This window comes from Balearica regulorum, chromosome 20, assembly GCF_011004875.1.
Source record: "Balearica regulorum gibbericeps isolate bBalReg1 chromosome 20, bBalReg1.pri, whole genome shotgun sequence".
Classification (NCBI taxonomy): Eukaryota; Metazoa; Chordata; class Aves; order Gruiformes; family Gruidae; genus Balearica; species Balearica regulorum.
Genome location: NC_046203.1, coordinates 22139 through 93269, shown reverse-complemented (window position 1 = coordinate 93269; position 71131 = coordinate 22139). Strand labels below are relative to the sequence as shown.

At 44.9% G+C, this 71131-nt stretch overlaps 3 protein-coding genes across 4 annotated transcripts in view; 1 reads left to right on the top strand and 2 right to left on the bottom strand.

Moving 5' to 3' along the window:
* The first annotated feature begins 10 nt into the window (after positions 1 to 10).
* FAM78A (family with sequence similarity 78 member A) lies at positions 11 to 12616 on the top strand. Its single transcript, XM_075772244.1, has 2 exons — positions 11 to 1504; positions 9666 to 12616. The coding sequence occupies exons 1-2, from the start codon at positions 1242 to 1244 to the stop codon at positions 10192 to 10194; spliced, it is 792 nt and encodes a 263-aa protein (XP_075628359.1). The 5' UTR covers positions 11 to 1241; the 3' UTR covers positions 10195 to 12616.
* An 8180-nt stretch (positions 12617 to 20796) lies between these two features.
* NUP214 (nucleoporin 214) lies at positions 20797 to 65669 on the bottom strand. Of its 2 annotated transcripts, none has more exons than XM_075771962.1 (36): positions 65538 to 65669; positions 63772 to 63967; positions 62789 to 62940; positions 62321 to 62525; positions 61767 to 61837; positions 61363 to 61426; positions 60554 to 60657; positions 59853 to 59959; positions 59151 to 59217; positions 58447 to 58570; positions 56432 to 56593; positions 54888 to 55344; positions 53330 to 53505; positions 52556 to 52647; positions 51871 to 51960; positions 51346 to 51495; positions 50951 to 51109; positions 48422 to 48525; positions 47705 to 47887; positions 47132 to 47217; positions 46947 to 47030; positions 46364 to 46609; positions 45458 to 45619; positions 44369 to 44477; positions 41388 to 41463; positions 40590 to 40698; positions 39231 to 39336; positions 37063 to 37136; positions 33518 to 35284; positions 31946 to 32016; positions 31278 to 31431; positions 28917 to 29066; positions 26340 to 26511; positions 22613 to 22755; positions 21724 to 21748; positions 20797 to 21017 (listed from the first exon to the last, which is right to left on the bottom strand). In XM_075771962.1, the coding sequence occupies exons 1-36, from the start codon at positions 65577 to 65579 to the stop codon at positions 20984 to 20986; spliced, it is 6273 nt and encodes a 2090-aa protein (XP_075628077.1). In that variant the 5' UTR covers positions 65580 to 65669; the 3' UTR covers positions 20797 to 20983. The 2 variants fall into 2 exon arrangements, with proteins under 2 accessions (XP_075628077.1, XP_075628076.1); XM_075771961.1 differs by having other exon boundaries at positions 31278 to 31434; positions 65538 to 65655.
* Positions 65670 to 67172: 1503 nt separating this feature from the next.
* AIF1L (allograft inflammatory factor 1 like) overlaps positions 67173 to 71131 on the bottom strand; it is a 12395-nt gene continuing 8436 nt past the window's right edge. The window contains exons 4-5 of the mRNA XM_075772012.1: positions 70381 to 70543; positions 67173 to 68683 (exon numbers count right to left, since the gene is read on the bottom strand). Coding sequence (XP_075628127.1) covers positions 68596 to 68683; positions 70381 to 70543 — 251 coding nt within the window. The 3' untranslated portion in view covers positions 67173 to 68595. The remainder of the gene's footprint in view (positions 68684 to 70380; positions 70544 to 71131) is intronic.

The following is a 71131-nucleotide window of genomic DNA, read 5'->3' as shown; positions in this document are numbered from 1 at the left end:
CTCCCCCCCGCTCCCCCCCCCGCCGCACCTCGCCCCCGCGCAGCGCAGGGGAGCCCGGCGCGGTGCGCGGCGGCGGCCGGGGCTGGGCGGCGCGGCCGGTGCTCGGCGCTGCTCCCCGCCGCCGCGGGATGCTGTGACGCCCTGCAAGGACCGCGGGGCCCACGCGTGTGCGGGGCAGCCCCGCCGCCCACCCATGAGCCCCGCGGGTTGAACCACAGCCGGCTCGCCCGGGAGCGGCGGCAGCAGCAGAGGGAGGAGGAGGAGGAGGAGGAAGGTCGGACACCCCTGCGGAGACTCGCTCGGCGAGGAGGAGGAGGAGGAAGAAGAAGGGGAGCCGCGGGGCCAGCGCTTCCCGGGCTGGTGCGTGGCGGCGGGATGTCACGGGCGGCGATTCCGCGGCGCTGAGCGGTCGCGGAGCGGCGCGGCCCCGGGCGGAGCGGGGGAGGCTCGCTGCCGCCTCTGCCCCGCTGCGCAACCCCCGGAGCCCGCCTGCGTGACCGGGACCTCCGAGTGACTCTTCATGGTTTCGGCTATTTCTAAGGAAAAAAAAAACAAAACAAAAAAACCAACCCCAAAACCAACAAACCCAAAGCTCTGACATCGCTGGCAGAGGAGCCTCCAAAATCGAAGATTTGGCTACTTTTTGCATTTTCCACCCGTCATTTCTTTCTGTTATTATTGTAATTTTGCGAAAGGAAGTTATGAACAACTGCAAGTCAGGAAGTGGAAATCCACACCGGTTGTGACAAGCTGGGGCTAAAAACTATTTCATTATTTATATAGATGTGTCTATCAACATTCTGCTTTTCATCCAAAGAATAAAGGGAAATACTGGCTAGACCTATGTTTGATGGTGAATGACAGACCGCATCTGAGGAAAGGAAGGACTAAATATATCAGCTAAGAACACCACCGTTATTTATTGAACTTGAGACCTTTTTTTTTTTTTTTAACCCAAAGACACTTTGAGCGAGAGATTTAATGGGTCATTAAAAGGGGGAAAAAATTTTAAAGGCCCTTTTGCTTCTGAAGTACAGCTAACCTCAAAATAGGAGCAGTACTTCTAAGACAGATACTCAAGGCTTTACATGATGAATTTTCTATCCTATGGATATCAGTTTTGAGATTACAAACCAAGAAGATCTGTAATTGATCTAGCACCAGATAATTTCAATGCCTAATATTCCCCAGGATTGCTGGAGTACCCTAGGAGCTGCGTTGGACTGTATTCAGGGTATGCCATGGGCTGTATTCAGAGTATTAGCTGCAAATCCAAAGTTTTCCGGGAAAGTATTTCAGTGATTGAAGTCAAAGCCTCCATTGATCCCATTCCCACCAGCATCGACGAGTCCTCCAGTGTGGTCCTGCGCTACCGGACCCCTCACTTCCGAGCCTCTGCGCAAGTGTTGGTGCCCCCTATTCCCAAGAAGGAGACCTGGATCGTGGGCTGGATCCAGGCTTGCAGCCACATGGAATTTTACAATCACTACGGGGAACAGGGCATGTAAGTATTTCCAAGAGTGCGTGAGAGCGGGTGCGTTTTTTCCTAATGGGAAGAAAGAGCAGGAGAACCATGGCGTGTCTGGGAAATCCTGGGTTAAGGCAAAAATTATAACCCAGTTGGTTTGATTTTAAAACCCAACTCTCCTGAAACTTAACAGGACTTTCTCATACATTTAAAATATAGGAGAGCTTGTCCCTGCCCTTTTAAAGGAGTGGGTGTTCTTCTGTAATGGGAATGTGCCCAAGCCCTAATCAAAACCCACTTGTTCTGTAGGGAACCCAAAAGCAATGCTGTATTTCACAACAGCTTTTGCGCAGCACTAGAGATCCTGAAATCCCAGGTCAGCCCTGCCATGACAGGCAGCCCTCGCTTTGATACATATTTTACTCAAGGGGCTCCCCTGACCTCCAGCTCCTCTCTTCAGCATCCTGCCCCATCCCTTATGGGGTAAAACTGTGCATTGACAAGCCCCAGGGAAACCCAAGGGCTGACACTTGTGGCACGGTGCCGTCCCCAGCGTGCTGTACTGCTGCTGCAGTGTGCCAGGGGCTCTGAGCTCAGTAGCCCACCAGCTTTGGGAACACACTTTAATGTCACAAGAGGAACCCTGCTTGCTTTGCCCACAGCAGCAGGCAGCCCACAGGGAAAGAACAAGATGGATTTAACCCACTGATAATTAAACACTTTGCATCACCTTGGAGCAGGGTGAAAATTTCACATTACTATCATTTTGAGTAATGTAAGAGTGGGAATATATAGGTATATATGTAAGATAGGAGGAATCTAGGGGCTGTTTGCACACCAAAAACCACATGGTACTGGTCAGACAGTCATAGTGAGACAGGAATGAGTCAAATTAAAATGTCACCTCCCTACCAAAAAAGTCATGTCTCCCTGGTCCCCCACCAGATTGTTCACCAAACGTTGTTGCAAGCTTTTGCCCATAGTTAAATCAGCAACAGCACCTGATCTCCAACTGCCTGCACAGAACAGCAATTCTGCAACTCACGGTGCTGGGCAGCACCAGGTGCAGCCTCTCGGTGCAGCAGAAATCTGTCTGTCCAGCTGTGGGGACAAAACCTGACTGCAGAACCCAGTGCTGGCAGATGGTTTGGTGGCCAAAGGCGCTGATGCTCCCCGATCTCTGGGGGCAAGGGAGAAAGGATAGGAAGGTCAGGTCTAAGCAGCCCTCCTGTCTTCTCATCTGAAGTGCCCTGTGTCGGGGCGATGCCAGCTCAGCCCCTCCAGGGTCATTCTGGGTGGCTTTAAAAAAAAAAAAGTGAAGGAGGAGGGCTGAGGGAGGATAGGAACACGCAGTAGGGCTGGAGAGCAGGACAAACTCTGACTTAATGCAGTGCCTTCCTGAAGGTCTGAACCCCCCGCCCCCACACCCCAGCCCTTCCTCCGTCCCTCCTGCCTGCAAGCCCAGATAAGGACACAGGTTCAGCATCTCAGACATAAAACGAATACGCGTTGTAAGATGGGGACCAGAGGGAAGGGCATGCTGAGGAGCACCTCTAAATAACAAGACTATTGCCCCTTCTGCCCTCATGTTCCCTCTCTGCTTAAGCAGAAAGTGCCTTGAAAAGCAACCTGGCACCTGGCAAACATCAGCAGTGAGGCTCACTGAGGGAGCAGACCAGCTTATCTTGATTTTAAAAGTACTTACAACAGGCCCAAAATCTGTAGGCTTTTTGGCTCCAACACCATCTTTAGCAAGGACAATTTGTTGCTCAGATGTTCCCAATTCCAGGCCTTCGGGATTTGCATGTGTAATTCTCAGGCTCATTTAGAAATCCTGTCTTTAGCAACCAGCTGCAAAGGAAAACAGAAAAGTCCACTGTATATAAATACAGCTTATATCCACTGAAATAAAGAGAACTGGGCAGAGAGCTATTCTGCCAACACTGCTGTAGGCTGCAAACCTGGACATGTCCTTTTGTGCCTCTGCACCTGAGTTTCCCCGTGTTTAAAATGAGAATTTGCTACAGTCTTCCCTTGCTGGAATGTTTTGAGACAAAAAAAAAGTTGTGTCTACAAGCTAAGTGCTGTAAACAGGTAGCCACAATTAAATACTGCAGCTACGTAGGAGAGCTATTAAATCACGGAAACACAGATTTTTTTTTTTTTCCTTAGGAGGTTCATTGACATTTAACTGATAGGAGAAAAAAAAAAAAGTTACCCAAACATAAGGAGGAATTGGGTTGCTCCTCCACTCTCCTTCTATAGACCCGATGCCATCTGAAAGCTATAAATAAAGGCATTTGGGAGGAAAGGCCTCTTTCAATGCCATTGAAACATGCTCTTGGAAGACCTTTATATATATAGAGAGAGAGACAGGACACAAACCTATCTGAAAGAATGGGCCAAGCCTTTAGGTGGTGTAGCTCAACGTAATCCCACTGACCTCCACGGAGCTGCACTGATTTATGCCGACGAGTATTTGTCCCAACTTTCCATGATGAAGAGACTACTGGAACATATATATTTTTAATCACTGTGGTGACAGGCAAAAAGAAAACTCCAAATAATAAAAAAAATCAGTCAACCAGAGCATTAATACTTACAGCAGGCTTTGGATTAATTTTTCACTTTTACGCTCCGAAGTTGTTAGCTGTGTATAAGCTGGCCGTTAACGCTGAGGACAGAAACAGCTGAGAAATACCAGAGCAGATGGAGCTGTGCATAACGCTCCTATAGGGATGTTAGCTACAGAGGGAATAATTTCAACACGCGTTTAAAGCAGCACTGACAATTTTGAGGCTAAATGCAGCATTTTTAAATGTAAAGGAAAAATAATCAAAGCTCAGATAACATGTAACTGCTGGCGTTATTTTACGTGTAAATTGGTAGGCGCTGCTGGGAATGTGGAAAGTCCCAGCATGAGGATGTGGACGTGCTCTCTGACCTCCCCTCCATGTAGAACTGGGGCAAACTCCTGTTCGGCCCCACGGCTGGTGTTCCTGATCTCCCCCCCCCCAAGCAGGGTTTTACCCCGTACCCTTAGGGAGGGAAGCTGCTGTGCAGTGGGAGGCATCAGGATCAGGCCACAGAGCTCTGACCTGTGCGGGAGCAGCTGGACCAGTTCCCCGCTGGGTTCTCCTGGGTTAGGTGCTGGTTTCTGCGCCCCGTCGTGCAGCACCTGGTGTGACCCATGTCAGCGGCTGGGCAATGTTGGAATGGCATTATCCAGCCTTGTTTCTTCATCTCCATGGAGATATGCAAGAACTGGTGCAGATGGAGATATGCAAAACAGAGAGATGAATAAATTGGAGTTTGAATATGATCAGCCAAGGATCTGGAGAAGTTTTAGGTAGGTATTTCTCCCCAGGAGGACCTGATGGGGCAGCTGGGCAGCGTTACATCATCGCTTTACATTACCAGGCATCTCACTCTTGCAAGATTAAATCTTCCCTGCCCTGCAGCAGAGACACAATGAACTCGAGAAATCGAGTTGTCAAGAGAATAAACCCCAGTCCTCAGGAGGGAAAACACAATCAAAAACAAAGTCACCAAAGAAAAAAATGTTAGGCTTTCCATGGGAAGCGGAGGGAGGTCAGTTCACCATGGGAATTTACCCCTCCAGGGCTTTAGAGGAAAAGGCTTTGCTGCCCTTGCGTGGCCCCTGGCCCTTACCTGCACTGTAAGCACGCACCTTAGCCCAGTTAAATAGGTTGTCCAGCCTGACTTGAGCCTGCTCAGCTAAAACAGAACAAGTGTGTCCCTTTTTCTTAATGCCAGTTTTATGCTAGTTTTAGTCCCTGAACCATCATGCATCAAACATCACTACCGGTTCAAGCGATGAGGCAGGAACATGCAGCTGGAGGATGGGGGGAAAGAGGGACCACAGCAGCATGGTTCTGACCAGCTCAGCTGGGGAATAACATCTTAAATTTCCTTCCTGTTCTTTGCTATAACCCTGGCTTGGATTCCTCGATGTGCCAGAGTGGGTGAGAGAGGCACTGTAAGGGACAAATTAAAATTAAGCAGCACCGACTCTCAGGTTTTCTTTCAGCTAGTCACAGGCACAGCGGCAGAGGGAGGCAGGTAGGAGCAGGGATGTGAAATACCCAAGACAGCTTTTCACTGCGCCCACGCGTTGCACTGGTACCTGCACCGAGCAGAGTCTGCATCTGAATGGGCTTCTCTTATTTAGGGAGCTGGTGGAGGGGAAGGGTGTTGGAAAGCACAAGGTTATTCAAGTCCTGTCACTAATTAGGAGCTGGCTTTAAGGAACTGGGGCTGAGGATGCAATAGGGCCTGATGCCTGTCTGAAAAAGTTAACTGAATATACCCGTGTCACTGCTGGATGCACAAGGCTGGAGGCTGCTATGATCAGATCTGTCGCTGCGCAGGCCGCTGCTGTGATTGTGTTGGTTCGGGCTGTGGGGCAGCCATCTGGAGGGCTCGGGATAAGCTGGGGGCTCCATTTCATGTGACAGAATAGGAGGAAATGTATCTGAATGAGGACTAGGAGGCTAAAACCTGCATAAAGCTGCTTGGCTGTCAGCAGCAAGGCTACAGTTGTGCCACAAGAAATAGTTCAAAGTTCCTTCTCCTGTAGCAAGAAGACATTTGTTGTGAGGTTTGTTGGCAACTCCAGTCTCTGCTGATGCCCATACTGACTCTGAAGGTTTCAGAAGCAGCAGAAACAAGCTTGTCAGTATTATAAGCTAGAATCTACTGATTTTGGAGCTGATCAGCTATAGTGAATCCATGAAACCAGATGGGTTGGTTTATTTTCATACCTCTTCCCTGCTATTGTCAGCAAAGTGTTTACTGGACAATTTCTGGTCTTTCCTTGGCTCAACACCACCACAGAAAGATGCTGATGCAGCCAAAGATCATTCCACAGCGTTCTTTCCAAAATCATCCAAAAGGGCAGTTGTTGGCATATTATTTAACACAGTCACACTACGCAAGCAAAGGCTACCAACCTGGCTGGCACACAAGCTTTACTGTAGCAGCAGGCGAGGGGCAGCCACCACCAACCATTGTGCAGCGTCTGCTTTTGCTCCAGTCATGGGATCATCATAAGGCCTCATTTTTTTCTTCTTGTTACTAAGCTGCACAGATAAAGCATGATGGTTTTGAAACCCCAGGGTTAACCACACTCACTAGAATTAGGCACAGCATGCTCCACGGAAAACACTGGGCAGTTTCATCTTCCCCATTCCTGCCCACGCCTTTTTGTAAGTGGGGTGCGCTTCTGATTCACCCTGAGCGCAGCCACGCTGCTCACGAAGGCGCTCAGCTTTGCGGTGGGGTTTCTCAGGCTCTGCAGGCAGCATCCTGCCTTCAGCGACCTGCCCGGGCCCTGACGCAGCTCCACCTTTTTGCTCTTGTTTAAACCCTTGGCAAATCCTGAGAAGGTCCTGCAATTCTGTGCTGGTCTGGGGTCAGATATGTCTACTGGGAATGAAGATGGGGACAAGCAGATCTCAGTTGACCTGTGGTTTCTGAGCATCAGCTAAAATCCTCTTCGGGATTCTCCTGTCATTTGCCCACCAGCCTCTGATCCGAGTAGGCTAGAGCATCCCCGGGGCGGGGGGGGTGGGGGGGTGGGTATCAGCCTCTTGTAGCATCTCGGGTCCCAGTTTGGCACCTCCGCCCCCACAGAGATGCTGCGGCTGCACCTCAGCACCACGCGTGTCACAGAGTGAACCTCCAGGAAATTGTCACATCTCATCTCTGGGTGACAACCAATCCGAGTACTGGCCACTGTCTGAATGGAAGGTAATCCTAAACCATCTGCTGAAAGGGAGAGAAAGAGCCCCCAGATGGTGTTTCAGAGCCAGGCTGTGCGGGCGAGGAGGAGGCGGGGGGGGGGGGCTGCAGAGCACGACCTCCACTCATCTGCCTGCCGAGGGCTGAGTTCATCCAACATCCCCAGAGCTTTTCACTTTTCAGCTCTCCCTGAAGAGTGTAGGGGGGACGGTGAGCCAGGATGACTCTGGTTTAGAGAGCGAAGCGTATAAACATCTCCCCAGTGGATGGGGGTCGTGGCAGAACTGTTCAGGGATCTCCTTTTGGCTGCCTTTGCTAAAAATTTTCTTCCAGGGAAAGGACTCCCTCTGCCTGCTGGCTATGTGCTCGGGAGGGAGGATTGCTGCAGCTGCGGTGCCGTAGCGCACAGCAGCTCGTAAATCTGCACAGGAAGATGTTGTGCTTGCATATACCCCGGCTGCTGCTAATACCTCCACCCCACACACCCCCCCCCCCCCCCGGTCCTGCTGCTCAGAGCATCCCTGGGAGCAGCCCGTGTCCTCCTTTGCCCGGGGTTCCTGCCAGGCTGCCCGACCTGCAAACCGGCTGCCTCGCATGTGGTGCAGCCCTTCGCCCAACGCCTGCCATGGCACGGAGGAGATTTTTGCTAGGACCCCCACTTGCATGAAAAAAAGATAAATGAGATCTTTAAACCACCACCCCCCCCCCCCCCCCCCCCCGGTATCTTCTAGCTACAGCCAGACATTTACAGCTAAAATGATCCAGTGGTTACAAACATGGAAGCACTTCATGGTCATTAACTAATTAACAGTCAGAACAGCCTTGTGAGACAGTCACATTAGTCCTGGCCAGTGGAGAGGAGCAGCTCGTCCCAAAGCTTGCTGCGTCAGAGCTGGCTGGGCCCGACGGGCGCCCCCCGCCCCCCAACCTGCGCCTGGCTGCAGCCCCCGCTTCACTCAAGGAGCTATTTTAAGCTGCAGCGCTGGACTTATTAAAGGCTTGGACAGTTACCCTGACGAGCCTGAGCGTTTCCCCTCTGTCTCCCTCCCAAGATAAACCGTGTCCCGTGGCACAGCCCTCAGCAGGGAGCCTCAGGGCTTGGGGAGGGGGTGTTGGAGCTGGTGCACAGCCTGACATCCCAGCCCCATGGCGGGGTCAAGTGCAAATGCCACGCTGGGAGCTGCTGGGACTGAGCTGTTGGCGCTGCTGCCACACAGCCTCTTCTGCCACTTCGACAGTGGGGACATCGTCTCTGGTTGGTGGGGAGGGCTGATTCGTAAGCAAGAGGTAGAAGGTCGGTTAGAACCATCTCTATCAGCCTGGTTTGTAAAAGAACGTCCTTAAAATACCTGGCATGCGCTGAGCACACGGTCTGTGTTATGCCATCTTAGTGCCTTTACTCTGCAAATATCCAACCATTTTTCTGACGCATTTACAGTAGTTTGCCTCTGTTGGCAAATCTAATCCTAAAAATTACATTGGAAGTTAATAAAAAAAAAATAAAATCCAAGTTGTGCATCAGCACGACAAGGTGACAGGGACCATTTTCACTTACTTTCTTGCTGGAAAGACTGACCTTTCTGTCAGTTGCGCAAGCGCAGCACACAGACGACCCGCTCAGGCAGTTTTACAAGCTGGATGACCTCGGTTTCTCTGATTACCGTAATACCATCCCCAGCCCGGAGCCTGGTGTGCAGCCTTTGAACTGGGTCCTTCCTAGGGCTGGAGAAGGATGGGTTACACTTCAGCGCCAGGCAGACAGCGGGGAGGGACAGTGGCTTATCCAGAGAGAAAAGGAGTGTTTGCAGGTAGGGACTGAAAAGAACAAACAGAATGGGGCAATTGGAGCTTTATCATCCAGTGGAGTCCTTGATTTTACTTCCACCGCTTAGGTCTTCTGTCACCAACCCCCAGCTCTGAGCTTGCCCGTTTGTCTGCTGACTTGGGAGATTTTGTGCTATTGAAAGAAACTCAGCCCTGAGCCCTGCTCTCATTGGCACAAGAGTTGAGGTCCTGAACGCGGCACTGGAGCGAGTCCTTGTGTTCAGCCGTGCTCAAACTGCCGAGGAGCTGCGAGAGGATATCTGCAATGCTGGAGCTCTCCTGAGCACCTACCCTTCGCAGCCTTACTTAAACACCCATGTATTTTGAAGCACCGGTCCCTGCAAGGAAAGCCCTGGCCCTGCAGGGTGATGGTTCCCCAGAGGTGTTTAACAGCAGGACAGACTTTCACGATCAGTCCTGGAAATTTGCAGACACAATTTTAATGGCAGGGATGAGCTCTTTCGGCAGGGATGGTGTGAAAGGCACAATTTCCAGTAAAAGCTAAAGGGGAAATACGTTCACAACTACTTCCTCTCCTTCCTTGAAGCCCTGCATGTTTCTAAAGTAATTAATTAATGCATTATCCGTAATTTGTTGTTGATTATGGCAGGTCAAGTTGGGAGCTTCCAGATCTACTGAATGGTAAAATCCAGGCCATCAGTGACTCAGATGGAGTGAACTATCCCTGGTATGGAAACACAACAGAAACTTGCACCATCGTGGGTCCCACAAAGAAGGAGTCCAAGTTCAACATCAGCATGAACGACAACTTTTACCCGAGCGTGACGTGGGCAGTGCCCGTCAGCGAGAGCAACGTGGCCAAACTCACAAGCATTCACCGGGATCAAAGCTTCACCACCTGGCTGGTTGCAACCAACATGGCTACCAACGAAATGGTGACCTTGCAGACTATCAAATGGCGCATGAGGCTGGGCATCGAGGTAAATCCCAGCAGACCCTTGGGGCACCGTGCCAAGCTGCAGGAGCCCTCTGCTCAAGAGCAGCCCCAGGTCCTTAGCAAGAATGAGCCAATACCACCCAGTGCCCTTGTCAAACCCAATGCCAATGATGCTCAGGTACTCATGTGGAGGCCAAAGGATGGACCACCGCTTGTGGTGATACCTCCAAAACACCGATAACGTAAACCTGGCGTCCCGGCACCAAAAGGGAGAAAACAAAAACAAAGTAAAACAATCACTTAGGTATTAGAATACACACGTATAATCTGAGCAAAATCAAAATGCACTTTTTATTCATTCAACAAATGCAACCATTCTACCTTCTCCCATTGGGACGGATTTCACTGTGCTAAAGCTAAAGAGGAGACCTTTGACTGAGGTCTGTCTCATCACTGGATTCCTAAGGGAAGAAACTAACACTGATGTCTACCCGTATAGCTTTTTTTTTTTCTTCCCTACTTTACTGTTCGAAATTCAGTCTCATTAGCTTGTCCAGACTGCCCAGAACAATAAGAACATTTTATTTGGGATTTTAAGATTTTTTTTTTCTTTTTCTTTTTGGTTGAGGACAAAAGAAGTTCCTGGAGCAAAAAGTTGACTATTTAAGATAAGGATTTTATTTTTTTTTTTAAGCTGTAAGGTTCTGAGTTGCAAATCCAAGTCATGCGGCCTTATGTAGACTTTGCTTTGCATTGCCAAACTTTTGCCTTAAAGCTATGTTTGAAAAACAACAAAAACACCACCAGGCAGAATGTCCTTTCTACAGAATTTTTGGGAGAAAGTTTTGGAACAAGGAATAGATTGTCAGTGTGTCACAGGCTGACGGATGAAAAGGGCATGAAATTGGAAGCAGCATGATAAAAAATAGAATCTTCCTGGTTTTAAAACCTGGAACAAGGAAGCGTGGAAATAATCTCAGTTTCAAAGCAATGCAAATAAACCTGCTGTAGGATGTCTCTTGAGTGGGAGCTACTAGGCAATTTCCCTGCTTCACAGAAGGGGTAGCAACCAAGTTTGCACTGCTTACGCTTGGTGATCTCAGTCTCCCGTTAGCGTTATCATATGGGATAATCTCACAGCTGGAATTGTGGCCCTGGGAGTCAACATTAATCGGGGGGGGGGGGGATGTCCCACTGGGTTTGTCTTTAGGACATGCAGATGTTTGCCCAGCTAGCCCGCTGTCTCACCTTCTCATGGCATAAGAGCCAACGGCTCACGCACCGGCTGTTGTTGGGTGAAGCTCTGTTGCCCCGTTTTCCCATGAAATCCAAATGATGGTGCTGTAAGAAGAGCAGGATATAAAAAAGAACCTTCTGAAGTCATTGGAGATGCATGGGTGCAAGTGAGGGCAGATCTTATCTACCAAGTCTACCCAGCAATATCCATAATTCAGGAACTACCACATCTGAAAAATAACAGACACCCATTCCTAGCAAACACTAGAAGCAAAAGCTATGAAAAACTCTTCTTCCCACGATAACAAATCCCGTTGGGGTTAGTAGATAATTTTCTTCCAAATGACCTCATGATCTATACAACTGGGGATGGTGTACAGACCAGACCACGATACTGTACCTGTCTGGTTACAGCACAAACATCTATGTAGCAAAGGGTAATTCATGGAAGGTGCAAGGAGGGCAACACCTGAGTCTTGGGTGTAGATCCTCCAGTAAGGTGCATTTGGAGCAGGAGGTGGAACCTGTAGGTTTTAATAAGGCCCAGATGGCTTCAGAGATAACCAGATGCACTTCTGCAGAGGAAGGTAGCATGGAGGAACCATTTGAACAGGAGGGTCACAGTTTGCAGGCAGAGGAAGTTCTGCCATAGAGGTGGCATCTGGAGGATGGGGCACAGGACAGGGAGCAGAGGATCTGCTCTCTTGCTCCAGCACATGGCCTGAGGCAGATCACTTCCCCTTCCCTCTGCAGCTCCTTCCCCTACATAACATTTCTTCCTCTTAGTAACAATTTGCCTCAAGAGCTAGGACTGAAGAGAGCTCAGCATGCCAGATACGAGCCTGGCCCCGCCAAGCTGGTCTGAATAGGTCTCTCAACCACACACACAGCGCTCAAAAGGCTCTCCCCTCAGAGAGGCACCAATTAGCTGCTATTGCCATCTTCATCCTCCACACAGGACACTACCAGCAAGAAATTCTCCTTCCTCACTTCTCCAAAGCCACTCCATCTACTTCGGCAACAGGTTCAACATCACCACCTGCCTGGGGACTGCATGACCAGAAGATATGTCCCCCCTCCTGCCCCATGACAATCTCAAACCAGCAAACAAGGATCCTGGGTCCCTGCAGCCATACCCCATTTCCAGGGGAGTCCCCCCTCCTCCACGCACCGCTCTTCAGAGATGCTCAGCCACAGAGCTGCCCTCTCCAACGAGCGGATCTTTGAGGTAGGAAGTCTGGCATGACAAGAAACCTGCAAATGAATAGACTGTATCAAACCCAAATCCATGAGCCAAAGGCTGCCTAAATCTAGGCTTTGGGACTACAAAGGATGAAGCTAGGGAGACTTTGACTTGCACAGTCACTCTCTGTATCAAGCTCCATTTTCTTACATGGATTCAAATTCTAACTGTAGCTCTACTGGCACAGCCCTTTGGGACTTGTCTGTATTTTCTCCTAGGCAATACATGCAGAAGAAGACAAACTGTGAGCTGTGAGTGAAGAGCTGATTAACGCTTGCACGCATCTCAGCTACCGCTTAGATGCACTTCTGGGCAGTCCCACGGGTGGGAGCAGAAAGGGTATTTTTGTCTGATATTCACTTTGTCTCCAGGTGCTGAGTACTTACAGTTCTCACTGCTGTCAGCATGGGTCAAAGAAATCAGACCCAGTTGTCTTAATTAGCTGCACGAAGGAATTCCAAGGAAAGATTTCTTCTCAGTCACCAAAAACCACATTCAGGGAACACCTATGCCCTTTTCCACTTAGCTTCGTGTTGGACTTAGTCTCCCAGTGCATTAAGTGAATCTGGTTCCTCCTACTCCCTCTACCTGGTGGACTGGATGCATCCGTGCAATTTGATAGTAACCTCCTGGCTGATTCCTCCTGTTGCACTGAACAGACCCACCTGAGCATTAAACACAAAATTCAAATTTCATGTTGGGGTCAGCTTTGCATGGACCTCTCCCTTCCTAAAGAATGCCTTTATCCCATACCTAGGTTGAAATGTGCCCCTCCACCTCCATTCGCATCACCAGACACGGCATAGAAAAGCAACGCTGCCTCTTTTGAGATTTCATGCTTTCTGATTAAAAGTGATGTTTTTCCAGTGCTGCTTCATGACAAAACTGATGGGGACAGCTTGAGTAGAAAAGGTAATGGTGGCTGGAAGTAACTGATGCTATAGACGTGGCTATTGATATGGCAGGTTAACAGCTGTATGGTTAGAACAGGGATTGACAGGGTCCCAACAGGGACTTAAGTGTGTGGGGACCCGGGGCATCCTGCACCAAGTACGGTGGTGAATAATCAGAGGTAAATAAAGCCCCTTCTCTGGCAGCTTTTTGTAGAACCAGGAACGCACAAAGGATACACTGGGAAGGTGATGGGGCACCAACATGGGGTACTGACGTACGTGAGCTTGTCTCTGCCTCACCTCTCTTGTCAATGATGCTCAGCTTTTTATGGCCCCAAATCACCATGGGACTGCGAGTGTAGCCTGACCATTCCGGTCAAAATCCCGTAATGATCCAGGGCGGGAAGCAGCAGGGCCAGGTGTTGGCCAAGACCCTCACCTGCACCCTCTGCCCCCAGCCAGCAGCGGGCAGGGGCTGGCAGACACTGTCGAGCACAGCCAACATGCTGAGCAGCGTCACGGGCCGTTGGCTTCTCCTTTCCTACCCTTGACACCAAGATGAGCATGATGAGAGAGGGACAGCCCCTTGGAGAGTCGACAGAGATCCTAAGTGTTGGGGAGGGGTAGACCTGTTGAGCCAGTGCAACGGAGGGCAAGGCTGGGTCCAGCAGCAGGCATAAGTCGAGGGCTGCCTGAGCCTTGGCACCACCGTCTCTCCTGCCCCGGCTCCTGGTGCAGCAATAAGAATCATCCTTGGTCTTGCAGAGATACTGTGAAAACAAAACCAAGATGGTGTACCGAGTCTGGACACTTACAGATATGTAAAAAAAAAAAAACCAACCAAAACCCTGCTTTTGTAACAAAGAAATAAAGTGAAGTTTTCAAACGTGTCTGCTTGGAGTTGTTTGGGTGGTGGCTGTTTTTAAATGAATGGCTTCCACCACCTCTGCCCTTGCATTTCAAGGTGGCGATAAACACCCTATTTACCATGAGTGCCTTTTCTCTCCATTTCAGTTCTTACACCACATCAGAGCGCAGAGGTTTCTGGTTAAAAATACCAGCCGACATCCTGCATTTTTCATTACGAGGCTGCTGTGCATCTTGTGTCGGCAGGACCGAGCCGAGCTGGTTGGCGCAGGCAGCAGCTGAACTTCCGCACAGTTTGGTTTCCTAGTGCTGTTTACTTATTTAGCAAAAGCCTGGTCAGATGTTTGCTGTAAATACTGCATCTGGAGAGAGGCAGCCTCTCGGCCAGGCTCTGGTACCCTGGGCAGCACAGAGCAGCCATGCCTTTACAGACCTGGGCAAACCAGTATTTAAAAGCTGCTGCAGTATACAGTTTTCAAATACCACGCTGTATTAATTTCATTATTCATCCCCCCCGCCCCCCCCCCCCCCCCAAAAAAAAAAAAAAAATCACATCTAGGTTTTGTTTGCTTTCCAGTAAAGGAAACTGCTGAAACTCTTTTCAAAGAGCAGGGGGGGGTGCCTGGCCAAGCGACCAGCACATCTCCCGTGCTTGGCTGTTAATATTCCAGAGGGCCCAACCCCAGCACCTTCCAGCTCTGCACTGCAGCTCCTCCTGCCATGGGCCAATCCTGCTGCAGGCTCCCTCCCCACCAGTTGTGCTCCAAGGAAGACAAGGGTTTCTCTTTTTTTTGTTTTTTTGTTCTTTCCGTAGTTTCGCTGCTCTCTGATCCAGCCTACAAAGAAGCATCAAGGTTTCTCCAAAAAGACTTACTTTGTCCGCTGCAAGATCATGCTGCTGCATTGGCTCCCACCCAGCACCCCCTGGACCCTCCTGCCCAGTCGGGCTGGCAGAGCTGCACCGCGCTCAGGGTTTTCCCAGTGCATGCCCTGAGCACGGGGGCTGGACCCTTACCTGGGGGGCACCCCCCCAACAAGGTGCACCTCACATTGACATCTCTGTTCGCTGCATCTCCCTGGGTCCTGCCTGGAGCGAACAAAAACCTGTTACAAGCCTGTTATGCCCCTTTATGGTTGTAGTTAACCTTTGCAGCTAGACAACCTTTTGCACGCTGCTGCTGGGCAGCGGGGAGACCTGGCACCATCACCCACAAACCACAGAGGTGTGTACCCACATAAAACACAAATAGTTTGGGAAGCTCCACCAGCACGTAGCAGTGACACAAACCCAAATGTTGCAGGGGAAGGGGAGGAATGAAACATGGGAGGTCACAGCTCAAGGAAAGGAATGCATGTGGATGGAGCCCGAGCAGAGGAGAGGACAGGTTCTGAGTGGGATTCCTTTCCAGAGTGGAAACTCTCCAGCCTCATCTGTTGATAGCAGGTTAAATTTAGATGTCCTAGTTTTTGAGGGAAGGAGGGAGGGGTGGAGAGGGGACACCAGTCAACTCACAGCTGTTTTGGGTGACACCCCAAAGAAGCCAAAAGCGGCCAGTCATTTATTGTCTGCACGGAGACATTCGAAAGCCTCCTGAGAAGGATCAGGAGGACGGTGGAAAAGACATCAGCTGCTGAACCCAGCAGAACCCAGGGAATGGCTGAGCCCCATTCTGGTGCTTCAGGTAACACCAACATCCTGCTATTACAGGGCATTTGTGAATGCTGAGGCTACAATCCAAACTTCACATTTCTAGAGGTTTTGTCACTTGACTTGGTGATTTTCTAACCTCAGTTTTAAGCAGACTGAGGCAACAGTTCCTTGTTTGAAGAAATGCCCTCTGGCTTCCGTGGTCCCTGCTCAAAACTTTTTGCAGGGACTTCCCTCTGCTGATGCAAATCAAGTTTTGTTTCCTATTTCTTCTATCTCACATCTTGTTAAGCTGTTCACGTGCAGCAGCTGCAAACACTCATTTTTATTCCTTCAAGTTTTAAAGCAAAATATTTTTAGCAATGCGCTGAAAAGCCTTGAAGCACCTATTAAAAAAAAAATAGTGTCACATATTGCATGCACATAATTATAACAGAGCTCCTCAAACAATCTGCATCAAGATTTCCAAGGCTGCCTTTAGTAACATCTTTGTAAACTGGTGCCCACAAACCTACTGGGTGCAGTCCCAGCCACAAGCCCAAATGCAGGAGAGCAGCACTGGAGAGTCAGGTCCGATCCCACCATAATTCATAACTCTGGGATTGCCCCACATTTCCCCCTCAAAACAGAGTAATAGCTTATGTCATCTTTGATGCAGAAGCTGTTCTGACATCATAGAAGCACAGTACATTTGAAACGCTGAAGCTCCTGCAGCACAGGACTGTGGAGCAGTTCTGCAAGGAGCACTGACCCAGGAGCAACTCCAGCACCCTGCTCTGAGGGTGGTGTAAGAGGGTGATCCATCCCTTCCAGTGCTGGAATGGGATGCTGCAACAAGCCTGACCGCAGCCTGAGGCCAGAGCATCACCCACAGCTGCGTGTGGCCAGGAACAGTGCCACAGCACCAGGGCTGGGCAACAGCCCTGCTGTATTGTTTGAGCAATGTGCTCGCTCTTAACACGCACCTTCATTGTTATCTCGTGTTGAGGGAATGGTATGAGTTCAGATACAGGCACTGGCAGCACAATGTGTGCCCATGTGTGATAAAGGCACATATGGAGAAGTCCCAGACATGTTTGCAGAGAAGGAGCTTTGCGACCTACTGAAAGTTGCAGAAAAATGAGGTGGGGATGGTGTGAGACAGGGAACATGCTGCACGTAACTGCAGGGAGCCGAGACAGAAGGGCAGGGGCACACGTAGCTGTGCAGAGTTGACAAATGTGCCAACACGTCCAAGCTCATCCCTCGGTGAGGAAGAGTCGGTCTTTTCTCGATGGCTGCAAGACCCTGGGGCCTCACTGCTGCAAGATGGAGGAATGACAGGGCTGGTTTTGCTGCTGACCAAGGGCTGCTCATCCCCGCCAAACTGCGGCCATCTCTTCCCAGCCCCTGGGGCTCCAGGCGACATTTATCTAGGAACAAAACTCCCTCACCACTACCAGACATGCTCATTCCAAAGCCTCATGCAGGATTATTTTTCCTTGTAAGCAATGCTGAAAGCAACGCACAAGGGCAGGACAGATGAAAACTAAGAAGGGATAAATAAAATGTCACTTCATCCTCCGGGCCTGCAGCGGCAGGGACGCGTACACAGGCTGACGGGGGAAGAGACAGTGCCAGCCAAGACTGTGCCTCTGGTTCCTGGGCGAAGGGGTGGGAGGAGAGGTGGTGCCAGCACCTGCCCTCCCATTTCCATAGCCTCTCGCTCCCGGCTCTCAGCTGGAGCAAGGGTCTGAGATGTTCAGCAGCACTTTTCCAACGTCCACCATCTCTCACAGGGATCCTGCTCATCCCAGAGACTCACGACACACACACACCGTGGCAGCTCACTGTTGAGGCTGATAGGCCCACCCGGAGCAGGATGGTCACATCAGAAACATGTCTGGTTTTTCCCACAGAGCATCGCCAGGGTTTTGGTGGTCAGTGGTATGTCAGCTCTGCCCCCAGCACTGCTCAGGCCAGGAGAGACATGACAAGCCAAGGGATATAACCCAGTAGCACGGGATGAACTTCAGCCCTGCGATCCCTCCTCGGTTCGACAGCAGAGGGACACCACCAATATTTGTCCCCTGGTTGCCTCTCCACACCATGCCGCAGCGGTGCAGAAGGGCCAAAGAAGGTATGTCCTTCCCTCCCAGGAGACAAATCCGGATGGAGGGGTACGGCCGAGACCACTGGTACTCTGTGAGACACCCATGTTAGGGAATACCAAGTATTATACAGTAAAAACCATTAAAACAGGAGGTTAAATAATTCTTTTTGTGCCTCTCTGTGACGAAGCTACATTTTGCCCTTTTTCCAGAAAAAGGCTCTTCTCTTTGTTGCTCTTTTAGCCTTTGAGGAAGCAGAAATGCCTAGTCTGGTCTCTTCATGGGTCTGGGGAGAACCTCTCTAAGCCTCAAGCTCCCCCCACCCACCAAGTCTGTACCATCATTAGCGTTCTGCCATAGCAGAGCATCACCAGCACTCCACTTTCCACTGCCTCAAGGCCATGGCGTAGTCTCAGGGGTGTGTGGAAATTAATTATTCTTAATGAAAGAACCCACTTAAAGGCACAACCACATTAGCACAGACAAAATGACAAGCTCCTCAGAGTAGTCCTGGAAGGGTTGCCAATACCGATTTGAGGATAAATCAGCACAGACAACACGACTAACAAAATGAGGGCTCCAAGTGCAACTAGTCCTCGGCTTCTTTACCAGATCTGCCAAGATGGGGGGCTTTCTGTGTGGGTAGTTTTATTCTTTGGTGGACACCTGTCCACAAAATCCTGGACAGAGGCCACAACATCACAGGCCACCTAACATAGATGACAGACTATAACAGCTTCTGGCAGCCACCAACCCAGCGCCACGCACACTTGCCAAGTCCTTGACTCATCTAATAAAAACGCAGATTTTTTTCAAAGTCGACTTTGCTACATTTTGTGCATATTCCTGTAGGCTTGTGGTCACGATCAGCCTCTCTACACTGCTCAGCTCCTCCAACAGCTACTATGGAAACCAGGAGCAGCACCCATTTCTTAAGGGCAGAAAATTCAGGGGGTTGGGTTTTCAGCCATGATTTTGGAAGCGTTGCAAGAAAATGCAGGATCTGGAGTAATTCTTGTGGCCCTTCACTTGAGAGGGTAAAGGAGTTAAACAGGTACCAAGCAGCACAGCAGGGACAACCCCCAACTGTTCCCATCTTTCCAAAAAAGCAACTTTAAATGGCTCAGCATGCCAACATCACATGCCAAGCCAATCTTCTCCCTAGCAAGAGGTTTGTTAGCTATCTGGGGGAGCACAGCTGATACGGCCTTGCTAGGAGGTGTCGCATGCCACAGCGAGGGGAGATTAATGCGAAGAATTTAAGGTCAATGGTTTGGGTCAGCTGCTATTTATAAAGAAAGAGGAAGGAAAGCAGAACAGCAGTATCACCTCTAGGCCTTAAGGAGTGTCGTATGGTCAAGGAGAACATACTGGGAGGGCACACTTCAACCTGTCTTCAGCTTTTTCTTCCGTCTCCAAACCAGCAAATTTCAGACAATTTTCTCCTCTGTTCTAGTGCTGTGGTCCCAGGATCGCTGCCACCCGCTCTCTTTCATTAGAGTGAAAGGGGTTATAAACAAAACTTTGACAACAGTGCTGTCTCTAATATGAGATGCAGCGTGCCAGGGTTCAGAAATCCAGGGCATAGGTAAAACTTTACAGCTTACAGCCTCGCGAATCCTCTCCATATCTAAAAGTAAGCCCTCCTTGTACATTACATTCCCTGTATTTCAGTGGTCTTCCTTTTTAAAGGCAGCCTACCTAACATCATTCTCAGGTGCAGAGACAGGAAGGACACTTTCCACAACTAGGACCGGAGTTTAGTTGAATGCTAATGTATAAAGTTGACTTGAAAAAAAGTGATTTCTTCAGGAACTGTTGACAGATGCAAAGATTTAGTTTATAACACTGGACCTGAAAACAAGCAGTTGTCAACTATTTACAACTCCAAAGTGACCACATGCCCACCAAACCAGAAAATGACACTTGTCATCATATTGTGTGGTATTAAAAAAAAAGGGAAACATTAGAATGTTTCTGCTGAAAATAGGAAAAGCAGAAGTACCCCAAAATGTCCAAATAGGACCAGAAAGATAAAACCATCCAATCTTCATGTATTCAACTAATACACAAGCTGTTATTTCAGATGCACTTTTCACAGAGCAACAAAAACCCATTACATCATTTAGAGGTTTCATGGAGGTCAGATGCATCAAATAAAGAATGTCCTGAAAGCATTCTGCACAAACACTTTTTCTAAAACATTTGCTCAGTATGTTCAAGTATAAACATAAGAGAATTTCACAAGTGTTATTGACCAAAGCGAAGAGCTACAGGGAAGAAGTACAAATCTCACACATGTCAGAAAAAAGATGTAGCTGACAGTAGAATCCAACAGCCAAAGCCATAAGCTGCAAAATCACTAATGCCTCTGGATGGAGGTCACACTTTAATTCAAGGGCCAGGAGTTTTCTCTATCACCTGAGTTCCATTTTCTGAGTTCTGTAAAATTTACAGAAAGGTAAAAATAGGAAAGCTTTTACTTCCCACCTCTTTGCTGAATGTTACTGCCATGGGAACACACTCTGCACGCTGCCAGTTTCTTCTCAGATAATTTCCTATTTCTCCACTAAGCCTCTGGCTCACACATGACTCAGTTTTAGCACTTCAGCGAGATAAACACGTGCCCCATCCTCTACTTAAAATTAGCAGGGCAAACTTCAGCCCCTTCTTAAGAGCCTAGGATAATCAGTCATTCTCTTCAATGAAAAATGTGCTGGTTTATATCAGGAACCAACTCGAGCTACACCCTTGTCTAGGCAAGGGATGAACAACAGAAAGCAAAGTCCAGTCTGGGGCTAGTAACCACAGCATACATCTATTTCTTCTAGATCTGGGGAGATAAACCCTTCCAACACAAATAACATCAAGGCAGATAAAATAGTTTAATATAGAGCGAGAACAAGTGTTGCATAAAAATAAGCAAAATCTTTTTCTTAAAAAAAAGTCTGAGAACTCGTATTTAAAAGACAAGCTGTTTGGATATTGATCATGTAGGTGACTCATGAACACAGGAGCTACAAAACAGTTCTACAGGAGAGTTCAGGATGTGCTTAGCTTCTCCATCCACTAAATCCAGAGGAAGATCTGTAGAGAAAAAAAAAAACCAAAACAAAACCACCCAACAGCAGTGAGTGCTAGAGTCTCCCTCAGGCAATATTAATTCAGCAGATCTCTCAAACAAACTTCCAGTCTCCCTAGTATCAGAAGCTTATTACAAGAACACATTGGTATTTCCAGCATCTTTTACCAGCATTAACACATGCTAACGAGATATAATTGTGCTTATTCTAGAGCCTACCATCTGCATATACACATGCTTTCTCTACTTGACAAGGAAACGAAGTAAAATAAACTTGATAGAAGTAATCCAGCAAGCCAGTGGCAGAGTGAGTGACAGAGTTCACCTCAGCTCTTAGTCCCCTTCTCTAACTGTAAATTATCATCGCAATTCAACCAGAAAAGTACTGATTTATTTCATTCCTTGTTTCAATCTGATAAATGGAGTAGATACTAGATTCACATGCACAGTTTGAGCGCACACATCATGTGCCTGAGAGGTGGAGAAAGAGCATAATCTAACTGAAAATTCGCTCTTACATGAAAGATTAACCTCACTGGCAAGCACGCATTCAGAGCCTGGACTTTGAGCTCTATGCAGTGCCACTACAAGGGAAATCAGAACTAGTGTGATACTGCTACTTTCAAAGCTTGCTCTTGTAAAGCATTCAACTCTTCTATTCTGATTCTATTTGCATTTTTAATGAAGAGTTAGACACAAAATGGTACTCACGTGTTAGATGATCCAAAACCAAACCCTGAAAGAAATGCAAGATTAGAAAAATAATTGTTAAAAGGTAAAATAAATGCAGAAGATTTGTAGTAAATGTCCCCTCCCATACACAGACTGAAAAACACTTCTTTCCTGCCTTAGGCTCAGGAAAGAGCGATGGGCAAACAATGAAAGTCAAATCTCCATCTAGAAGAAAAGTGACTGGCCTCGGTTCCTAAGATGGCTTTGCTTTCACTGCTAATCAGCTAGGTCCATTCGTTAGTAGCAACTGCCTATAATGTGCCTGGTTTATTCACCTCTCCACAAAAATAGAGAGGCTGCTTTCTGAAGATGGAGTTTGTGCTTAATGTAAGCCAATGGTGACAGGCAGACCACCAACGAATGGATCCTCTCTGAAGAGCTCAGTTCTCAGCCCTGTGTAAATTACTGCAGCTTCACTGAATTACATCAGATAAAGATTTGGCTATTGGCGTTCTAGCTCAATTTTGCAGTGCACGTTCTTTTGACACTAAGTACTTACAGATACCCATGCATATGGTACCAAAGAGATATTATTTCTCAGTACTTTTCCTTTGAGAAGAACAACAACTCCACAAAAAGGGGTGAAAAGCAATAATAAAAGGGGTGAAAAGCTTACACATCTGATGAGGCGTGCAGAAGAAGAGTGATTTATTGACATGCCACGCAGCAAATCAGTGATGGAATTATGAGCTAAAGTCTGACAAGATGCTACACCGCACCCTGCAGCTCAGTTCTTGGGGACACAGTGCCTTCCCTACAGCAGGACCAGGACCAGGCAGATTTTTGACAGGGAGCTGTCAAATCCAAATTCCAGGGAAAACTGGAGACATGGGGCCTGTTGGGTTCATGATATTTTAGCTTCTCCTACCTCCTCCACCTGTCCCAAAAGCTGAGAAACCACTGCTTTGTGTGCCGAAACCGGTACCCTGTTGTGACAGTGATCCAAACGTCGGGGTATTTTGATTTGCTAGCGTGCCAAACGATGCTGTATTGTTGCTGGTACCACCAAACCTGCAGTTTAAAGAGAAAATTTGTGTTTCCAAGCATCTTTGCACTTACACTGGAAGTTTGTCCCCGTATCCACAATGGTAACAGTGCACTCCTTAAACAAGGATACATCAAAAGAGCAAGACCACCTGACATGAATAATTATAATTGTTCAATCTGGAAATAGATTTTCTGGTCTGGGAAAGACCATTGTACACACAAACATCTGTTCAGATCCCATTCTTACTGCACACCAGGCAGAAAGGCAAACATGTTCATGCTTACACAGGGTACGTTTTCAAGTGCTTCACAACACTAACTCCAGCCGTCAAATGGAATATATTAATTCGCCCCTGTGTGTAGTTTTCACCCTTTAAGCTCAAAAGTACAGCATCGTTTCGTTTCACAAACAGGGCAGCAAACACAGAATTGGTATGAGCTGCTCATGACCAGAGCACAAAGCAGAGCCCAGATACAGAACCCAGACTCCCAACTTTCAGACGGTACCTTACCCACTGCCCATGTAACCCGCCTGCAGATTCCTCAATTCCTTTCTCTCCCCAGCCCATTTTGAACCACACGCAGTTCCAGTGCTTTCCTGAAGATCTGCACCTACCTGGCACTTCCCACCACCTTTGGATTATTACCCTAATTGCTTTTGGGGACTGAAATAAAAACCACTTTGTATATGGAACTTGGTCTCCTTTCTCCACCCACTCCGTCCAACCAGGCATTGCAGAGTCATCAGCATGACACACTAATGAGACCACGATATGCATTATGGTTCTCTGCCTCCCCCATACACTTCAATTCTGAACGTAAGAAGTGCACTCAAAAATTGAGTGTTGCTCTAAAACTGGGCAAAATGCAGACACAAAATTTTCAAATTACATGTTCTGCAAGTGCACAATGCTACTGGTACTAACCCAGTGCCAGCCCTTCCCCGAGATGGCCAAGTCAAACAGTGTGGCAGCTTTTCACACTAGCTCTTGTCATTTCTAAGTTAAAATACGAACTGACAGCACATTAACCCACTTCTCCATCCATCCATCCATATCTAGTAGACTTTAAAACAAACAAACAAAACCAACCAAAAACCCCATCACATCTAAACATATCTCTCCAGATAAAAGACAACCCTTGTAGCAGTGTGACAAACAATTCACCTGGTAAAGGACATCACCTCTCCTATCCCAGACACCAACCACCACACACGCTACTTCCATATACAGCATTAGACACAGTGGGCAGTTCAGTGACTTTGCATCCTTGGCTATGCTAACCATCCCCTGTGCCTCTGGTTTGGCTCTTGACCCATGTACCTTGCAGACAACTTCAGCTCACAATCACAAACGTGGTTTTCTCAGCAAGGGCAGAACAGGTTTTATAGTTCTTTTTTAAAAGCAGCAAGATGGGGTGATGCCTTTGAGAAGAAGAGGTTTTTACAGAGCTCCATCTCCTCAGGACTATGCCACTAAACACACAAATCACGTCTGCCCGGTGAAAGGAAGTGGAGGTAAAAACAGTGACAAGCAAACTTGTGGTTCAAACTGCTTCTTTCAGTTGCAACTAGAAGAACACTCCTGTTGAAAAACGCTAAGCATAGGAGGAGTAAAGAAACAGCTTAAGCTATGGACAGATTTTTTTTTTTTTTAACATATAAAAGACATGAGATACAGTCATTGCCTGGTAACAATTTAGTCAAACCTATCTTGCCCAGATTTTCAGGTCTTTTGTAAAGCTCCTGTACAAAACAGAACTGAGATGCACTTGAGGTTATTTTATGAAAGCAAAACATTATTTGCTCACATTCTGAATTGCAGACTTTGAAGAAGTATAGTGGTTTCTATTTTTGATACTTAAGTCATTTATCAAATGATGCAGATTTTTCAGAATTGAAGCAGCAAGGAATCACATGTATTTAAGTTAGAAGGGAACACAGAACTAATACTGCATAACGTACTGGCAAGTAACTTCTCTAAGATTGAGATTTTTAAAGTTTTACTTCAAGAGAAAGGCAGAAATGAAGTCTGGCACAGATGCTACATTATACTGCAGAATTAAACTATTGCTCAAAATTTTGTGGTGAGATTTGGAGTTTTGTAAAGCTGCCTGGGAATTTTGCACACTCTTTTAAAGTTTTTAAAATCAAAATCAAATTTCCTTAGGCAACTCTGAAAATACCAGACTGAGTCTGCACCTTTCCAATAGGGAAGAAATTCTCAAAACTTCCCACAAGTTAAGCCACTGAATTATCTTTCTTCGAGTCTGCTGCTTACGCAAGACTTCTGTGTGCATCACCACACCGCTTGTTCAAAATCCCATTTTACCTTTAAGCTTCCAACATTGTCACTGAGCGCATCCAGTTTCAGTACAAAATCCTGCAGCACAATGGCTGAAAGTTGGAACTGAACAAAATACCTGTTGTGTTGAAGATAAGTCGTCCCTACAAGCGTGTCCTTCTTGGCAGGGATTTAATTAAGCTGCCTCTATTTTGACCCTTTCCAAAGTGACTCTCCAGTTTGCTGCGCCAGAGTTCAGGACATAGCAGAACCACCTAGCTGAAGCCTCCCACAGCTCAGAGGTGCCCTGGCAGATGGGTATCCACCTAACCTCATGGGGAACGAACAAGTTACACTTCTGGATGTTCTAATGTGCTTTACATAAAGGCAGTTCCTCCTGAAACTAAAGACAAACACTTGCGAAATATGTGAACACTAAGATTGGGAAGACATCCAGTTTTGTCTTTTCACTGGAAATTTGTTTTGTTGTTTTGTGGGTTTTTTTTTTTTAATTGTATCTGTTTAGGGATTGGAACTAGATGATCTTTGAGGTCCCTTCCAACCCAAACCATTCTACGATTGTATGATTCTATTTGGTCTGAATATAATTGTAGGGCATGAAGGAGACTTGCTCGCTGGTAGTGCAATCTTGAAGAAGTGCATTTCCTGCCTATTGCAGAAGCTGCTTTGTAAGGTTTGAGATTCTGTATTTGCTGAAGAAAACAAGGAATAAAGTGCTGTCTACTCTGGTGCCAAGCACAGGCTTAAGGGGTAAAGAAACCGGTAAAAACAATCAGTGTGGGATAAACACAAATCGCTCTGGGAGCTGTTACAAGGGCTTCCTCCCACCCCCCAAAGTGAGAAAACAGACTGAATTCTCATTACTATCTCTAGTCCAAATCTCACAAGTGGATAAGGTGGCTAGACAGAATCACAGATAGTGATATTTATTATTTTCTTTGCTAGGCATAGTTTGTAGGCCTAGATTTTAACTCATTAAGCCTGCACACAGAAAATACTCCTGCATTCCCTTAGACACTTGCAAGATGACTCACACTTCCTCCCCCGATCTCTAAAGCTAAAGATTCAACATAGTAGTTTCAGCATTAAAATGAGATCATACACTTTATTTCCTTTGGGGTTAAAGTCTTTGTTTTAGGCCTTTTAAATTTTTTTTTTTTTTTTTTTTTAAACAAACCAAGGACACTTTGAGCTTAGCAATCAATCACGTAATACATTCTTTACATTAATGCAGAGGTAACTAAACATAATAGTTCATCATGCAAGAATATTGCTTTCCCAAACCCTGGACCCTGGTTGGCTTACCCAAATCCTCCAGCGCTGGCTGCTGCTGTACCCTCGCCGAACACTTTGCCTCCCGTTGAGCCCAGAGGGCTTGAAAAGGTTGGGGCTGAACCGAATGCTGGCACCCCTCCGAACCCAGGGGATCCCCCGAAAGTAGGAGGGCTGCCAAACACTGGAGCAGCACCGAAGCCACCTGAGCAAAACAGAGGCAAAAAAAGGGACAAGAACATTATGTAAACAATAACGCAGAAAGAGAAAACAAAAAACTAGATTTCAAAGTAGACAATCTCCATAATGGGACTGTTCATCTTACCATATGGACACAGCATTTTTTATAAAACTAACTGCCACAAAGCTTCCAGACTGCATGGTATTTTGTTACAGAAGGCATGGATCATCACCATTTAAACAAGTTACTACCCAAAGGAATTGCATATAACAATGCAGAATGAAAAGTCTCCTGTAAAGGTCAGCTTGACAAACATTTGCTGCTGTGGTTTGGTTGCCCTGGCTTCTAACCCAAAGCTCTGGGAGGACATGCAAGTGTCCTGAGGACAGAACTCAATGCATTCAAGTGCTTAAACAGGAAAACTCCCCAATGCAATGGGCAAGTCTCCTCCGTTGCTTAAGATCAGAGAACAGATAGCAAACTTGTTTTTGAGGTACTCCAGTGATGCAAAAAGATTCAGGAGGTAGAGAATTATCTAATCCTGGTTTAAGTGGTGGAAACTAAGATGCAATGATTAAATGCCAGGTCGGTGGAACTGCACGATTCCTGCAGGGAATCAAGAACTGAACTCTGCTCTTGGCAATTTCTGTTTCTGTTGTCATGGCCTTCTGCAGCTCTGAATGGACTTCCACCCAGATTATTTTATTCTATGTTCATCTGCTAATATTATTGGCCTGTTTCTAATTGACACTGTGGAACGTGAAGGCCACCTGCTCTTTTGTTTGACTAGGGCTGAGGACTGGAATACCACCACACGTTTTAATACCCTGGGTGAAATTCCAGTCCATGTCAAGGTAATGGATACTGTTTGGCTGTAAATACAAAAGGTCTGGAAAAAATAAATGCTAGACCTGAATTATTTAAACACAGATCAGATATCTTGTTACCTCTACCTCTAGGAAGTCAGAGTATTTATCAGAGGGGTTGAAGCTAAGTTCAGCATGCACTCTCTTTTGCAATGCATATTCACAAAATAGTGGAGAAAGGAAAAGTGAAACATGCAAGTAGTGAAACCAGGAAAAAGGGGGATTCAAAGCAAGTAAACCCTTCTGCCGCACTGGGAGAAGACAGTGCACCATTCATTTCAACATATAGCAAATATAACCAGAGGAAGGAAGGATCTGAGAGGCTCTGTGTGAGTGGATTTGCCTTCTGCAGAAACCTCTTGAAAATCCTATCTCAAGAAGAATTTTGAGACCAAAATAATCAAAAGCAAGGAAAGAATCATTGGGTGAATTGAAGAACTTCCTTCAGCAATGCCCTTCTCCTCCTCTAGCAAAAATAACAGATGGGAGATATGCCTAAGATAAGAAACTCAGTTCACTATCAAGCAGAACGCAATACTCGAGAGAGACCTTACGAATGGCTGCTGGATCTGATAACATCATTGTTATGCTCTCAGCTACTTCACTAAAGTGAGAGCACAGCTACTGTCAAAGCAGAGGGTGCTTCCTCTCAAAGCACTGCTGCTCCAAAGGGAGTTCTTGAGCACCATTGTCTCAAGACAACTTAAAGGATGACCAAGCCTCCCCTTCTTTCCCCAAGTATGAAAGTTCAGTAGACACACCTGGAGCAGAACACCTATCTTCATCAACGTTCACTGTAAGAACAGTCTGAGGATAAAGGAGAAAAGCGTTGCTCTGTCTGACCCTTTGGGCCTCCATTTTTGCCTGGTAATTAACAAAATGAACATTTTGCCATTCAGTTCTAATGAACATATCACAGTCACCACTATTTTTGTGACTCACTCTCTGGGCAGATGATGGTAAAAAGAAAAGAGGTTTTGTGAAATTTCCAATATTTGACTCAATTAACTCAGAGACAACTGAACTACAGAAGAAAGTGATGACAAGTCAGACTGATTTCAGAAGAGAAGGACCTGAAGCATGGCTGATATGAATTTTATGAGAAATCTTTCTCATTGTAGACACCTGTGCATTCACTCACATGAAGAAATGGGGACAAAAAGGGTTACAAAACCCAGAGTGAAGTTTGGAAGATAATATTCCAAGGAAGCATCTAAAGTAGGAAAAATTTATTCAGTTCCATATTCTGTTCTCTTCATCGTATGGTACCTAAGACCAGAAGTAATTCACACAGCTCTCTGCTCTTAAACAGCGATGGAAATTTCTGGAATGAACACCTGAAAATGTAGTTTACTGGATGCTTTTCTGCACAAGAGATTGTAAATCTCTGCCTTGAATCCACCAGCTAAATTCCCATTCGCTAAGCCATTAGTTATTTTTTATTTATTGCTCAAAGATCATTCCTGCACATGCACTGAGTGTAGATGTCTAAATGGTAGAACACTCTACTAAATATCTCACAGGTAAGTGTGGGTGTTCATAGTGGGTGGGTTAACAAAGTACCTGCTTTGGTTGGACTGGAGAACCCAAAGCCTTGAGATGCCACGCTTCCACCACCAGAGCTGAAAGTGCCTGTAGGCTTCTGCTCTCCAAAAGATGAGCTGCCAAATCCAAAGGTCTTTGCTCCGCTGTTTCCAAATAAGCTAGAAGAATCTGGGGAGATGAAGAACACTCATGAAGCTCATAACAGACAATATTCTATATTACACTTCATTAACTGGATCAGGAGAAAGGGAAACCTTTTTACTTCCCCAAACCCCAAGCACAAAATGAACACACCAAAACCAGCACTCTGCAGAGAGAAGCTGAGTTTTCCCCTATTCCTACAGGGCTCTGTAGTTCCGCGAAGCCGTTTCAGATCAGATGGACCACTAACAACCCTTTATTGTTGTAATCTAGCAAATCACAGTGATGGATGATTTGTTTAGTTGCATCCTGTGCTGCAGTTGCTCACAGACAATCCCTCAAGTGAGAAATCACAGCAGCTAGAATCAGACTATCTTGACAACACAAATATCAGTCCTCAACAAACTAAAGATTCTCAGCTATTCTGGCAATAGCCAGTATTTCTTAACATGACTATCTGACAGGACCTTAAAGTAGGAGCCAAACTTTTCCAGCCTTACTGAGAAATGACTCAAGTTTTAATCTTTCACAAGGCTACGCAGATTTTTAGCATCTAGTGGCAAGACACAGAATAACTAAAGCTTTCCTCTGGTGAACCGTCTGGTTTTTTTCATCACAAAACCCAGCACAGCAATAAAGGAGATCTAAATTAGCAAGGTTAAAGAACTAACTTCAACTATTAATCCCAACGGATCATTGAAGATGTAATAAAATAAATTGATTTGCTCTCCCAAGACTTGAAGTGCTATTTCTAGCCACTTGTAGCTCATTTGATGCTTTTCTTTGCTCCTACTTTTACGTCTTAGCCACTGTTTCCCGTTCTTTGTGCTTTCTACTTGCTGGACTCCACCCCTTCTGCTTTCCCCTTCTGCCAAACCCAAGTCAAAAGTAATGAAATAATGAAGCTGGTCAGTCATTAAATAAAAGACACAGTTAAGAAACTGTTACGAATAGCTTTTCTGACATACAAACGTATGTAACAAGCGCACCTCTGCAAGAGCTGCACATGAAAGGCACGAGACAGCCTGCTAGTATTTCAAACTAATTGCTACAGCAGACAATAGCATGCGTGTATCACAGCTCAAATTTTAGAGTACTACCAAGACCTGTTAGCCCAGAATACTCAAGACTAATGTGTTTTTAACTTGATGCTGGCAATAAAAAAAAAAAAAAAAAATCTTTACGCTAATAGACAGCAATTGATTCTTGCTTTTACTGTTAATCCTTTATAGCTTCTAGAAAAAAATTCTAATAGTCCCTTAAAGTGCCTGGTGCAAAGGAACCTGGGGGTAACTTTAATGTTTTCTTACCTACTTTTCATGCCTCCTTTTGTTAGGTTGGTTGGCTGGGCAAAAAGCAACACATGGGAGGGTTGGTTTGGCACCTCACGCACAGATTGATTTAGCTAAAACACACATGTGGACTGATGCCTTTTAGCTGACAATTGGAGCGAAAGAAAGGACAAGTGCTGAGTCCTTCCTCCCAAAGAGGACTTTAACACAATTTCTCCCATCTACCCAGATTTCATGATGCTTGTAAGAGTTTATCTGAGAGAGAACCACCCTGTCTATCAAATCTGGATAAAAAATGATAAAAGGAACTCAATAATTCTGCTGCTTTACCAAACCAGACTACATCCCCAAACCAACCACTAAAAATATTTTTCTTTACTACATCCATGAGGCTGAAAAAATTCACATCTCCTCCTAGACATGAAAAATGACTGAGAGCTTATCAATATATTACAGCAAATTTTGATAAAATATCTTTCATGTGCTGCACAGACAGCCATTTTTAGGACAGAGATGAAGAAACTGCTATCCATCATGCACTTGTTAACTTGGTTTCACTCAAGCATGGGATTCTTAATAGTTACAGTGTTGGGGCAGATGAGAAATAATTAAAGCTTTCTAACTTTCAACCAAGTCAGAAGCAGAAATTCAGTGACAAGAATTCAGAGTATTCAATTTTAAAGAAGCATTTGGCCAAGAATTCCCTACTGAATACAGATATTCTTCACACTTGTTGCATCCCATTGTTTAACAGCTTCCATACTTGTTTTCCATAAAGGTAAAAGAAAAATTCCAGATTACACATCATGCATACTCTGTTACCCCTACAAGCCTTTCATGTTAACACAGAATTTACTCAAAGACAACTAATGGCAGAAAAGCAGATGGGATCACAAAAGCAGATGGAAATCACAGCACATTTTGTATTCTCGTTTTGTTCACTTACTCTGGGAAGCTGCAGATCCAAATGCTCCACTGGAGGAACTGAAAGGATTCTTATTGGCGGCATCCTGACTTGGCTTTCCTCCCAAACCACTGAAGAAACCTCCACTTCTCCCACCACTTCCAGCTCCAAACAAGCCTCCACTGGAAGAAGATGGCTGCTAGAAGACAAAAAGGACAGAAAAGGGATTTAAGAGAAGTCAAAGTAGCACACTGCCCCAAGGCTGATTTTTCTGTCTGGCCTATTCCTTGAATTTACAAAAAGGCTGGTGAACCAGCAAGTAATTACCTTCCAACATGTAATGCAATGAAATCTTACTTAAGTCTCTCTTAAACCTTGTCTATCGTACAGAATAATGCCTTTGAAACTTGCCTTATACCTTCCACTTACCATGGAATAAAGGCAGGTTACTTACCACATCTCTATCTTATCTTGCATATGATAAAACATTTGTCTCTCCACACCCCTTTGAAAACATTCACGCAGATGCTGCTTTGGTGTCCACTAAAATAGCAAATATCTTTGGTACAGACTGGGACACTTTTTACTGAGCATATCAAGTTGTTTTTGTTTTGGCTTGGTTTTTAATACACCAGAAATAGGTAGGGAACCCTGAACAAGTCCACTGTACATAACAGTCCCTTGTTTCTGCAAAAACGATAAATACTTACCTGGCCAAAGACAGTGCCTCCAGTATTAGCTGCTTGCCCAAACACAGAACCTGTGTTGCTAGAACCAAAACCTGCCAAGAAAAGAAAGGAAAATAAACCATCAAAATTATTATTAGGGTATAAGACAATTCAGGGAGGTGATACTAGTGCAGAACAGTGAAAGGACAGTTCTCCCATGCCAAAACACAGGGACATAGATGTTACCCACTGTATCTAGGTTGGACAAATTTAAATTATGTGCCAACACACAAATAATAATTCCATAGAAAGTTTATTTGAAAGTCGTTCTCCTTTTCTTTTCAGCCAACTTAAAAAACAAACAGAAAATAAACAGCTTTTTCACTTGTGGGATTATTGCTAACAATATAAGAGAATTGGATTTCTATTACCATTGCTATAATAAAGCTGCAAGTCATGAACAAGCACAGTAGCATTCTGATTTCCCTTGTGGAGGGAGGATCTGAGCTTTGTTACCTAAAGAGTCCTGTTCTAGACAATGAAATGTTTTGATTAAAAAAAAGAACTCCACATTCCATTTCTCAGTTCACTTAAATGTGCATTTTGTAAGAAAACTTGCATTTCTATAATTAGGAACACCTTTCTCAAGCAGAGTTCACTTCCCTCAATTTAACTATTCTCTGTTACTGTAGTTAAAATAAGCAAGCAGTTTGCCTACAGTGACATAATTTTTAATTAAACGAGCCTAATTAGTTTTTCTTCCTTGGAAATATATGTTCTCTATTGTTACTATGTACTTTTGACTTTTCCGTGGGAACTCTATGAAGATTGTACAGACAAAGCTTTGGAAAAAACCCAACAATATATTGTAGCAATGTGGAGAACAAAAGGAGACTGACAGAGAAGGTTTGGTCTGTACAAGTATTCAGTTTAACTGTGTAGACAGGTAGCTGATGGTCATGTTACCGCTATATTTAATTTTGAGGCGTTTCCAAATGTAAAAGTGAATTTAACAGATTAGTTCCTTGCTAACCCATCACGTTGAGGGCTTAACAGATTTTTTTGCCATCCCAGATCATGATACAATACTGTACCTGGCTATACATCCACTGTTGCACATACTCAATGCAGCCCACTGAAGGAAGTGCTGCATCTGTAGCTGTTGCCTTGATGATGGCCTCAGAGCTGCCTTGCCACTTCAGCGTAACAATTTACAACAACATACTAGTTTAAGATCTTTTACACTATGCTGAATTCAACACACTTACTGTGCAACAGGCAGGACAATACATAATTCAAAATTAAGTCACGGTAGACTTGTAAGTATAAAGTGAATGGAAGACTGGATTGGAAAGGCTACATTCAGAGGCCTTCTGATGAATAGTGAAGCAGAGCAAAAGCTTCTTTAGTCTCCAACATTAGCCTCCCCCTTACACACACTGTAGCTCCTTACTAATTGGAAAAAAAACCCCAAAAACCGTCAAGTGCCATGGGGGCGGGGGGAGAAGGGCATTAAAAACCATCCTGCTTTCCCCCCGCAGTGATATACCACGCCCTGTACTTCAGCCAGACAGCACCGCTGGGATATTGCGTCTCCCTGCAGTTCGTTCTTACCCGAAGCTTGGCAGAAGCTGAACCCAGCAGATGACGTTGTAGTAGTAACGGCGGCAGCGCTACCAAAGACGGATCCCCCTTGCCCAAAGCTGGTGTTCTGCCCAAACACTGGAGGGCTGCTTTGTCCAAACAACCCACCTCCAGTGCTGGCAGATGGCTGTCCAAAGGAAAAGGAGCTGGCGCTGTTGGTGCTAGCTGGTGCTCCAAAAACATTGCCGCTGCTCGAGGCTGCTGTAGAAGCCGCTGGCTGGCCAAAGGCTGGCATTGTCCCAAATCCAGACTGGCTAAAAGTAAAACCACCTGAAGAACTGCTTGCTGGTTGCCCAAAGGTTGGTGCTTGTCCAAAGGTTGGCTGACCAAAGCCCCCAGTAGTGGTGGTGCCAAAAGCAGAAGTACCAAAACCTGAGCTGGCAGCCTGTGTGGTAGTGGTGGCAGTGGACAAGGTACTGCTAGCTAGTTGTCCAAACGGAGAGGATGCAGTGGTACCTGCTGGTAGTTGTCCAAAAACAGGTGGTGTGGAAGGAGTGGCAGTTGTATCCCCGGTAGGCTGGCTAAACGCTGAGCCAGAAGAGCTGGAACTTGGAGGCTGGGAGAACACCGAGGAGCCTGCAGATGTGGGGGCAAACACAGAGGCACCAACAGCTGGGCTCTGAACACACGTAGTAACGTCAGAGATAGCAGCCGACACATTTGTTGTTTCTGCAGAAGAGGCAATGTTTGTTGTAGAGGTGGTCGCTGAGATGCTCTGTTCCGGTGGGGCAGATGCAGAGATGGCAGGAGGTACCGGTGCCTTCAAATCACTTGTGGAGGCAGAAGTAGCAACGGCATCAGGGGGAGGTGCTGTTGATGCAGTGCCAGAACCCGCAGAGACGGCATCCCCTGCTGTGGCCGGGGGTAAAGCGGGTTCTTTAACGGACTCCGAAAGCTCTATCTGTGGCTGTGATGACTGTGTCACTGGAGGTGAAGATCCAGCTGCTGCAGCTTCATTTTCAGATGGCTTTTCTGACACAGATGGTAATTTGGCATCCCCTGCACCCTTATTAGAAGTTGCAGCAGGGACAGTAGTTTGTGATGAATTCAAAAAACTTCCAAATGAGAGGGACATTGAGGCAGAGAGAGTAGAAGGGGTAGAGGTGGATGTGCTCATACTGTTTGCTTGCTGAATACCAAATGAAAAAGTGGGTTTGCTGCCACTAGAGCCTCCAAGATTAAATACCCCAGAAGACCCTGTGTTGGTTATCTGGACATTGCCAAAGAGATTGCCTGTGGCACTAGTGCTGATGGATGGGGATGCCATGCCAGCTGATGTGACCGACGTCGAAGCAGCTTCTCCAGCTTTTCCTAATGACAGGGAAGCACCAAAAGTAAATCCAGAAGGTATTGTAGATGGTTTAGTTGACTGTGATCCTGCAACACTGGTAGACGGTGCTTTAGTGGTGGTCTTGGCATTATCATCTACTTGACCAACCCGTAGTCCTGAGAAGCTCCCAAGAGTTTCCCCAGCTAGATTGCTCTGAAACAAGTGATCTCCTGATTTAGATGGAGGGATGTCTAACTTGCTAGAGGCTGTGGAGGGAGCGGAAGATGTTGTTGCAGCAGGTTTGTTTGACTGGGTGCCATCTGCTGAGGAGCTATTTGCTACTAAGGTTCCTGGAGCACTTGCTGACTTGAGGGACCCAAAAGTAAAGGAGGTCTCAGGGGCTACTCCAAATTTGGGACCCCCAGCAAGTGAAAATGAATCAGGCTGGGTGGACTCTTTAGCAGGGGCTGTCAGTGAGAGAGATAGAAGTTACAAATTTATTTATGGTATGCAAAGCTCAGTTATCATTCATACAGTAACAGCATGCTTTAGTGCTTCACAGATTGTTATGAGAGACAGTGCTCTTGACTCAAAACTATAAAGCCTCAGCCCACCAGTTCCATGTGCATTCAGGAGACATCTGAAGCCTTTATAGACAGGCTTGCAGCGACAGTGTTACTTTCACATCAGAGCCTCCATTTAACCATCCTTCTCCGAGTACGACAATTTCAGCCTTGGGCTCCTATCTCTTTTTCAAGAGTTTGATAAAAACATAAAAGACCTGGTTGCTACAGACCATCTGCTGTTAACACCATTTTCACCCCTTTTTACTTGGTTCAGCTACACAATTCTGACATTCACTACAGAACTCTGTTTAAACCAATAGTTCAGAACAGAGTTTGTATCATTAAAATACTTTCAGGCACTGGAAAAGTCTTCTACAGAATTGTATCTTTCCTTACAAATTCAACTATTTATGAATCACTGATCAGTTTCTATGCAGCCCGTTTTCAGCTTTGAAAGACTAAAGAAAAGCTCTCAAATGTAATTGCAAAAGCAGCTCCGCTTACAAGATATACTGATGCCCAACAGTGTGAAACTAGTGAAGTTTTAAGGGAACAGTAGACTTGTTTTATTTGATGTACTGTCATTTTATTTCTGAGCACCAAACGCAAAATCTGACTTGAAGAGACCCTGCATTGGTGTTTGGACTATGGGTTGATTTGGACTAGGTACAGGAAATCTGCATGGAGATCAAATAACAAAGAGCAAAAGCTTCTTAGCACAGCTGATATTATCCTTGGTTTTTACCCCTTAAGTGTATTAAGTACATTAATACATTAACTGACACTAAATAACGTAGCATTTGTTTCCTCCTGAGGCTCTGAAATTGTCTGTTGTTCTTCCATCCCCAGCTAACAGAGGTAAAGGTGCACAGAGTAGCGTGAGGTAACTGCCCTCACACAATCCTGTGGTTTACAACTCTGTCTCCTGCACCTCCCACTGCCCCTTTAATCAGTGTTATTTACCTAAGCCTTTATGTTAACTGAATATTCAAGTTTTAAGCCAAGTTAGTTCTCTCTGCTTAACATCAACAAAGTACTAGTAGCATTTCTGCAGCTGTGATGGTTTAAGGATAAGCAAGCCAAGCTTTGCTAAGAAGAGGTGATATCTTTTATTAGAGCAACCAATAACATTGGAAGTCTCTTTCACAAGGCTGAAATTAGAGGCAGAGAACTTCAAGAATATTATAAAGCAGATGTATCAGTCTGTTTTTTCCAGACTGGGCAAATATGATTTACCTATGACATAGAAAGGCAGCCTATATATTGTCAACTCAATTTTAGAAGCAACGCAAAGCCATCCCAAACATTCCCCTCCCATTACTAAATGCTCATTCCACTTAATGACAGCTTTCTGTGTCAGACCACCTTGTCAACTTTAAAATCTACAGATTAAAGACAGCAGAGGAAATGACTACAGATGTTACCCTTTTCATAAACTAGTACCTCCTAGATGTTCTTGGCATGTTCTAGGCAAATATTTTGCCTACTCTTAATTGAGAGGCAGGTGGCCTAGATTTCTGTGCATTACAGGGCATAATTCAGCACATGTATATAACGTTATTGCAACTACTGCAATTTTAATAATAGAACTGCAACATAAAACAAGAACCATGTGAATTAGGAAGAGTAAGTGTTCTTAGCGGGGAAGAGATGTGGTTTGCGCACTCTTCCAAACTAACCTTGTGAGGAAGCGAGGCTGGGCAGTGTCGGTGATGAAGCAGCTGATGTGACAACACCAAAATTAAATCCAGACCTAGGAGGAGAAAGGAAAGAATGACACTTAGCTCCAAGCGTTGAAACTTCCCACCCCATGATTAACACAACTTTAAGACTCAGATTTCCAGTACAGACTTGCATAAAGTCAGCCACACAGGCACAAGAACAGTTTCTCCAACAACTAAACAGGCAGAGAGAAGCATGCATGCAGACTCGGCTCTATTTGTTTCCCCTCTGACAAGACTTCTAAGGTGTTCAAGAGAGTCACAGTTCAAAGTTCTTTTGACCACCCCTCATACTCCCATATTCTTTCCCTTCTGCTGTATATTTCTTCCCCATTCAGCTCGGCAGCTGAACACCACCATGCACCAAATCCTGATAGCTTTTGGGAGACTAGGAAAAGCAAGAGCCACAGTGGTGACTAGAGTCTATTTAAAAGAGCTAAAAGGTAAGAGACAGTGCATGTACAAAAGGGAATAACTGGATACTACCACCTGTCAAAAAGGAGATCACTCAGAGCAAGACAGAAATGAAGAGTTTCCATTACTATTTCATACTAAAAATATTCTGTCTTGCAAAAACACTGTGATCTTTCATAATGAATGCTGGGGTCCTCCAGAGACCTTCATTCCCTGAGGCTTTTTAAGCTTTCTGCAATTGTCAAAGACCAGCTGCTGATATAGAAGTCCGGCTGTGTAACTAAGACATCACTGACAACAGCACTGTATTTAGCATATGGTTTACAGACTGAAGCACCGCAGCCTGGGACAAAGACAGGGTTTGTTTGCTTTTTCAATCTGAATTTCCATCTCTCAGAAGGACTGTTTTAGCCCTTTGAAGGGCACAGCAAGGCATTTGGGTAACATCCACTTGACTAACTTGCAGAGAAATGGTTAAGACTGAAAGCAACCAGCCATTTGAAAGTATGCATGTTCTGAAATACTTCATGTTACCCACTTCATAAAGAGAAATTCACTTGAGTATAAGATAGGTAAACATGCAAAATTTCAAACAATCATTTCTAAGGGGTCGCCCCTCTCCCCCAAATATAAGATATGATCAAAGAAATACTTTTGTCATTCCTGAAAAAAACACACTCCATAAGAGAGATTTCAGAATAACTGTATGTTCATAACACGCGCTTTTCTTTATGTTATTGTTACGTAACAGAAATGACCAGATGGCATGGGCACTCTCTAGCCACCTTCACCAACAGACTATCTTTCAAGCCAAAACATGGAATGTGTTCTGTTGTACTAAAATAAATAATTCAGCAAGTTTGACCATCAGCACAAGTTTCAAGCCCTAATGGGGAATTCCAGCACGTCTGTCTCTCAAACCTCTGCCAGCATTTCAAACCCATATATGTAGGCCCAGGTTAGAAAACCCTACATCGTTCTCTTTGGAATACATCTTCAGAGGTGACAAGTGTTAATATGACCACGTTCAGGTTCGTTCTTTCTGCTCTAGGAGCAGAAGCTCTAGTGTCCAACCTGTTCTCCTGCTGCTGTAAAGCCAAAAGTTCATTCTCACGTGCCTCTGCACAACTTGCTAGTGATGATTTTCCTGCTACTGCTCTTTTGTTCACTAAAAGAACAAGGTTTAAAACTCACTATGGTCTGCCTCTTTTTCCTCTTCCTTAACTCCAACATACAAGATATAGCATAAAGGTTCTTCTGACTCTATGAGAAGCGGTGATGTGCACTCAAAGACCGTCAGCGAACCCAGTGCATCAGGCCATGAGTGGGTGCTTTAACCACAGTCATATTGCTCTAATCTCAAATCATCACCAGATGATGAGAAATACCAGTATACGCAATGTACTATTTGTTCAATAGCCCACTATAGATAAACCTGAAGAGAAAGCCAGTCATTATTTACTCTTGATTTTCTTGATTAGTTACAGACTGAAAAATCTCAAAGCAACACAATATCATGTCAAATTCTCACAGACCTTCAGTCCTCACTCAGGGTGGCTTCCACAAACTCTGGTGTGCCCCCTCCCTCCCCAGTCTGCCATTTGCAGGTGCCATTTTACACTATTATGCAGCTTGTAGGTAACACTGGCTGTAACAGCTGATACACTCATATTTAACATCAGCTACAAAGATATGTTAACATTCATACGGACCCCACAGAAGAAAACGAAAATGCTTTGTTAAGCTGTGCGGTTGTTGCTGGTACTGATGTCACTGTAGAAGATGTCACAGCTGTAACTGTTTTTACTGTCCCTTGTCCTGTAAGTTACAAGAACAAGCATTACAAATAAGAAAAAAACACCTTGTCATCCAACTATCAAAAAAAGAAAGGAATAGTTTGCACACACAGTCTGCAATTTTATTAATTGGAAACAAAACTTTTTTGCCACTAACATCAGGTCTGATATTTGTGCACAGAAACATTCCTGCTACTGTTACAACATTAGAGAACAGATGAATTATTTCAAAAATTTAAGGCAATAATATATATCTGATTAAAGACAGGCATCTCCATCTTGACAATAAAAACAAAACAACAAAGAAATAATCAAGAAATCCTTGGTGAAATCACTCAACATATCAAAACACATTTGAAATAAAAAGGAAGTTCTATCAAATTCAGGAGCTGACATTTGCAATAAACCAAAATTTAAGAAGCATTTGCCAAGTCAAATATGGTTCCCAGCTATTTTTACTGCTTCTTACCCCTGGCTAAGAAGCAACCTACATCCACGGATTAAAGACAGAAGAGCAACAGAGACAGAATTCAGACATTTATGCAAGAGGCTTATAAAACCATGTCCAATGCAAGCATTATTATCTAATATACATTAAAAATCAATTCCTTCCTTCCCTAAGAGTTTCCTCTTCCCCCTGAATGATTGCACTGAATGATGTAAACGGAGCATTCCTTTCCTTAGAAGCTTCTAAGCTGTGCGCAACAGACCACAGTATCTAAACTAGCTTTGAAATCATCATACAGCCCAGTGCTCAGACCCAGTACCTGCATTAGCTCATTTCAAGCCAGTTCAGGTACTGCTGCAGTGCTGCAGCCTATAGTATAGAAATATTCATCAGACATCAATGTATGGAAAAATTATTCTTGTCACTTCAGGAAGTAATCACTTTCCTGCACAAACACAGCAACTTTTCATGTCTAAAAAACAAAACAGCAAATATGTCTGTGGTTTGCTGTCAAACCACAGTAGCCTTTGGTAGATGTGCTTTCAACATTTCTTGTTAAGGGTTATACATTCTGAATCCACTTTGAATGAGGAATTGTATCACTGAATTCTAGATGCAGGCACAGAGACAGAACGCGGGGCCATACACAAAACCACTTTCCTGCTCTTCTGTACTTTGGTTTTTCAAATTCTCTCAAGATTGGCACAGCAGCCTCTCAGTACAGGCAGATCTTTTTTCCTCAGTGTCTTTATTTTCTGGATCATACACCCTGATGGGTGGAAAGAGACATCCAGGCCTTATTTCCGTCTCCACCAAAGACAACTTACCTGAGATTTTGTTGCCAGATGACGTTGGACCAGATGTAGATGTCATAGGACACGGCGCACACACCGAGGAAAGTGGAGTCTGTCCCTTAAGCGAGCTTGTTAGAGGTGTCTAAAAACACAAAACCACTTCAGGTCAGTGCAGTCTGTCCATTAACAATGGTCCTTCTGACGCTGGTCTGGTATTACAAGAGTCAATGACTTAAAAACAAACTAGAGGAAGGTGGTCAAAGCACTTAGAAGTGTCCTCCAATCTTGGGCCCATTATGTCTTGACAGTTAAATACAGGGTCAAAACTCTTTCAACAAGTCTCTTGCAGAGGTCAGTAAGCCTCTATGGGCAACAGCTCAATGATTCCAGGGGACAAAGACTGCTGCATGGTTTTTTGATGCGTGGACATAAAACCTAGCAGCTTGCCAACTAATAAGAAATGCTTTCAGTGGAATAACAGGATAGGTAAACTACTCTCTCCCTTGACTGCCCAGCACTTTTTTTTTGGGTGAAATTTAGGTATATCTACCTAAAACAGTTTCCTTTTTTGTTAGTTGCAACCCTTACTGCTGCAAGGGTGTGGCCATTAGAAAGCTGCCAATCTTCAAAAGAGAGAAAAGGCAAGACGTAACAGAGATACGCCTGGCATCACACTGTCGAGATCACAGATAAATAAATGGTTTGCCAAGAATGCAGGACAAGCTCTGAAAAGAGATTTTTAAATGACCTGTTCACCAACAATTAAACCAAACTGTGCTGAGCATGCCCAGGTACAATATTCCATAGGGAAAGGGTTCTATATCAAGATACCTGTTTAGCTTGATTTGTAGCAACAGTTGCCAAAACTTGGTGGACTGCCTGGGCTGCAGAGTGAGGTACAGATGATCTTAAAAAGAAAAATTAAAACGTTAAGTGAACAACTAGTCTAAAAGAGGACTTTCTCACCTCTCAAAAAGCACTGCTTCCAGAAGTCTTGAACAACCATCATTATTACAGATTCCACACACAACTCCAAACGAACAAATCTGATTAGGGAATAAACCTCTTAAATGAAGCTGCCATATTTAAAAAAGGAAGCCTGCAAATGCGTTTAAAGCTCTAGACTTAAACAATCAAGTCTTCTTCACACACTCTTGTCTCTGAAGAGACTCTGGCCTTTCTATTTTACAGAGAGTTGATGAAAAATCAGCAGGTAAGGAGATTACAATTTTATGCCTAGTGGATAACAAATTTAAGAAGCTTCCTTTGTAGTGTGGAGCCCAGACAAGTACATACAAAACACACAAAACAGTGATTTTGCATAGCCATTTGGTCTTGGATAGGGGAGTTTGGGCCTTAAACAGCTTTGCATTACTAGTAAGTCTGTCCTTCCTTCCAGCAACGAGTGCTCACTATCCTGCATGGCCTGGATTTGCCCTCTGCCCAGAGCAAAAGTAAAACAAACAAGGAAAACTTCAGATTAGCACTGGAAAGAGTCCACATTGGGAAGGCACAGCTGTAAGTTTCAAGTTCATACAAACCCTGAACAAAGAACACAACGGAAGGTCAGTGACATTTGTGATAGTGTAGGACCTTTTCCCCAGAAAAGTCTCAAGATCACTTGACACACAGCTTCTCTGACAAGACTGTGAAACTGCTGGTTTTGATTTCAGTTATGGAGAGAGGGGTTTTTTGCACTGAAAACTACGCATGAGCAAGTGGACCAGGACCACCAACACACCTAGCCACAGGCCATTGAACAACTGATAACAACAAAAAAATAATTACTGCTTAACAACCTGAAGAGCGTGCTGTGGCGGCAAAAGAGAGCCAGGATCTCCGAAGTAGCAAAAATCGATTAATTAACTTTGCTGAGTGAACGCTCTTTATTTTAGTGCCGACTCTGACTGGCAGGCATAGGTTCATTTGGGTAGAATTTTTAGAGAGCACATTTTTATGAGGTCAGCTGTAAAGTAAGATTGTAAAAAGCCTTCAAGATATCAAGCTAGCTGGTGCTCTATAAATTAGAGATATCAATCAATACTGCCACTGGAAAACTACTTGAAAGTAAGAGAGTTCTTTAACTACAGTTCAAGTGAAAACCAATCTCAGATATGTATTGCTCACTCATGTCCCTGTCTACGTACAGCCAGTACTCTTTACTTTTTTCATCATAGTTATGATGAAACAAAGGGTGGAGAACTCTTCCCAGTCATAATACTGGTTTAAGCAAAAGTTCCCAAGTAGAGCTGTTTGTGAATTTTACTTTCAAGAGATGTAGCATTGCCATTTCCCCTCTCAGTTTTAGGAGAAAATAGGATAGTAAAAAGCTCCCAAACTGTTTCCCAATTAAAATGCAGAAGAAACCATGAAGTAAATTTCAAGGTCAGCAGCTGAGTACCGCCACTGTACAACACCGTTCCATTTGCAAAAAGCTGCATCAAAGGAATTTCACCTTTTTTCTTTGACAGTGAAGACTATACATGCACATGTATGAATCATAGAATGGTTTGGGTTGGAAGGGACCTTAAAGATCATCTAGTTCCAATCCCCCTGCTATGGGCAGGGACACCCTCCACTAGGCCATGTTGCCCAAAGCCTCATCCAACCTGGTCTTAAACACTTCCAGGGATGGGGCCTTCACAACCTCTCTGGGCAACCTGTTCCAGTGCCTCACCACTCTAACAGTAAAGAATTTCTTTGCTAAATATGAAAACCAGAAGTGATGCTACAACAGAAATTGTTCCAGGAGCTGCACGTATAGCCTACGGTTATAGGGATAACACATTTGTAACTCTATGTGAACTTATTATCAGATGTATGTGGTGAGTTTATCCTGCTTTATGCGGTAAGCCCAACTTTGCTCAGCCCAACTTTGCCTTTTCAGTAGTGCCCTTGCTTCCCCAGCCAAGAAATGGCAATCCATTATCTTGGTCTTAAGCAATAGTAGGAACTTCAAGCAGAGTCAGTTTCAAGGTCGTTACGACAACAGGGAAAAGGACTACTTCTGTGGCTGGGACAGAGCCTGGTGATAAGACAGAAATCTCCGGAATGAGCTGAGCTGGCTGTTGCCTGTAGGAGGCAGAGAAGTAGGAAAGCCAAGTGTCACAGCTAACTCACGAGAAATCTTAACAAATTCAAGGTTAAATACCAGAAGACAACATTCAGAATTTACTCATGAGGAAGACAGCCTTGCAGCTCTGTATTTTTCCAAAGCGATCGGCCCCTATTGACACCCAACCCTTCAGTCAGAACTCTGATCTCAGAAAATTTGAGACAAGTTTCCAGAAAAGCCAGAGTACAGTTCTTCCTCCCTCAGGGGGTGAATCTGGGAAGAGGCAGAAGAGGCATAACTCTGTAATGGATGACGAAGTAGAAGCACCAACATCTGGACAGCTTAAGGCCACAGACCACACCCAGCGACAGAGGGATACATTTCCCTCACAGAAAGAGGCAGACCAGAGGTAGCAACTGGAGAGATACCAGATCCAAAGTGTATATTAGCAGTAAAAATCACTGGATCCCAAAAGGAGAGGATGCACTAAAACGCATTTCACAGACTAACGGACAAGGAGGTTAACAGTGGTCTCGTTGTTTGCTCAGGACAAGCCATTAGCAAATCCCGGAATGACCCGGAAAGAAAATATTTCTTCCTTTCGTTCCACAAACCCAATACTCTTCTTTAAATGCATCCACTTTTAAGTCTTACATAGTCAGACTAAGTAAAATACTACTACTGCTCCCCACCGGCAGATGTGCTCTATTGCAAGTGCTACCGAAGGCTACCAGAAAGAAGCAGAGCACCCACTCACCCTATTACAGTGGAGACAGCTGGAGTCAATGCAGCGGTCTTGAGTTCTCGCACATTCACCACCTGAGGGACGTTTTTCAGAGTTGATTCAGTCAAGGAGGTGCTTACAGCTTTAAGGGGGAGGGGAAAAAAAAAAAAGAAAGAAGAGGTAAAGATGATATAAGCATTTATATTAAACATTTCATTCAATATGTTGCCTATGAGTAACTCCAGAAGAAATCCATCCAAATTTCTAGAAAGTACGTGATGTATATGGCCCAAGATGTTTGGTATCTCAGCCTTCAACTGGGACACCAAAGAAGTGGACAGCTTTCTATTATAGTTCGTACATTTTTCGCTGTTAGCTGATCAAATCTTATAATTCTAATGAACTTTCCCTACCTACATTGTAACATCTTAGGTTAACAGAAATGAACTGTGTAGTTACATGAATTCTGGCAGAGGCTGGGGTGTCACTAGTCTACTTTCTGCACTTATGCTCTCCTTGGATTAGTTTATTTTCCTTGTCCAATTTCTCTATCTGTAACTGAATTTTTTTTTCTTTTCTGCACTGAGGCTGTAGCACTGCGGAAGCACTGAGAAATGTCTAAAACCAAACAAGAAGAGCTTAAATTGGGGAACCTTTCTCCTGTCAACTCAAAACCTTACAAGCAGATCCAAGGCTAAACTCAACAGTTCACCTTTAACTTTTCAAAATTAAAAAACTGTTTTACAATTCAGATCTCTAATTGCATAGCTAATAATGAAGACTTATTAATAGCAGCCAGTGACACCCTCTCTCTGCTCTCCAATGGTTTCCTGCACACAGATCAATTGCCATGCCAAGATCTCTGAAGAGTCATTGACGTTTCGGCCACTGCACAGATGAGAAGGGATACAAAGAAACCCAAGGCGGGAGTTTCTCAGGCATTTTGTCTAGTAGCTTACAGGAAGAAGACAGACAAAGAAACACTGGATAGCTCAGAGGTGCAACAAATACAGATCTGTGTCACATTTTGTTTGACGATCCTCTCCTTTGACAGCACTAAATTCCTGTGAAGGCCACATTCAACTACTCAGAGGTCACTTGGGAGATTAGCCATCCTTTTACCTGGGGACTGGTTAGCCATCTGTCTCCGCAGAGCTGCGGCAGCAGCTGCTTGTGGCGCTGGAACAGTGACAGTGGGAGCAGGGGCCCCATGTTTCACAGTCTTTGTTGCAAGCATCGTACTGTCTGCCCCTTGTGGTATGATTCTGTTTGAAGACATAGGCACTAAAAAAAACGAACAAAAATATTACAGTCCACTGTGTCTCTGCAATTCAGGGAGACTTGAAAGCCTTTGCTGAACTACAGTTCCTCTGAGTACACAGCTTCCTTCTGACAAGGCTGACATGCACACCTTTTAAACAATCAACACAATCTGTCCCTGGCAGTTTCTGTATATCCCACTGAATTTAGCAAGTAAGTCGCAATAGCTGTCATTTCAATGCATTAGATTACTTTCACTTTGCTGTTACAGACACTTCTGCTGACATCTTGTTTTTCTCTCCGGCTACAGAGATTAAAAAAACCCCTCTCTCACACAAGGAAAATTGAGTGTATGCAAATATAGTTTTTACTGTGACTCACTGGGCTCAGAACTCCTAACCTTGGCCACACCAACCAAATGCAGTAGTACTTCCGTTTCCTGATCTCTGGGTATTATTTTAAGAAATAATGGCATACGCTTCAGGCAAATTACTAAAGGAAGGCAATGCTACCTATGGTCAGTACTACCTGAAAGAAACAGGCTATCAGAAAAACACAGTCAATGAGTCAAGACATATTAGTGCTTTTAGCTCAAGTTCATGAGGTTACAAAGCCACTCTGCTAACTGCTGCTGGAAACTTGGCAACGTAAATCCGCATGCTGCAATGTCATTTCTCCAGGACCTGGAGCACTGGCAACGGACACAGTGGTTAAAGATACCAACAAACACACATGCAGAATAGGAGAGAAATTGCAAAAACAACTCACGCAAAGAACCCAGGGAGAGGTGCTGTTTCCCAAAGGATGGAGACTGAGCCATCAAACCAGGCTGGACAGAGGGAGTACGGACCACAGGAGCATGACGAGGGACTTGGACTGGAGCAGCCTCTTCTTCCTGGTCCACTGCCTGCGAATCCTCATTCTCCAGCGACTGGGAAACTGAGGATGTTGAACTGACTTCATCCAAATCTTCATAATATCTTGTGGACAAGAAGGCAGATCGGGACAAACTTGCTGCAATATCAGAAACAAATTCACGTGTGTGTATTACGTTCAGGGAACCATACAGCCTAACAGCCAAGACAGAGACACCCTATTTTAGGATGCTCTTCTACCAGCTTGTTTTAATCCTGCATTGATAGGATCTGACTTCTTAACTGCCAGGAAAGGCAGCCTGCAACAAGACAGTACATGAAAGAAACTCTTACTGAGAGCAGATGGGGGAACAGGAAATAAGAAGTATGAGTTGAGGAGTGAGAAGCCAAAAATCTAACTTCAGGATGGATTCCCACAGCAGGTAAGTCACCCTCCTGGAAAGCATTTCAGACTTCTATGGTACCTAAAGGTTTACCTGGAGCTGTAGACCGAATTGGTGGAGTTTTCCTCTTGGCTAGGAAATTCCTCAACTGAGTCTGTTTCACAGGGGATAATTTAGCTGGAAAACCAAAGACAGCTATTAGTCTATAATCAAACTGCAAGGCAAAAAAACCTAATTCACATTTATGATGTGAGTGCCAGGAAGAAAGAATAAATTACCAGGTACTTTAGGCAGAGGTTTGGCATGTGATTCCAAGGTAGTTTTCATCAAGGCATTGCGCAGGCTTTCAAGGTCACTGTCAAAACTGGGACAAAGCCGAGCAGAGAGAAAACATGATCAGCAGGAAGAAACCACCCCAATCAGGAACAAAAGGGGGCCAAAGAAGCCACTGGAACCATTGGCTTATCTGGATGAACAACTGGCTCCTCTAGATACTGTGCTATTTAACACATGCATCTTTATTTTGGAAACTTTAAGAGCCATTCGCTTCTTCCCCTGAATTCAGACAGACAACCAGTAGTACCTCAGCCTAGAGGCTCTATTATCCTGTTTCCCATAAAAACACATTAACTTTTAGGGGAGACTTCTGACAAGCATCGTACAATGTGTCACAGAATATAACCGACGAGCTTCTGTATTACCTGGGCATAGTTTAGTATAGTTTTTAGAACACCCTGTCCTCCCAGACCATGTCCACAAAACATCATTCTTTGGAGGATGCACCCTTGCACGTTGCTGGGGGCAAGACAGAAGGAGTGTCAACACCACTCAGGAACTCACGTTTCACATACCTTTGAGCACTGCTAAGAGAAGATGTATCACTGGGAACACTCCACTGAGATGTCTGATTATACAGTCGGAGCTGCTGCAGGCTGTTCACGAGCTGATTTAGTCTCTTCCTCTGCTGATTGATTATTTCCCGGTTATTAGCCAGGGTGTTAAACAAAGTCTCTCGCTCAGGAACTATCAGACGCCTTGAGACATCAGATCAAGAGACAGGGATAAGGACCATTCTGTAAATCTGGCCACAAACAGGCATGCATACACAAAGTGGTTTAGAGGTTCCAGCTATTTAAACTCCATGAGGTCAAACATGGTTTAGTGAGAACATCAAAGCAGTCCAGTACACCTCAAATGCGTATTTCTCCTTTGTATATGCTGCACATTTATTCGTTTAGCTCATTTACTTCAGAATGTTTATTAGAAAAGTTTCATTAGCTACCACCAATGGATGCATTTGGTTTCTACAAAGCTTATTTTACGTTTTTTTCTATAAGCGCTATTTACACTGTACATAGAGATGCAGCAAGCTTGTAACATGTATGAAGCCAGACAGTCTGAACGTGTAGCTCCCATTAGGTGTCTTAATCAAGCTTTATTGCTAAAGTCCCTTGAAAAAGATTATACTGTTAAATGGAAAAAGGCTTTTGTCTGTTGATTAGAGACTAAAGCCCAATTCACTGACATGTTCCTTACAGTCGTTCTGTATTCCAATTCCAGTTACTTACTTCTGCTTTCTCTTCTGTTCCAGGTACCGATCCCACTCCAAATCCAGAACATCATTCACATCCTGAACAGCAAATTTCACGTACTGGTGCAAGCGTCGAATTTCCTACCATGCAAAATAAAGTCAGCTTTTAATTCACTTCAGAAATCTTAGTTTCAGTTGAAGAAGCTGAAGACCCTTTGGGCTCATTCAGCCCAAGCCATGCAGTACTTTCCCATACTTCTGCCTGGAAATTTTTATCACTACAACAGAACCCAACATAGTGAAAATCTACTTATAAATCAATGGGGTACTCACAGGTCTTGGCTTGGACATTTTATCCCAGCTCTCGACTAGAAATAATACTTTCTATAATGCTTGTAAAATATTGCCAGGTCTTTACAGTAAGGGTTTTACAAAGATCAGACATTATCCAAAACAAACCTTATTCCAAACCTCATTTCCAGAAGATGAGTCATTTGCTCCCATTTTATATTGTGGAAACTTTTAACAATTATAGGTAATCAAAGCTTTGCAGGCTATTCACATGGCTTTAAGATACCAGCATTCACAGACTATGATTCATTAAAGCATTCACAAATGCTCACACATTAAGACAAGGAATTAACTTGATTTTTATAGGTAGGAGAAAAAAAAAAAAAGGCGGCACGAAGGAAAGGCACGAAGGAAAGGCACGAAGGAAAGGCACGAAGGAAAGGCACGAAGGAAAGGCACGAAGGAAAGGCACGAAGGAAAGGCACGAAGGAAAGGCACGAAGGAAAGGCACGAAGGAAAGGCACGAAGGAAAGGCACGAAGGAAAGGCACGAAGGAAAGGCACGAAGGAAAGGCACGAAGGAAAGGCACGAAGGAAAGGCACGAAGGAAAGGCACGAAGGAAAGGCACGAAGGAAAGGCACAGAGAGAGTACAACGACTTATCCATGACCACATAGTTGCATAACTGGCACAACTAAGCCAGAGACCTCTGGCTACAAGCTCTGCTCCTTAAACAAAACCAGCGTTCAGCCTCGTTATTGTCATCCCTCCAGCCTGTCATGGCATGAACATGTCTTGAACTCCGATCTTGTAAAACTGAAGCTGCAGTTGGTTTCAGCTCATCTCAACAGAATGCTCACTTAAATACAATGATGAGACAGCCAGGTAACACAGCTTGGGAAAAATTCTACTGCAACTGCTTTCAAGATATAGAATGAAATTCTAATGTGACATACCCAACCTGAAACCAAATCTAGTCCTACTGCGGGCTTACTGCTACTACCAAGCACAGGTTTCCTCTCTCCAGAAACTATAGGCATTTTATAGCAGCAGCTCTCTGGACAGCAAATCGATGTGGCTGGACATCAGAAAAGCCTCAGGACCTTTAAAACTTCATTGAAAGCTAATCCATGAAGTTGACTAAGTGAGCTTTTCTCACCCAGGAGAAGGGGGATGATGCAGATTGAACAAGATTTAAGAGCCAGACTAGAGCTGTCTTTCTTGCAAACTTTCAGAAAGTTGACCTGAAAGCTCTCTCCTTACATTCCGATCCACTTCCACTTCTCTCCCACTCTGTTATTCTTCCCTCATGGTCCTCTCTCTAGATCAGTGAAACAAGCATTTCAAGATTATCATCCCTCTGAAGTCACAAGCATAAGCTTGAAATGTCACAGAGACATACTGGACATCAAAGCAGGCATACAATTAAGACTGTGAATCAACCTACAGAATCCAGGTGAAGATTAGAGATCAGACCTAAAAGAAATTATGTCATGTCAGCCGATTCCTAGTAACTCTCTGTGTGCATGCTCTTGATGCCTACTGTAACAAAGATGACATTCAATTGTGTCTTCAGCCTGCTAGTCAAACTTCTTGATGGGAACTTATCAGTGTATAAAAGACCAAGTATCATTTATAGGGCACATTCACTCTATTTTGCTTAGGGTTAAACAGCCCTCTCATCACCAGAGCTGTAAGAGTGCTTCACCCCTAGTTTCTTTCATGTCTTTGAAAGCCTCTTTATGTACTGCTGGTTATTTTCCTTTGTGTTCCAGCTTTCAGAATATCATTTAGCTTTATGCTCTGCCATCCATGAAATTAACCACACAATTCTGTAGGTCATAATAAATCATCAAATTGTTTCATAAGGCACTTGCTGAAGATTAAAATAATTCCAAGAATTCTTCTACAAAGCATTGGAAAAAAAAATAAATTATTTTAACTGAAATCCCTGAGCAAACACTCCAGGCTGAGAAGAAACAGGATGTCAGGAGTCACATTGTAAGCTTAGAATAGACTTGGATCTCAGGTAAACCACTTCCCTTCAGCAGGGGTTTTGAATCATTGCTGCAAATGGCAACACCACAGAGGAGCTCTGGGAGAGGATTTTCAGCATGTTTTGCAAACGCATGGAAAACAAAGCTCATCGCACTTTTACTAGACTATGTTGAAACAGCAAATACCTAGGGCAGAACAAAACTACTTGAGTACACGCAAGCCTCAGTTTTGTTTTATTTAAGACTCTAAATTAGAAGTTGGCTAACCATGCTTCATACCTGAAGTTGTGCTTCACTCTTGGGATCCAAAGGTTTCTTATAGAGCAAGCGTAAATACCCCAAGCTATGATTCCGTTCATTCTGTTCTCTAGCCTCCTCTACCCCTGCAAATCCCTCCAGCAAGGTTGTCTTCAGAATACTAATATCTCCATGAAGTGACTGCAAATAGAAACAGAACAGATGGGACAAGGTAAGATTTTTTCATTGCCATCTCTAGCACATGGGCTTCTGCAAGTGTCTGCCTGAAAGCACAAATGCAAATGTCACCCCTACATTAAGAGCAGCACAGACGGATGTTCCATCTACATCAGTTCAACTTTAGCAGGTTAAATAGGAACATCAGGTGAGATCTGTCATTGCTGAAGAGCTAAACAGTTTGAAGATGCTCTGCTCACCTCTGTTGTCTCTTTAATTTCCAAGAGGAAGGTGTGAAGATTGTCTGACTCTGTTCGCAACAGCTTCATTTCCTCTGGAGTACCCACTTGGAAACAGGCTTTGGAAGTCCGGGCCTTCAACTCCTCCATCTCCTTTTGAAAATGTGCAATCTACAAAGTCAAACAGAAGAAAGTAAAGCCACTGAAACACAGCAGGGTCTGGAACAAATGTCACAGCTCTTGGATGATGGTTCTAATACACCATAAACACCTGTCACTTTGCAACCAAAGCAGGAAATTCTTCTTCAACATTAACAGGAAAGAACACTCAATTCCAGCATAGCGACTGAAATTAAAGATGACTAAACAGGGCATACAAACAGCAATTACAAACCAGGCTGATTATCTTGGGAAAAACTTCCATTTTGATTCCTAAACTACTGACAGATACCATCAGAACACAGATGAACTGAAAATAAGTGTCTGTGTACCTATAGAGTGGTCTTACAGCTTCTAAAATGAAGAAAACTGCTGGAAAAATCTCACCTCCTCTCTGATTCCTGCTATGACAGGGTCTGAATCCTTCCACTGGTGGGCCTGTTTCTCTAAAGCTGTGCTGGGGAGTGCTGATTTGCCCTGAAAACAAACCAAAACCAGTATTAGGAATATATCCTTAGCAACAGGGAGCTTAGAATATCAAAAAAGACCTGCTGTTAGAAACTCCATTCAGATACCAGTCACTAGGGAGACAATTGTCATAAGCATAAATACCAGTTGCACAGTAAACTAAGACTGGTACGTGCATGTTTGAAGTAGGACTGTGGACTAGCTGGAGATATGTGTCTAAAGCTTCATGAAAGCAAAGGAAATTTTTATGTGCTGCTCTGTATTACTGCTTTGATTTTAATATCCAACAAACTTGATGTCTCTCTCAATACACAGTCAAGGTATCTCTTGACTACTCATTGGCTAGGAAAGCTGTGAACCCTTGTTTCCATAACAACAGGAAGAATTAGTTTGTACAACTCTGATCATGACAACGTACAAACACAGCTCTCACGACACGCATAGAACATAGTTTTATAGTCCCACAGATTTGCTACTATTTTAAAGTCAAAAGCTAGCTAATTCTTTCACCTAAGAATAGTCATTCAGACCAATGAATTCTAAGCAACTCATGGGCCAGGTAAAAACATTCACTCTCTGAAGAATCCACTCAAGTTCCCATTACCTGAGTAGAGCTCGGCTTTGCTGCAGAAGGGGTGATTTTGGCTGTCTTCTGTAGTAAAGAAGCTGAAGGTATATTTTGAGCAGGACGTGCCACTGCAATTTAAAAAGAGGAACAGTGATTTATGAACTTATACAAAGGTTGAGAAAACAGGCTGTGATAAGACACAATCATAATCACTGCTGTCAAATCCAAAAGGGATAGTGGTATGGGCCCTGGTGCAAGAACACACTTTCCTTAGGTCCTGTTTCACTCCCATCCAATTTCTCCGCTAATGACAACAACTGTCACTCTGCAAAATCTGGCTGTACCGCTCCTGAAGGACCTCAAAAGCCCCAGTCACACAATCATTTGAGAGATGGAATATCATTCTGCTAACAAATGAATGCTATCTAATTTAAACTTGCTTGTGACCATTTTGAACTCTAGCCACTCCAGATGAAAGATAAGGCACTGATTTGTGTGACTGCCCAGAAACATTCTTAATCAGAGCCATACTACACAACACTGAAAATGCCAGAACTTCCGGATGAACTTCAGAAGCCGAATGTGCTCATTTCACATACGGCTCTCTGGGGAACAAAGGGCATAAATAGAAAAACTTCTCAGTTTCAGTACAAAGTCCATTACTTCATTACAGTGTGCAAATCAGGAGGTCCGCTGCATCAGTAAAAGCCGCAGGAAAAACAAGAAAGAAGCCAAATGAAGCTCATTATGTCTCAAAACTTTTAGAACATTGTAAAGTATTATTCCCAATGATATGCATCAGACTCCTACCTGTGCTGGGCACAGGGGTCGAAGCCTTCAGTGACGTGGTAGCAGAGGCTGCAAGGGCCGTGGACTGGCTCAGAGGACCTCCAGAAGCAGTTTTTGAAGCAGTAGAGAATGAAAACATCGTGGAAGTGCATTGACCACTGCTGCTAGTGGGAGAAGAGGTGCCTACAGCAGAGAATCTGCAAGAGAAAGCAGAACATCCTCCAGCTCTGATGCAGTCCTGGCTGTTTCCCTCCATACAAAATGAAGCACAAAGTTCTAATGAATTAGCGTCCTCTGGGACCAACAACAACTCAAGCTCCAGATGCAACATTACAAGTGTAGCTTCTGGAGACAGTGTGAAGGAGCCATTCAGGATCATTTCTGAATACATGGAATCACAAAGACTGCTACCATAGATCCACCCAGTAAGCAAAAGCTAAATGTCAGCAAAAAGTACTACCCTGCTTCAAAATGCACCTCATCAATTAGCACCAAAGCGCCAACTATAGCAAATCTGAGCTGTGCTTCAGTGTCAGCCTTGCAGCAAGGCTCAAACAGAAATTCTGCAAGAAAATATGAATTTCTATTCACCTGCAAACTCAGCTCCTCAAGGCAGCCAATTTAAATATTTGCAAGCGTATCATTTGCTTCATACACAAAATATAAAATTTAAAAAGCCATAAGAGCTATCATCAGGTCCTGGTGCAGTAAAGATTTTTTCTAATTAAAAAAATAATTATTTGAACCATCAGAAATTTCTTATGATGCATTTACACGAAAACTGCTCTCCACAGAAAGCAGCTCCAATTAACAAAGCAGCTCTGTGTTTTAAACCATTCTTTCTAAAAACAGACAGCAAGTCTCAGGAGGTGAAGGGAAGAGTGGGTATATGAAATCTGAGTACACTCACTCAAATCCATTTTGCATAGTTTCTAACCAATATTAATTTTCTTTCAGTTGGCATGAACGAGCTTTGAAGATTTCAGGTGGCCAAGCACCCATTTAAGAACAAAACCAAAGTGGCACCTTCTCCACTGAACACAGGAGTGAAAAAGAAATCCATCAGCTATGAATAGAGCTTCCTCGCAGCTCTGCGAGTTATTCTTTAGGTTGGAGGTAAGGAACCTTCAACAAACAGAGAAACTTCTGCTATCACCACCACACCAAACCAGTCCCAGACATAAAGGATTTCAAATCCCAGGGTTCCCCAAGAGTCTTTAACCATGATTTGCATCAAACCAAGGCACGGAATTACCATTTGATGCCTATGATGCAAAGATATGAAAAAACTGGGTCTCTAGCAATTTGGCAAATTATCATGCTAATTTTTGGCATCATCCCTTGACTAATATTTTGCCCATGAACATAACCTCTAGCATGGGAAGCACTGAGGGTTTTCACAACCAACACAGCTATATCCTGGAGAAAGAGAGGCTTCCTCAGTGCTTTTTTGGAAAGATGAGGAAGAGCTGTCAGGGCAAAAACCTAGAAACCATCTTCAGAACTAACACATATTGTCCATGCCTGGAGCAATTTAACAAGTATCCCAGCCACTGCATTGACTACTATATCTATTTACTTCTCATTGAGGTTCACTTTGACTGAAGAGGCTAAAGGGGAAAAAGATAACTTCTGTACAACAGGTGTCGTGGAGAATGGTGGCCCCGGTGAGCTGTCTGCAGCTGGTTTAAAGTTCATGGATCCAAACGAGAAGGAGGTAGCAGTAGCTGTAGTGGTGCCTGCAGAAGGAGCAGGAGTCACGGACGCCTTAGGAGAAGCAGAGGAGAAAGAGAATGTTGCTGATCCGGTCAGACTGGGAGCCACGGCTTGCTTGGAGGCATCAGTGGCAAAGGGGTACGGCAGAGGATCACTGTCCGTGGTGCCAGGCATCTTCACAGTTGAAGGCATAAAGGAAAAAGCAGCTACTCCCCCTCCTGCAGGAGGCTGACTTGAGGCAGGCGCAGCAGAAGCAACACCTGGTACCATGTCAGGCTTTAAAGAAGTTGGAGAAGTGGTTGGAGTTGTAGCAGTACTTCCTGCAGAAAGATAAATGGGGAAGGAAGAGACTCATTTGGCTGCCCTGACTAACGGCAGAAGGTATTGCAAGGCCAAATGCTATTCGATGAGGACAGTTAAGCACTATCTCGCTCACTGGACAGACAGTACAGCAAGAAAACACAGCCAGGCTTCCAGTCCTCAAACCCAGTAAGTGATACAGAAACCACACAAAGTCCAAGCCACGATCAGTACTACAGTCTGTCTAGATTAATATTGCCTGGAATTTCCTGTCAAAAGGCTTCACCCTTTCTCCATTGATTCTGATGAGGTTCCTGCCATCTCAAATAAAACAGGCTGTCAGCACACAAGTCAGCCAGTGCTGCAAAGAGGCAAGCTGCCAAACAGAAGTATTCTGCTTGGGGAAGGAAAAGCAAATTTGGGCTTAGGGAAGAAAACGGTGGGTTTGCAGTTATTACTGCATGCATGCAGACAAGGAAAACAATCAGCTTACCTGCCTACCCCAGCATAGAAAACTGCCTACTTCACACTGCATATGCCAAAACATGTATAACTCAGGTAAAACTACTACTCTTCACCTGCTAATGCAATTTTCACAGTGCTGCATAAAGCTATTGTTTCAACAAGCTTTTGCTGCAAACAGTTCCTATCATGGCCTCTTGTGGCAAAATACATGGAGGAAAACCATCAGCTCTCTGAAGCACACAGATCATGCTCTGGGTCTGCACAGTGCTTGATCCTTGTCCCCAGGCAGAGTCTGCAGTCAGTGCTGCAGTTCCAGTCATGCACCCCAAAGCTGGGCAAAGGGCTCCAAGAATTTCTTCGGCCTTGTTCCCCAAAGGTTGATTGCACAGTACAGTCTAAGCACACAGTCTGCAGAGTGCTTGAGATCCCATATAATGAACAGGACTAGATAATTTCACTGATTTGCACAAGACAGAAAACAGTCCTGGGAGCACAAAACACCAAAGAACTGTTTCCTATTACCATTATAAAGAAAAAAAATATATTTTCTGCAACCACATACATGTCTGAGTACCAAGCTTCAGATGAAGATGACAAAGATCCACAAATGCAAGTGTTTCCCTAACCCACCGGCACACTTACCTGCTGATTTTGGAACTCTCTCCCCTACTAATAGCAATGGTTCTGGGGTCACGATGAGCGATCTGACCCCGGGGTTTTGATTGATCATGTAAAATGGGCAGAGCACACCATCTGTAGAGAGCAGGATCAGAACTGGAGCTGGAGCAAGGGTCTTCTCATCACCTGCCAGAGACCACACACATAAGTCCTGCAGCCAAAGTTTCCTGTTCTGTTCCTACTGACACTGGCACCTTCATGTGACTTGCTTAGGACAATAGTTCTTACATTTCTCCCTTCTTGCTTTCACTCACATCTTTGTTCCTTTGTTTCTCTGTCAATGCCGAATTCTCTTTTTTCCTTCTTTATTCCTTCCTATTCCTGACTTCATGTTTCATAAATTCATAGACGAAGAGTTATTTTGACAATCAAATGTCATCCCTGAATGACAAAGGTCAACTTTCAACCATAAACTCCTGTGCCAAGCTTTTTCATATTTTGAAGGAGTCCTTTTTTCACCTATACGCTGTTCCCTCCTTCAATCCTCTATGCCTTTCCACAATCCCCACATACCACTGGGTCCTGTCACATCATTAACATTCATATACATTGAGTACAAAAGAGAATTGCTAGATAGGAAGCTTTAACTTTAAAGAAAGCCAACATGAAACATCCTGATGATCTGAATCTCTGATATAAAATAATTGCATTTTGCACAGCTGCAGCTTTAAGCCTAGAGTCTGCTTCAGTTCAAATACTCTCAGCATAAAGCGCCAAAAGCACTGCCTATAATTCTAAAAAGAAAAAAAAATCTATAATGGTTTAACTGTGCTTAATTAAACATAAAACCCCAACAAATCTAGGGTGGAGGAAAAATCTGCTATAATCACAGTGCTTTGTTTGTCAGGCAGTGCAGTGCATGGCCACGTTTCTCTACCTATCAGTTCTTCAGGAAAAGCGTGCTAGGGAAGGGCAGTTTCCACATGGGAACAAGCTCCAGAACAGATGAAGTTTCTTTGTAATTCAAACTTGCTGTGAACTGCAAAGCCAATTAACATGCACTCTGTGAGAACACAGAGAATGTGTTAGCAAAAAGCTTCACCAAAAACGTTTCTAAAAACTCTAAGGCAGCACAACCTGGGCTTAAAAAAGCTGTCCTGACAGATTCCTTAATCCAGTAACTGTATAGATTAACAGAGAAAATGCTTCAAATTCAATTTTGCATTCAAGTACAAAGTTTGACCTCAATTCCCTTCTGCAGGTTTTCACTCAGGTAAAGTTCTCAGTTAATCAGCACCCTCCTGTGCTCTTCAGGAACTCCTGACTGCAGTACCTTCCACTCTGCCTGAAGGCACCTCTATTTCAATCTGTTTCTGGGTTTCAAAGGAGAGTCTTCAGAATCCACTAAGGTACAGCACAATAGCTCAAATGTATCTTCAGCCTCTGACAAGGTGCTTTGAAGATCCTTCACGCAGCACAGAAGGTACAGCAACAATGCAAGTGGCTATATGTAGAGCACAGCAGGGTTCAGTCAGTACGGGCCCTGTGCTTTAATGCAGAATTAAAACCTACACATTCACCTCAATGGTCTTTGCTTTTTCTGGCTTTGAAACTAACCCACTTTTCCTTTAGATCACTGCAAATGTACTTCACCACAAAACAGTTCTGCAAAATGACATAAGCTACAAGAATAAAGAAAATCTCACATGCAGTTTGAAATCCCCAGTGTTAAAATATCACTCCTTTAAACTCACTATTATCCCAGCTCTGTGAAACACAGACATAACTCAGGTGCTTTGTTTGCCATGTCTGTTAGCATAGTATCCCAGGCTGCTGAAAGCTTTGGGGAAGAACAGTAACACTTTGCCATTTGAATCCCTACACAGAAGTAAGCCCACGTGTGCTGTGGACTTGGTATAAAAAGGCAGGATGTGTGCCGGTTTCTTGTCTTTCTACCCTGAGAACTGGGCTACCCCTCAAAAATATCTCATCTATTGCTATTCTTGGACTACTCCACAAGAAAGACTAACAAGACTTACTGATTGGGATAGGCATGTTACTGGTGTAGTCTACAGCAACACCAACAGGCAGAGTGTCATCGCTCTTATCTGTCACAGGAAGTTCTGCTCTGCTGGAGTCCTCCAAAACCCACGATTCCCAGTTCTGTGAAAAGATTATTATTTTAACTACTGCTTTCCTGTGATCAGCCTTCTTCAGAACTCTAGCCTACTACAGTTGGACTGTAGCAAGACCGCAAAAAAGCTAGAGAACATCTACTTAAATTTGTCAGATTAACAAATGCCAGAAGTTCCAGGGCCCTTCATAGATTTGTGTGGGACTTCTCACACATCATCGCATATCAAAGTTAAGGTCAGACAGTTTTAATGTCTAACTTCAACTGATGACCTCACGTGAATCACTTCTTTATAGTAAGCCTGACCAAATTTAGAGATTGCCAGGTAAATCATGAAAAATAGACTTCTGGTACTCAATTCACAACATACTGTGTTTCTGCTTATCCTTTCTCTTTTGCATCACTTGGATCTCTTGTTCATCTAAGAATTATGTTTATCTTAAGATTCTGTACAACTCAGATGTAAAAAAAAAAGGGTGTTTCTTATTTGGTTTTGGGGTGTTTTTTAAAAATATACCATCTCATTGCATTCTGGGTCTTACATAGGTTATACTCACTTCGATTTTCAAGAAAGAAGAGGCACAAATGCAACAGGAACAGAAATATTACCTGATCCCCCTGCCTGGCAAGAATGCTGACTTCTGTGGAAGCTGCTGATGCTGCCAGAACTAGATCCCTGTAAGCATGAACACAAATAGGTTAAAACCAACACGGCAACCCACAGCAAGGTCCCCAGCTCCACAATTCATTATAATCTCTACAAATTCCTAAGTAGGAATACAGTTATAACAATATGTAACTGATTTCCCCCCCCCAAAAAAATGAGGGAAACATGATTTGCTACATCACTGTAGAACTTTCCCCCCCCCCCCTTTAAAGCTAGTCACCAGGGGCTGAAACACTTTGCCAATTAATGATTTGACAGCAACTTCATCATCATAAATAATGACAGTCCAAGTCAGGTAGTTGAAAAGTTAGGAGCACCTTCTTCACACAGATACACAATTAAGCAAGACAAAAGGTCACACTTTACCCAATCTATAATGATTTCCCTTGAGATTATAAGTTATGACAGATTTTAAACAATAATATGTTTTCTCACCAGACAAATGAGTACGTTGGCACGGAGATAAAGCATGCAGGAGATATTAGCTGTACTTACATAAAGCATTTTCAAAATAACAATTTAAGTTGTCTCATATTCAGAAATTATATAGTTTACAAAAGGGAGGAACACAATACACTGAGAAGCACTGACTACTCAGACAGGTATAACAAAGGAAACACTTTGCCATGATTCCTGCCACTCACCATTCCTCAACATAGTTAAGGAAGTAATGATGCTGCCTCTCTGCGCAGCTCCCATAGCAAGGCTCCATGAAATTCACAAACTTCTCCGGTCGCTTCTCTTCCTTTTTCTGTAAGGCCAACATTGATAATTTACCTTCCAATGCAGAAATCAAGTAACCTCCCATAAATATGGCTGTATGAGGGTACACCAATAATTGCCACATATTTCAAGAGAGAATAAGCATCACGAGACCACTTGAAAGACAAAGAACAAAGCAAACCAACCAAAACCCTCCTCCAAAAGATAAAAGGCCAAGAAAGAGGTTACTAGGGAGTTTAGATCTCACAACGTCTCCCCCAGCAATAACCTGATACTAAATAAGAGCATATCATCAGGCCTAAATATCTCCTAATCTAAATGAAGAAAATATATCAGGACTCTACATCAGGTAAGGTTTTATTCCCAAGTGTTTACTTCAGAGGCTAAAAAGTCTTCATGTCATAATTTGATATTGGCAGTAAACAGGTTACTGATCAGTTGGCAAGTGGACACTACTCCCTCCACTCAATCCCCCCCCAGCCCCGAAACCACAATTTACAGTAGTACCAAACTCAAATTCTACATGATGCCAATGTGACTAATAAAAGCAACTTTCCATTGTAATAAACAAGTCAAAACCAAACAACAAACATTTCTGCTGTCATGACTTGCTGGCACTTACAGGCAATATGGCTATGACCACTTCTGGAGGTGTTTCCAGTGTCCCATCAGCCGCTGCATATACAATAGTAAAGACATATGTGCCAATCCACAGTACATCCAAAACTGAAAGAGAAGGAAATACCTCAGCCAGAAACACTTCAGAATACTTCCTTCTATCTTGACTTTTACTGTGCACAACACACAAAAGTGAAAAACAAACAAACAAGGAAACACTAACTTCTAAACTACCAAGATAAAGAATTTCAATGATCTGTCTGCAGAACATCAATCTTATTAGGGGGAAAAACCATTTGATCCCAGAAATTTCAAACACAAACCATAAGAATGAATTTTATGTGCTTGACAATATCACAGGCAAGGTGTTTCCAAACACAGATGATGTTTTGGCATACCCAAATGAAGTGTTTCTGCTTTTCTAAACTGACTGCTTTGACATGTTATTGAAGAGTCAAAATGATGAGATGAAACTCACACCAAATATGAGAATAGCATTTATATCCAGAAAGGGAGATTACTTGTGACAGTACTGTCTATCACATCAGTGAGCAAAAAATAGCTTTTAAAATGTGTATTTAAAACATTCTAGATGTAGTCATGGACTCTGGTGGACTGGCAATTTTTCTATGCAACCCAGAGATAAAGCATATAACTTTGTCTCCAAATATCTAAAAAAAAAAATAATAAAATCACACTGTAATTACATAACTAGTGCAGTATACAACTGCTGTAACTAAAAACAACACAAGGAAGAATGAGTAAAAATATTTTTAAAGAGAAAACATGCTAAAAAGAAATAAAAAGATGTACCTTTAACAGGATTGTCTGAGTCATAAAAGGGAGGACAAGGTATTACTTTCTTCTCCTGCAGATTCTGCAAATAAAACTACTTTTCAATACAAAGAAAAAGCCAATAAATGAAGCTAATTGCAATTTTTTGCAGAAATCCCAGAGAACTGATTTAGAGCAATTCATCCACTCTTTAATAATCATCACGTGCCACTCTGAAATCATGACTTTTTGGTGGCAGGTGCAAACCTTAAACTAAACCCAGCATTGGTCTAAGGCACTTTAATATTACTGAAGGGCTTGGGCAGCTTCACGTCTCATACCATGTGCTGCCTGACCAAATTCCGTAGTTTACAATGCAAAAAAAATAAAGCATATTACAGACTAGTGATCAGACATAAGACCTTGCTAGCAACAATACTTACAGGCAGATATTGCACCACAGTGCCATTTTGTCTCCCTACAGCCAGTTGTTTTCCCTTTGGGCTCCAACACACTAAGCAAAAAAAGAGAATTTCATTAGCACTAAGGAACTGGAGAGTTCCAAGGCCTCCCAAAAGCAGGACCAATAAATTAAAACAACAACTTTTTTCCCCTGAAAAAAAATCATGACTCTGAATTAAACAAATAGGTAGTCACCCAGTCACAGAGAAAGCAAGACTGCACAGATCAAAAACCAAGAGGATGACTCTTATTTGCATGCTTCCTTGGAAATGACAGTCAAGCCTGAGACAGCAAAAACCACAGGTGGGCACATGTGACTAATTCACAAGATGCAGCTCCTCCAATTAACTGGGAAAGAGCAGTTACATTGCAACACATTTTCTGAGTCTTAGGGAGTTTAAATCCTTGCTTTTTGTGAAGAAATTTTTTTAAGAAACCTCCTCCCCAGACAAATGGCCTGATTTTTCAAACGTATCAGTCTGCTTCTGTTCTTCAGCATCAGACATTCTGTATGCTATATGAGGCTGCCACTCACCAGACGTAACAGCTACAGAAGAAGGCAGCGTGGCATACACTTTGACAGAGTCGGTGACCTGCAGGACAGAGATGCTGCCATCGGACAGGCAGATGGCCACCATGGCAGGACTAGCGGGGTTCCACTTCAGGTCATTGACCATTGCTGTGCTTCCTGAGTCCTTGGCCAGTTTGTGATAAGCAAATGCACGTTTCTGTTGTTTTGCCTTTTAGGAAAGACAAATATGTGAGACAGTGGAAGCTGAGCACAAAACCAAGTTCTCCCGAAGTCATAATCCAAAGTGGTTTTGGCCTTCCTATAAATTAATGACTCAAAAATAAGAAGTAGATTTTGATTTTACCAAGCAAATCCTTCACAAGGCACCTCCCATAAAGACACACAAAATCCCACCCAAGGTATGCCTCTCCTCCGGCTGTAACTTAAAAAAAAAAAAAATAAATTAAAAAACCCACTTTGTATATGCTTTACCTGATTTAAGAATGTGCGGACATCAAAAAAGCCAATGAAGGAACCGATCTCACTGGACATCATACAGACAGAGAGTGTGAGATTATCACAGCTTAGAGCCAGGTGCTGCACAGGAAACTTCATGGGAACTAAGGTACTCTGAACATTCTCCACTTAAAACACAAAAGGAAAGGAAGACAGTATGAAGGATAATTTCAAATAGCAAGAACTGTTCTTGTAAAACAATACCATTAGAACAAGTTTATGCAAAAAATCACCAGTCCTATTAACAGCAGCTGTCAAAGCTAACATGTAGAAAAACTGAGTGACAGCAAACCCCTTCATCTCTATTAATACAGTCCCAAGAGTTGCCAAATTCCTAAGAAAAGAAAAATCTACTTTCCTTCCTCAGTAACCTGGAGGAAAGATACTTAGACAGATTTTTGGTTTTACTTACATATGCACATGAATACCTCGGATGGTACAGTTACTAAGGACAATGGGAGAACGAAAACCATTTTGCACTTAGGCGTATTTTGCACTCGGGTGGTGAAACAGCAATTGCTTTCTCCCTTGAAGGATAGTCATTTAGTCAGAGTGGCTAACTCTGTGTGAGAACTCTGCCCCTCCATTCTCACACATCCCTGATGCACACACAGGTTGACTGCTCAAGGACTAGCTGCCACGACAGCGTGTGGCTGCAAGGCAAGCGGCACGTTCTCTGTTACACTCACTGTATGGCACTGAACAGAGGTGACCAAACTGAATGACAGTGGAACAGGAGCCAGCACAGAGCATCCTGGTGACGTGTTCCCAACAACTGTACTTCATTTCAGCTAGAGGTACAGCAAATACTGTTTCCACCTTCTCACACAAGAAAACGTGGTAATTTCAAATGCACAAAAGAGCATGACAAGGACTGTATCAGAAGCAAAGAGCTCTGTATCATAACAGCCCATATAAAGCTGTTTCTGCAAAGATCACGAGACGCAAGTGTGCCTTACCAATTTTATTAGGATCTTCTCCCAGCTGGTTTTGCATGAGAAGATTTCTAGTGTGAAAGATCTGCAGGCTGGTTCCTCCACCAGCAAAGACCAGTCCGTATTTGTTAGACACTGCAAGGAGACTGGAGCGCTCTTTGGGGAGATCATCCGGAGCATCAAAGACGCGGACTTTCTTCAGTGCTCTGAACTGAAAATCCTGTTTTAAGAGAGTTGGAAAGTAGCTGTACATATGTTGGCGAAGAGGAATTGTTTACTTCAGTTCCTCTAAGGCAGTAAGTTGAAAAGCCTCTCCGCAAGAGCTGCAAAACACCTGCCAAGGCAGAGTCCACACCCACACTGTCACTGGCCATCCCATCACATTTTCTGTCTCATCTAAGAAAGACTGAGATCACACCACACTTTTTCCATTGGCTGAATCTCTCTTCTACCCAGTGCCTATGCTCATAAAATCTGTAGGAGTCAAACCTGTCCAGGACATCTAACCTTCTCAGAAACATACCAAAACTATCCAACAGATACAGAAGAAAAAAAGAAAGAGGAGAGAACAAAGCAGAGATACCACACAACTGAATAAAACTTGTTGCCACAAAGCTACAAAGCACACATCTGCTTAGAAGCATCTTTGTTTGCTACTGTAATTTATGACACACAGAACATACGGTTATTCCTTCCACCCACCCCCAGTAATTAATCTGTACAATCAGACTTATTTTTTGCACTTGTTTCTCTCATAATTTACATTGTCCTTTTGTAAAAGGAGGAAGAAAAAAGCAAAGTGAGATAAAAACTCCAAAACCACAAACTGAATTCAGAAACGGCAGTTGCACTATTACTATGTAAAACTTGAGGTTCCCCTTAGGAATGAGTCCCTTCCCAAGGTACCAATTGTTGAACGGAGCACTGGATCCAAACCCAGAAACTTGAAGCAAGCATCTGAGTTTTATTTCCAAATTATTGCCAGAGAACTAAGTAAATTTCTGCAACCTGAGGAGGGTGCAGGAACTCAGAACCTTCTGCAAAACAAACAGCCCAACTGCTTGCTTTTTAGGTGCCTGAGCAGAAAGCAGCTGCACAAAGATCCATATGGGATTCAGGAATCCATCCCCCCACATCCCTGCTTATACAGCCTCACAGTAACACTCCAGAGACACAGCGATGGGCTAGGCTAGCACCACACTGCAAGACTCCAGTTTACGCTGTCCCACAGCAGACAGCCGTGCTGCTGTTCCCAAAAGCAGATTCCCAGCACAAGGCATGCTGATAGGAGTACTCAGAAGCACATCGCTCCTCTCCCAAAACAGGGTTCCTCCAACTCTCACATTCTGTCTCTCCTCTCCCAGGCGTTACCAAGACACACCCCCCCCCATCACAGGCCACACCAGTCCCTCTCTCTTCTACTCCACAGGCTCGTACCAGGCTCTGCTAAAGGGCCTCGACTGCTTCACAAACCCTGCAAGGATGCCTCAGAAGGTCCCCGCCATGACCCCAGCCAACACCACCCACCCACCACCACCACCGGCCTGTAAGCCCGACGGCCAAGCCATCTCTCCTATCGCCCCTCACAACCCAGGCCAAGCCTTTCCCAAGACCCATTCCCCTCACGGCCCGAGTCGGCCCCTCACCACGGCCTGCCAGCCCCGCTCTGGGCCCAGCCAACGTCCTCGGCCCGAGCCAAACCGCCTGTCAATTCCCCCAACACCCGAGCCAACCCCCCACCACTGCGAGCTGCCCCCTCGCAGTCCGCCTGCTCTTACCCCACCCCTCACCTTCATCTCCCGCTCCGGGATCACGTCCATATCGTCCCCCATGACGGCAGCCGGCAGCCCCGAGGCCCACGGTCCCCACCACCCTCCGCACAGCCAGGAAACCCCCGCTCGCCCGCCAGTGCGCTCACTTCCGCTTCCGGCAAGGCCTCTCTAGCCCCAGCTCTCGATGGTCCGCAGCGACCCGAGTCCTCCAGCGGGCCCCGCCTCGTCGCAGCTGCGGCAGGGTGGGAGGGTAAACCGCGGTCTCTCACGGCGGAGGGCCTGCCCGCACGGCCGGGATTAGCGACCAACTGTGCTTGATAAACGCTTTTTTCCTCCTGTGCTGAGGTGGGGTCTGACCCGGTCGCGGTGGGTGCTGCAGGCCACACCCACCGACCCTTCTCCGCCCTGAAGCCATCCAGCCCGGTGGGGCTGCCTCCGGGGGCGCTGAGGGGACAGACCCTGCTGGGACTGGGCCGTGGCTGCCAGGAGGGATGGGGTCTAGCTGCCGGCGAGCCGGCTTTCCCAGCTGGGCGATGGTGGAGGCTGGCAGACAGCTGCTCCTACCTGTCCGTCAGCCCTTGGTAAGGGGGTTCGACGCTTTTTTCCACAGCATAGGTCCAGCGTTGCGGCAGCTCTAAGCAAACCCTGCTCCCTTAGCATGGGCTGCAGCAGGAGCACGTGGTCCGATGCTTGGGGTCAGTCCCTGCACACCTCCACTTCCCTGTGGATGAGCTGGAAACAAGGAAGCTGTGTGAGCAGGGACAGCCTTGCTGTGCTCCAGTGCCCCACAAAACCAGCAGGATCTGGGTTTCCTCCCTTGTTGCCTCCTGCCTCAAGTTCAGGGGGTTCAACTCTCCCTGAGAGTGCCAGCACAGGGGGTGCATCATCTTAGCTTAGCCCTAGGGTGAGGAGGACATGTTGAGAAAGGCTGTTTCCAGCTCTAGCAGGTTGTGCTTCTCTTTTCCAGGACCAGGAGGACAAGGACTTTCACAGAGACAAAAGCAGTGATAGCTTTGGGCAGCAACCTGAACTGTGGCAAACCACATCCATATTTCCCTCCTGTAATACACTCCCTTTATTTTTTAACTGAACAATAGCTTTAACATGCATAGCCCAGGTGCATTCCCAGAGGCTAACAGGCAGCAGAAAGCAGACACAGGGCTCTGATCTAAGGGCAAGTCTGTCCTTTTGAGGAACACATGCAAAAAGCATACCCAGTCATTCCCCCAGGAAGCCTGGTCTCCGTTTTGATAACTCGCATCAGACCAGAACCTCAGTCAATTGCTTCAAGAGCAGAGAGGATGAAAAAAAACCCCACCAAACCTCTTTCAAGAGAGGCATTACAAGTGTCTGCTCTTGATAAACAAGTTATTCCTTAAAACATGCACTGCCACCTGCTTTCTTTCCGTTAAGTCAGAAAAAGAAGAAAAAAAAAAAAGCTTTCAGGAGGTGGCCTCTGCATTTTGTAACACAAACTCCATGGTACTTGGTCAGTTATTACAGATAAAGATCAGATCAAGACAGTCCAAACCTATCTCTAGGATCTATTTAAGGGTTTATATTAACAGACTTGGAAACCAGCTCACTTAATCTGCAACCAATCATACAGACCAAGCTTCAGAGGAGCTAAACTAAATACACTGACACACAGTGTAGCCTCCGAAGATTTATTTTCAGTCCTTAAAGTAGACTGGTGCTGCTTTTGCTCATAATTTTTTCTCTCCATTACAGTTTTGGTTTTCATGCAAACAGTAGTGAGAGTGTTCTTTTTATTATTTAAAAGTGCAGCCTTTGGCAGGAGCGATCAGCCTAGCACAGTTAATCATCTGTACTTCCTTTAAAAATTTATTAAACCATGATTTTTAAAAAAAGTTAAAGCTGCCAAGAAAAGAGTAGGGAAAGGGCAAAGAACAAACATCTGGATTCCAGAAGCTGTGTACGGAGCAGGAATCACCACAGTAACCAGAGTGTGGATAGCACAGTCCCAGCTACATCTGGGTCCCAGATCATACTCCAAACTCACAGCCATTCTTATTTTGCAGACTTGAGGGCTTATCCACTAGGGAAACGTTCCTGAGAGCCCACGGGACCAAGCTGAAACACATGCAGGCAGGGCTGCAAAATCCGAGGGATTGAGCAGCTGTATGAGGACAGATCCTCACCTGCCACTGGCCTGGCAGGGCTCACAGTTTAGTCACTCTGCTTCCTTTCACCTGAAGGTTCCATTTCCCCTAGGCCTTCCCCAGGGGCTGCGCAGCGTAACAGCAGGCTTGTTTCCACACTCGATGGGCACAACAGAAGACAACCACCCATTCAAGGTTCTGCTCCTTATCAGATCCAAGTAGAGATTTACCAGGAAGGGGGTCCCTAAGGTGGCTTTAATCATCCTCACTTGCAGTGGCTGGTGTTGCATCCACCAAGATCTGACCGCGGGATGAACCCAGGGAGCGGACAGAAGCTGTCCCTGCAGTCAGCCGTGCCCACCTCCAGGCGTAAGGGCCCCACAGGCAGACCTCTGCGTCCACGCACCTTCCCACGTACACCCAGCACGCGACTCTGCCGCAGAGGTGGGAGCCCAACGTGTGTTTTGGTGAGGTCAGGAGGGGAAGAACTAGTCCAGAGTCAGGAAGCGTAGGACGGAGCAGAGAAGGCACTTATTTCTTCGCACCCACGAAGCTGCTGTCCAGGGTTTTGCCAGAGAAGCGCCAATGTCTAGCAGCAAGGCCCTTTAGGAACCTGTTGTCACAAGCACAGCTCTGAATCCATACACTGGGAGGAAAATAGCTCCTTGTCTGAGAAATGCAGGAAGGGCAGAGGAAACAGTAAGATCACAGGTTTTTTGGGGTTTTTTTTGGTCTCACATTACACCTGGTGCTACAGCTTCTGTCTAACAAATCAAGTTGGCTAAGGGATGCAGCAGAAAGACACAAGCTGGGCAGCTCCAGCTTCCCTTGCTGTTCCTCTAAGGCAGGTTAGTTGAAAACTAGGACTGTCCACAGTGAAGAGTAACAAAGCATAGGTAACCTCTGTTACAGACCAGCAAAGCAAACAGTGACAATTTTCCAGCCTGTCTTCTTCAAGGGAGGCTGGCTATGTCTCTCTCTGGAGGTGGACCAGAAGGCTTTGGGTTGCTTTCATTGGCTTTTCCTTCAAACATCATGACCCTGCAAAACACAACAGATATAATACCATTGAAAAAAGCAGGTGTATCTTTACCCATCAGTGGGGGTGGGATTATCTTCTCTGCTGAAAATAGCACCTGCCTTCTATGCAAGGGCATTCGTTAATTAACAGAGAGGAGAAAGCCAACAGAGGGCAGTGCTGGCAGCCTGGCAGGCAGCTTTGCTTTTCTAGCAGCTTCCAGAAATGGGTTCCCAATGCCTCTGCTGGTTTTCCTCTCAGACCCCAGAGGATTAACATGTTTTATTTAGACAGCTGCTTCCAAAATCCCCTGAGCACACACTGCATGCCAAGTGCTCCTGATGCGTAAAAGCAAATACTGTCCCTGGCCCACCTTGTACATGACCAAACGGCAGAACATTCAAAAGCCAGCCCCAAGCAAGCAACAGCAATAACAGCCATGAAAGAGGGCAGAGACGAGGAGCAAGGCACTGGCTAGAAGAATCCCAAGCATTTTGCAACCACCAGCACTGTCTTCCTCCCCAAGGACTGCAGCTACGCTGGGAATGCCAGCTGCCACGCTGGATCAAAGGACCACACTGCTCTTGGGAAGAGTTTCACATTTCTGCTCCTGTTCTAAAGAGTCCAACAGACAATGGGGTGTCTGTTAACAAGAGAAGGGACCCATCTGTGAAAGCTGCTGCAGTTGGGAGGAAGGATGTAAGATATGGGACAGGCTGTAGGCTCAGCCTGCTTCTGTGGAGAAAGAAAGGAGGAGCAGGGGTGTCAGAAGTCTGTGTGTACATGGAAGAGGAACATCCCAACGTGCAGACACAGGGCACTCAGTGAGGAGAGGTGAGACTCCTCGCCAGCAAGCATGTACCAGCTTAGAGGGACCATGTGAGAGGTGGGCACAAGATCCTGCCTCCCAACCTGCCCTGAAAGCTGGCTGTGTTTCTAAAGCTGCCTTCAAAAAGGGGTAAGGGGGATGGAGAGGAGCATCTCCTATTCACGGTGGTTACAGACACAAAAGCAGGGCCAGCCTCTGTGGCTGTAAAAGGAAAAGCCAGGCTTCAATGGAGCGGAGATGGAGCCAAGTAAGTGTTTGGATGCCATTTGTTACAGCAGGACTTTCAGAGCCTTGTCGAGAGGGCAGAGGGGGCCGTGGGAGGCTAGTGCTGGCAGCCTGTACTGCAGAAAACCTCTCCCAGCACAAGCCAGCTGTTTCAAGCATGTGTCCCATCTCCATCTACTGCCTGTCTCTCCAAAATCAGGCAGGGAGGGAACATCCTGTGGGGAATAGGAGCCAGCACTGCTGGTATTGGCAGGGCCATCATTCACCACAAGTCCTGCCACCGTTCACAGATGAAGCCTGTGTCCCCATAACCAGCAGGAGCCAGAGGAAAGAGACGGGAAGAAGTCCTGCAGTGCCGAGTGCCTGCACGCCCTCGGGAAAGGAGAGGAATTGCTCTGCATGGAGCACGTGGGAGGAAGCCTGTACTAACACACAGCAGGCAGCTCTGCTGTGAGCGCTCACCACTGCTCAGCTTAGACACAGACTTATACACCCTCTGATGTCTCTCTGCAAACTCCCCCTTCACAAAGGTCCTCGTCTCCCCTCCACAAACACCAAGCAAGCACAGCTCCACCTCCAACAGGCAGAAGAACTTCTGCTTCCCAGCTCCCCCAACAAACCAGTTCAGGTCCTGTGTCTCCCCCACGCCCTCCCAGGGACACTCACAGTTTAAGCACAGCAGACCGTTTGCCAAGCATCACGTTGACAAAGTCCTGGTATGAGATGGTCTCGCTAACCCCTCCAGTCACCTCAGAGATCATCTTCTTCAGTTCTAGGTGGGTCTTCGGGGCCCCCATTTTCTCCATCATTCTTTTGACAGACATCAAATCTGCAAGAGCAAGGCAATCAGTGCTGTTGAGAGGTGACCACACTGAGCACAGACCAGCCCCAGGAATGCAGGCATGAGTTCCCACCTCAGACCACCTCACCTGCAGGCTCTGGGGCTGACAGCACTAAGCTGTTGCTGTCAACCAAGAGAAGCCTTCCAGCACAGCCCGCTGCTGTACCACCCCGTACAGAGTATTGCTTCCCATTTGTGCAGCTCAAGATAAAAGCACTGCACATGCAGAAGAGGAACAACTCTCCAAGTGCACCAGAGGCACATGGGGACACTGCTCTCTAGGTTAGAGCGTGGTGCCAAGAATCGCAAGGGTGGGGAGGAGGGAAGCAACACCGGTATTAAAGCCAGAGACAAACAGGCTGTGGGGAGCAAGTGCCCCTGCCCATCACCACAGGCCATTTCCTTCCATTACTGCGGAGACCTGTGGCCCCTTCCCTCCCGGAAATGGCAGCACAGCCCTAAGTCAGGCCTCCTCCAGCTCCCCACAGGCTTTACTTCAGCTCCAGGACTGGTGGAGGAGGGGAACGAGGCAGCAGCCTCCTGGAAGGACACAGCATATGAGTGGTTGCACTTCAG

What these genes read in the sequence shown, in the direction of transcription:
- FAM78A (XM_075772244.1), top strand. Translation starts at nt 1,242, where the DNA reads ATGGGCTGTATTCAGAGTATTAGCTGCAAATCCAAAGTTTTCCGGGAA. An exon ending in CACTACGGGGAACAGGGCAT is followed by an intron (nt 1,505 to 9,665) that starts GTAAGTATTTCC and finishes TGATTATGGCAG; the next exon opens with GTCAAGTTGGGAGCTTCCAG.
- NUP214 (XM_075771961.1), bottom strand. Translation starts at nt 65,579, where the DNA reads ATGGGGGACGATATGGACGTGATCCCGGAGCGGGAGATGAAG. An exon ending in TCCGCACATTCTTAAATCAG is followed by an intron (nt 62,526 to 62,788) that starts GTAAAGCATATA and finishes CTTTCCTAAAAG; the next exon opens with GCAAAACAACAGAAACGTGC. An exon ending in TCTCTTAGCAGTGCTCAAAG is followed by an intron (nt 47,218 to 47,704) that starts GTATGTGAAACG and finishes GCTTTGTCCCAG; the next exon opens with TTTTGACAGTGACCTTGAAA.